The sequence below is a fragment of the Canis lupus genome, chromosome 37, assembly GCF_011100685.1.
Source record: "Canis lupus familiaris isolate Mischka breed German Shepherd chromosome 37, alternate assembly UU_Cfam_GSD_1.0, whole genome shotgun sequence".
NCBI classification, from domain to species: Eukaryota; Metazoa; Chordata; class Mammalia; order Carnivora; family Canidae; genus Canis; species Canis lupus.
The window spans coordinates 28880856-28952944 of record NC_049258.1 but is presented as its reverse complement, the minus strand read 5'-3'; the positions used below and the strand labels follow the sequence as shown (position 1 = coordinate 28952944).

Genomic DNA, 72089 nt, shown 5'->3' with positions numbered 1-72089 from the left:
ATCTGAGGGCTAAAAATGCAGAAGGGCTCTACTCAAATGGAAACTTTGGTGCAGATAAAAAGGAGACCAAGATGAAATGAGTAGGTAACAAAAAAGTGTTCTGCTGATCAAGAAAACATTTATCTCATAATTTCTTCTTCTTGGGCATCTGGGTGGCTCAACTGGTAGAGCGGCTAACTTGATTTGGGCTCCGGTCATGATCTCAGGATTGTGTTATCATGCCCAGCGGCAGACTCTGCACTCAGGGGGTAGTCTCCTTGAGGATTCTCTGTCTCTGGCTCCCTCTGCCGCTTCCCCCCCTCCCCCACACACATGCATACCCGTGCTCTCTTTCTAAAATGAATAAATAAATCTTTAAAAAGAAAGTTCTTCTTCAACGTGGCTCTCTTCTAAACAATGCTAAGGACACCTGTGCTTCTTAAAAGTACCTTTGTTTTCTTGAAACCACTGAGTTAAAAACTAAGGGTCATGGTCTGGCATTTCAGCTTGGAATTAAAATTCTATGTGAGTCCATAGTCCACACCTCAAGAATGATTTAATATCAGTCATCTCAGTGATTCTCTCAGTAATTTGTTCAGTAATTCATTCGCTAGGCCTACAACTATGAGCATTTCTATAAATAAAGTTAATAAGCCTTTATTAGTTTCTAAGCCTTTATTTGTTAATGGACTGTATTTCACTCATGTTTTGAGTAAATATCTCAGATTGGACACATACTCAAAACATGGCTCACAACAGAGGACACTTCTAGATTCCAGAAAGTTCTTGGGATCTCTGACTACTCAGGGAGTTTCATGGAAAGGGGACATTTTCTATAGCAACGATTCAGATTCGATTTTAAAAATGCCTGTGGTTAAGGGTTCTACAATCTGTTTCATCTGGAAAGATTTGCCAAAGAAATGTGTAGATTCTTCTTTCCTATGATTTTGAAATCTGGCTGGGGTGACTTAGGCAGATTTTTACCAATTCCATGCCCATTGAAGAGTGGAAGACAGAGGATCTGAAGAATGGGGCTCCTTATTATTGTTATTTCACTGAAAAGAATGCCTTGAGGCTTTCCACCATTCAGAGCCGCCCATCCACATTCCTAGCTTGACATAATAAAAAAACTGTGAATCTGAGGAATAAAGAGGTGGTGATGTCATGTATCTCATTCAATAAAACTATCTCTTTCTTTAGTCTCATCTACAAAATAAATTTGAAGGCATAGAGATTACTTCTGTCAGAAAACATAGTTTCCTCCAAGAAAATTTCCTAATGAATCTTTAAATACTAGCTTAGTTTACTCTTGTGCAGCTTGTGTAGTCAGTGATCATATTATAGACCCGTGGAAGATTAGACAAATGTGACATCGCAATGCTGTCATCAATTTCAAGCTAGCTGTTCCACTAAATAAACACACTCTAATGGGAAGAACTAACCTAACTCTGGTTAAATTATGGGCCAAAATCCCATTTCCATGGTGAAGATGCTTGTCTAGGTCAGTATCTAAATCCTCAGGAATAAAATCTAACCCTGTTTGGTAAGGTTTGAATATGAAAGGATCCGAATACCATTTTGCAGCAATATAAATATGCAGTGACAACTTTGAACATCAAAGCCAAGCATTCTGAGATGATGTAAAAGAAGAATAAAGGAGGAATTCAGGCCTTGCTAAACTGCCAATTTTCTATGCATAGCATTCTTCATAATTTGAATTTTCAAAACTTCCTCATCAGGCAAATAACTTTATAATATCTCAGAAAATTATATATAATATTTACTCCAATATATATCAAAAATTACATAAATATATATTTACATAAATAAGTCACCTTTCTCATACTTACAATAGAGAAGGAATTGCTTTATCAGTTTTTTCCAGGCTAAATTATTTCTTCATTTCCCTTCTACTTTTCAAAAACCAGTGTATGCACAGTGGAAATTAGAAAGAACAGAAGAAGAATTAGGATTTCAGGGTTCTGAGTTCTCTTCCAACTCTGCACTGATTGATCAGCCGTGGGACAGCTGTGGGACAACTATCAAAGCAACTAAATTATTGCCCATCAGTTTTTTTCACCAATAAACTGAGGGGTGGGAGTGGGGACTAGATTAGTAGCTCTAACTCTTCTCAATCCTTGACATGTTGTTGGGCTACAAAACCCATCTCCCCAGCACTGAAGTGAAGACAATGGGAATCTGCTGTGTGTAAGGTGTTTCTCCTCCGTGAGCACATAATGTGACCAGTCCCAGACCCTCCTGTGGGCATGTCTCTGGCTGCAGAGACAGCCATTGGTTCATTCCCATCTGTCATCCAAAGGTCTTAAAAAATCACACTGCACTTTGGTGTAGATTTTACAGGACAACAACACATGAAAACTTTATAAAAATCCACTCTCAACCTCTCTTCTTCTCCCAAAATTCCTCACCAGGTAGTGGTTGCTTCCCTCTTTTCATCTTCCATGTAGCTCAGCCATCAGCATGAGGCATCTGTACTCATTTTCTCTACTTGCTGCCATGTAGCTTCTGTCTCCTTCATGCTGTCAGCACACCCCCTCTTCATAGCATGAAGTTGTTCTGGACATTAGCTCCAACCCCACTTTTCTCTTAATGAGCACCCCTGAATCTAGTGAATAAAAATGCCCCATTTCCTTGTATCTATATAGACCTGGATGTCTTATATCTGTTCACATGGATGCTCTCGAGGTAATCTGTCCCCTTGGAAGCCCTTTTTACCTGCAGAGCTCCCGGGGCAGGCAATTACTGTTGGAGGAGGTCTTCAAGAGGATGTGACTACTGGTTGACCTGCAAGCTGGACTCAGGCCATGGATTCTTGGAGGCTCCTGACTCCTCCCATCTTGGAAAGTATGCTCTGTCCAGAGTTCCCGTAGCTGAAGCTATTCCAAAGACAGAGCCTTGAGAGAGCAAGGGATTGCTGAGGTCATCTGCATTGAATACATGACTGAACTCAATTAAGTCCTCTATATCAACTTTCAAGATTCTGGTTGGGCAGGTGCAGGAATCAACTTACCCTGTGCCACCTTAAGACCAGCCTTCTAAGTTTCCTTGCCACCTACAAATCTGGAGTGGTCTGTCTCTTTCTTTGGTCTCTCCTTGCCCTCCATGTACAGGGCCAGGTTGTGAAACAACACTTACTAGAAGTGTCTGTTCCTAGGATTAGTTCAATGAGACAAGATTTGCTAACCTTGTAGAAATCAATATCCTGAATACTAAAGAAAGGAGCAAACTTTTATCTATTGGAACATAGAAGAGTTAAGATTTTAACTTTGATTCTGTTTTTCTGTTGAATGGATATAGTGTCTATCCCCCATCATACATTAAAAAAAATAGTGAAACTGAAAACTGGCGATTCTGTATACCACAGCTGTCACTCTCTATAACTGCCTGCCTTTGTGATCTCTATGCACATATCAAATTCTATTGAAACTAATCTAAAATTCCAGATAACACATATTCATGTGGAAAAATTTTTAGCTCCTTTTAGGTTTTAGGAGATTGGATTTCATGGCAAATTGAATTTAAGATGTTTAGGCATTTCCTTCTCTATTTACCCAATTTTACCCCCTAGTCCAAAATCCTTCTGATGAGAACATTGAAACCAGTGAGAGATATTTTCAAGTAATTTATTTTATTTTATTTTATTATTTTAGAGAGAGAGAACACAGTGGGCAGAGGGACATAGGGAGAGGGAGAAGCAGACTCCCCACTGGACAAGGAGCCCAAAGCAGGGCTCCATCCCAGGACCCTGAGATCATGACCTGAGCTGAAGGCAGACACTTACAGACTGAACCACACAGGCGCCCCTCAGATAATTTCTAATTAGAAGAGTATTTGATACTATCAGTTTTTTCTACGATTTTCTGAAACAAATCACTGAATGAAAAACTTTATGTATAAGAGGAACAACAGACCTCCTTTCATTCAGTTTCCAGTATGGTACCTGGCACATAGTCCTTAATGAATATTTACTAGATGTATCAGTCCAATCTGTCTATCAATGAACACTTTCTCTTCTAATGACCCAAAATTCTGATTGTTAGTAAAAATCAAACATGGACATTCCTTCCCAAAATAAAAGGAAGAAGAAAGTAAATCCACCTAACTTAGAAAATGGCCTTGGACATCATTAACATTACAACCTCAAAGCAAGAAGACCAAGGTTGGACTTGAGGCAGAAGAGGTATCCTGCGCCCGAGAGCCCCCCTGCCTGTCCACCTGTTGACTTTGGAATTTAGGAGCAGCTTGCTGCCGTGAAAGTGCTTAAGCGTGGGCTCAGCCCTGCGTGCAGCCCTGGCTGTAGACGCATGCTGGGCAGGTCCTTTCCCTTCTTCCTGCCTCAGTGCTACATCTGTGAAACTGCCTGCCTGGCTCACATGACATTTCTGGAAAGAAAAATGAGAACATGAGCTTTCTATCCTCAAACGTGCTACTGAGACATAAACATTATTTCTTTGAAGCATTAGTGCAGACACATTCCTCCAAGATTATAGTATCCTCCTCCAAGCAAATTAAAAAACCAATAATTTTTAAAGGAAATTTTTATCCAGTGACTGGTTTCTCAGTGAATCAAATGAGAATACCAGGAAAGTATCCAGAGTAAGAGAGTGGGGGCTAAAGACAAGGTCTACTAGCTCACAAGTTTGACTCAGGCAGATCCTTTATGGAAAACGGTGGTAGGTGGTGGTCCTGCTTTGATTCTCTCTTCAGTGGCTGTTTCAGTGAGCTGCCCAGGGCCCCTTAGGGATCATCCCCCAGCTACTGGAAGTGACAGCTTCTGACCCAGGTGGAATTTTAAAATTACCCTCCATCAAAGGGAGGCACTCCCAAGGTTCCATTCCCTCCCCCAGGAGCCATCCACATCCAACAACCTGTAGATAATAAGAAGGAAAGAATAGAAGCCTCCTCTTCTTTGTAGAACAACAAAGAGCCATCTCAGCTCCTCAGCTCCAGTGGGCTTGGCTAGATCTCGATCACTGCTTCTCCAAGGCCAACTTCTCCCTCTGCCCAGCCCTACTTCCCTCTCTCTCTCACAGGTGTTGCTGCTGAACATACTCCTGACGTGTGCAAAGTGTTCTTGCCAAACAAGCTCCCCAATAAAATTTGCATAGATATGCAAAGTTCAGTTGCAGGATCCGTTTCCTTGAAAACTCAACCTGAGGCGCCATTCAAAGCAGATGGTGGTCATCTAGAGATGAACTGGATTCTCAAGGATCCTCAATATGATCCCAAAGGCAGCATTATAAAAATAAGGGGCAGTGTGCTTTATAGGTTCATGTGAAAGCCACAGAGGAATCAGAAAAGTCATTATAACCAGGATCTAAAAACATCTTGGTACATAATAAGTGCTCTGTGGATAATTGTAGAATGATTGCATTAATACTATTTTCACCAAATTAACGGGCTAAAGGATAAGCTGAGGTTAAAACCAGAGAGAGAGCATTGGCCAAAGGCTTTTAATTTTCCTCCAAGTGCTCCTCAATCCCTCCCTCCCCCAGGGGACTAGGTCAGAGCACATGCTCAGGCATCAGATTTGAATCCTGAGGCCAACACACCCGCTGCTCAGAGAACAATTACACCACCAGCTCAGCAGTCACTTCTGACTCCAGAAGCAGCTCTTTTTCAAAAAAGAAAATGATTTGAAGAAAGTATTTTGTTTTCCCAAGTAACAGTACACTATCTTTCTGAATGTGTTCGTTTAAATCCAGAAATGTAAGTGCAGAGCTTTGGAAGGGAAGGGGACCAAGGGAAGGGGAAAGGGAGATGAGGGTTCTGGCGGTGTGCGTCTCTTCTTTTTTATTCTTTGGGTTGGACAGGAAATGCATGCATCCAGTGATTGGAAGCAGCTGTGGACTGTGACATCTGGGGCAAGAATCGAGCAGAAGTTCCTGCAGATGCAGTCCTTGAAGAAGATCCCCAGCCATCCTCCAGGCTCGTCCAAACTCCCCCAGCGTGCTCTGCATCCCCTTCCCCTCCCATATTCCCGGCGCCCCCCCGCTGAGTAGCAGAGACTCTGTGTGAGTAATGCAAGTGTGCAGGAGACAAGCTTCACTTAGGAAAATTTCAAAATATAAAAGAACATGGCAAAAAAACAAATAAATAAATAAATAAATAAATAAATAAATAAATAAATAAAAAATAAATAAAAATAAAAGAACATGGCTGAGGGGATGATGCAGGCCCCGGTGGGTTCTGCATGGGGGGCGGGGGCAGGTGGAGTGGTTTAGTAGGAAGTGACTTTCAGACCCCGGCTGTAGGGGGGCAGCAGGTGCTGAAGTAAGACCCATTTCCTCGGCAGGACATACTGGCTTGGGCTGGGATAACAAATGACTCAAAAAAACCTCAAGAATGTTTTCTTCTCCTGCGATCCTGGCTATCCCGTGAAAGCTCCCACCTACTGCACCTTCCCTCCTGGACCCAGAAAGAAGGAGTGGCCCATGCTGGGGACAGGGTTGGGCCTCCGAGGGGCAAGACGGGGCGAGACGGCTGACCCAGGGCAAGCTCTCGAAGTTCCCACGTGGAGGTGACGCGCCTCACTTTTGCCCACCTCACGGGTCCAAGCCCATCACGTGATGACGTCACACTTCATCAGATGGGAACGTGGCGTCTTCCCATAGGCAGGGCCCCCAGGTCACAGGGTCAGGCCACCCACGCAGGCAGTGGCCCTGAAGGTTCTCTCGGGGCGTCTGTCAGGGGCTGGCCTGGCGCCAGCTTTTCGTTCGATGAATATTTGTCTGAACGAATGAAGTAAACAAATAAGCGAGCGAATTACTGACCCGCGATAGAGACCCACAGACCCGACTCCGCCCGGCTTCCTCTTAGCAACGTCAGTTTGCAAAAAAAAAAAAAAGGACCTGTTGGCATAATTAGGTTGAAAAAAGGTCGTTTACAAAGCGACCCTCTAAGTGTCGCCTTGCACAGAGTTCACGAGGACGAGTCGTCGCCGGCAGAAGTGTCGACACCGAGAGGCCCGAGCGCCGCGTCCACACCCGGAGCCCCCGCGTCCACACCGACGGGCTCCATTTTATATTTGAAAAGAGGCCCCAGGCGGCGGGCGGGCCTCCTGCGGAGCCGGAGCCGGGACTGCGCTTTCCCTCGGGAGCGGCTGGGCCACTGGGTCACCTCCCAGCTGCTCAAGCCACAGCTCAGCAATCGGCAGGCGCCCCAGGGCCCCGTCCCCGTCCCCTTCCCGGTCCCTTTCCCCGGTCCTGGTCCCCGTCCCCGTCCCGGTCCCCGTCCCCGTCCCCATCCCAGTCCCCGTCCCCATCCCAGTCCCCGTCCCCGTCCCCGTCCCCGTCCCGGTCCCCGTTCCCGTCCCCGTCCCCGTCCAGGTCCCTGTCCCCGGTCCTGGTCCCCGTCCCGTTCCCGTCCCCGTCCTCGTCCTCGTCCTCGTCCCGGTCCCCGTCCCGTTCCTGTCCCGGTCCCGGTCCCCGTCCCCGTCCCATTCCCGTCCCCGTCCTCGTCCTCGTCCCGGTCCCCGTCCCCGTCCCCGTCCCGTTCCCGTCCCCGTCCCCGTCCTCGTCCTCGTCCCGGTCCCGGTCCCCGTTCCCGTCCCCGTCCCCGTCCCCATCCCGGTCCCCGTCCCCATCCCCGTCCCCGTCCCGGTCCCCGTTCCCGTCCCCGTCCCCGTCCAGGTCCCTGTCCCCGGTCCTGGTCCCCGTCCCGTTCCCGTCCCCGTCCTCGTCCTCGTCCTCGTCCTCGTCCCGGTCCCCGTCCCGTTCCTGTCCCGGTCCCGGTCCCCGTTCCCGTCCCCGTCCCCGTCCCCGTCCCCATCCCAGTCCCCGTCCCCGTCCCGTTCCCGTCCCCGTCCTTGTCCCTTCCCCGTCCTTGTCCTCGTCCCAGTCCCCGTCCCCTTCCCGGTCCCCGTCCCGTTCCTGTCCCGGTCCCAGTCCCCCGTCCCCGTCCCCGTCCCCGTCCCCGTCCACCGGGGCCCCCGCTGCCCCAGGACGGCTCCAGCCCGCGGACGTACTGGGTCCTAAGATACAGGCCGCTGAGAGCTACTCTCCAGGCTGCCCTGAAACTGTTTCTTTGGGCCACGGCAATTCATGAAAGAAAAATGTAAAGTTTTAAAATAGTAAAAACTGGAAGGAAAGGGCATTTTTTAAAATTTATTTACAGGTGAATGTTTCTTCTTTCTCCGAAAAGGAAAGAGGCCGAGAAAGCGCACCGGGCTTCTGTAGACCGTTATGAGCCGCAAGTAGCAAAGTGGACGGAGACGGGTCTTGCTAACTGAGTCGACTTTCCACGACTCTCCAAGAAGTAGCCCAGTGATTTTTATTTAAGTGCATAAAGTGAATTCTACTCTCATTAAAATTTTATCCGTGTTAGAGATGAATATCAGAAGCTCCTTAGTGAGAAGGTTAGGTCTCGTGTTTTTATGTCATACACTGAGTGTCCAGAGTGACCCTACAATAGCGGGTGCTCAGCGCAAATGAATCAGCAATAATGTCCCCACAAGAGAGGAGCCAGTGGCAGATGTGCTTCCTCTCAGTGTATTCCTAAGGCTCGCTAGGTGTTTACCTTAAATTGTCTTCTGAGCTTTTGACCTGTTAACAAATAAAGAAACTTCTCAATTTCACAAACTTGCCTTTCTCATCTTAGAGACCGGAGCCCCTAAACCTTCTTTCTGCAGGCATACGGCAGAGGAAGCCACATCTTCCCCGTGCGGACGACCTAAGCAGAAAGAGAAATGCGGGTCACCGGAGTGGGTAACTGTTCCTAGCAGAGACCTACACTGGATCCTTGGCCAGGCTATGGTTGGCACGTGAGTATTGAGATATACTGTCCTTCCATTCAGTGTCTGTTCTGGTTCTGGTCAGTTGATAACAATAAAAACTGTAACATTTAATGTGTTTCTTCCATGTGCCAGGAAATCTTCCAAGGACCTTACACACAGGAATACATTTGATACAACCTCCGCACCCTGGCCCATGGTTGTCAGTTTTGCTGTACATTAGAATCACCCGGGGACTTTTGGGGAGGTCTTTGGTTGTCGTTTTCCTTTAACACCCAGGCCACACCCCAGGCCAACTAAATCAGAATCTTTGGAGAAGGACACGTGCACCAGTTATTTGTAAAGCTCCCCAGATGATTTCAGGATGCGGTCAAGGTAGGAAGGGCAAATAGTTTGACCTAATCGAAAAACAGGGTACGAAAAAAAATAATAAAAAATAAAAAAGATAAAAATAAAAAAATAAAAAATAAAAAATAAAAAATAAAAAATAAAAAAAGACAAACAGGGTACGAGTAACAGTCATGCAGTTAATCACCTAAGACCTCGCCTTTTCTTGGGAAATCTAACAGTTTCTTCTTGAAACATGCTCCCCCAAAACTATAAAACTAATTGAAGACTCATTTGGCCCAGATCTGGGAGTACTTGAGAGCCAGTATTACCTCCAAATGCCAGGCAGAGAGAGACCCGCAGAGTCAACGGCCCATTGTCACCATCATGTCTCATTGCCATGGGGCGCCTCTGCTTTGAGGGAGGTCGGCAGCACTGTGTAGGTGCAGTGGATCCGCTCCTGCGATGGACTTGCTGCCCCAAACTTGCCGAGAGACTGCACCTCAAGGTCATGTTATTTCTGAGGTCTCATTGCCATTCCCTGCCACTCAATTGTGGCTTGGACCACACAATGCATCCTGTGATTGTCCCAAACTCCAAATCTTCCCCAGAGGGGAGACAATAGGTGGGGGTAGGCTACAGTAGAAATTAGACTTTCCTCATATATCTTTTTTTTTTAATGTTGCAGTATTTATACCATGGTGTTATTTGTACAGTATAATCTTTTTCTTTGTTTTATTGTGTTAAAATGCGCATAACACAAAATCTGAGGGTACAGCCAGTGACATTAAATATATTCACATCGGTGTGCAACCGTCACCACCATTCCTCCTGATAACTCTTTTCATCTCGTAATGCTGAGACTCTATCTCCATTAGAGAGTAACTCTCCATTCCCCTCTCCCTCTAGTTCCCGGCAACCACCATTCTACTTTCTATCTCTGATCACAACACTTTTACTATGTGCGTTATTCAGTTATTATTTGTGATCCTGATGGAAACCCAAGCCTTTGCCCTTTAGAGCTCTTTGAGTGTGTTTTGTCCCTGCGATGTATGGAGAAAAGAGTGATACCTTGTGACCAGTGTTGAGTGTTATTTCTCCCTCCTGTGCTACGTGTGTCTGTCAGGGAATGCAGGGACATTGTCTACCTTTAGTTACTTTGAGTCACTTCGTAAGAGGATGATCCCCACAGTGTCCCGTAGAATTTCTATGATGGTAGAAATGTGTTATCCAGTTTGGTAGCAAGGTCCAATTGCAAAGCCGATTGGAGGCTACCTGTGGCTGTTGAACCTAGACAACTAAACATTTTATTGAAATTGAAATTTAGTTTCCCATGTGGCTAGGGGCTACCATATTGGACACTGTAGCTCTAGATAGGTTCTTACTCCAGCCTCAGTCCTGGCTTTTGTGGTAAATATGGTCTTTCCAAGGGTTTTTAACCCTGCGGTGGGAATGTTACTTAATTTCCCTGAGCCTCAGACTATCCATTTATACAGTTAAGGTAATTTCTATCCTTGAGGTTTCAGTGACCTTTAGATGCAATAATAATATGTCAGCCTATCTTGTTTTGCTCAGGTTTCTATAACGAAATATTATAGATTCAATGATTTAAACAACAGAAATTTATTTTCTCACAGTTCTGGAGGCTGAGAAGCCCAAGATCAAGGAGCCAGAAAATCATCCCCTGGTCTTCCTGGCTTGCAGATAATGACTTTCTTGCCATGTCTTCACATGGTAGAAAAAGAGAGCTCTGGGCTCTTTCTCTTTTTATAAGGACATTAATCCCATACTGGAGCCCCATCCGCAGCACTTCCTTTATATCTACTTATTTCCCAAGGCTCCCCCCTCCCCAAATACCAATACTTCAGGGTTTTAGGGCTTCAACATATAAGTTGTGGTGAGAACACAAACATTCAGTTCAGAACATCCAATGAAAATAAAGGCAAATGACTTTTCAGTAAGGAATAATGAAAAAGTGATTCCAAATTATCTTTGGGTGTGGAGCAAAAAGTCCAATCATATAGATCAAAATGGCAATGGCATTGACCTCAGTTTTGCAAGCTAGAAAGACATCTCAAAGATGTGGATGGAGGGCATCTGGGTGGCTCAGCAGGTTGAGCATCTGACTCTTGATTTCGGCTGAGGTCATGATCTCAAGGTCCTAGGATGGAGCCCTGCCTCGGGCTCCATGCTCAGTGCAGAGTCTACTTGAGATTCTCTCTCTCTCTCTCTCTCCCTCACCCTTTGCCTCTCTCCACTTAAATACTTTAAAAACAATAGAATAAAATAAAAAATGCGGATGGGATTTCCCCTCAGTATGCCCAAGCCATACCTACACACTGCTCACCATTATCATCCTACAGGGATAGAAAACAAGAGCTGGCTTCTGCATCCCCTGATGATTTGAAAGACAACAGTAGGATTATAAATTGCATTCATATGTTCAAAGCTCTGTTGTGTGCCAACTCTCTCAGAATGAGCAAAATTAAGAAAAGGAACCCAGAAGCACATTCATGACAGCTAAATAGGATGTAGAAGCCAAGGGAACCCTGGCAAAGCATGAAATTAAAGCATCCTACCAGGCTGAATGAAAACAGTTGTCTACTATTCAAGTCACTGCACCTGCTCTAAACTCCAGAGATACAGACCACAGCTGCATCCCCCAAATGTATCCTAGAATTCTCAAGAGTTGGCTGACACATTAAAGGTGGGTGCTCTGGTAGTACAGGGTTCTCCTTTTGAAGCTATGTGTGCATTGCAAGTTTTTATTTGTTTTTTTTTTTAAGGTTGTGCACTTATTACCTCATTTCCCTCAGTTTTTATTTAGAGTATATATTCATTTGAGATGGGACTGGTGGAAATTCCAACGAGGCTGAAACCCTCCCAAGCCATACCTTTACTCCAATACTGAGATATTTGAAATGAATAAGAATTTGAATGGCTGGGTGAAAGGCAACTCATTATACTCTATGGCAATGTGGGATGCTTCTTTTTATTTTCTTTTCCTTTTTCCTTTCTCCTGGTTGCCCTGCTGTTGCTTCTCCTCCTCCTCCTCCTCTTCCTCCTCCTCCTTCTTTTTTGCAGAAGAGGATAGAGAGGAGAAGTGTGAAATGAGAACCTTCTATTATAAAAGCATTATAAAGAAAATCCCCAAATTCTTAAGTTGTTTAAATGTTGTGAAAGAGATTTATTCAGAAATTCAATTTTTTTTTATTTTGGGTATTTCTCAGAACAGATGCACTTTCAGAGAATCAAGAAATGTTCACTTCCCATTCCCAAAACTCTTGTGTGCCACCAAAGTATTCTCCTGAAGGGGAAACCAGGAAAAGGTCATGAGTTTATGTTATTATTGACTTAGATGTGACTTATTTGATTTCCTAAAAGTGAAAAGCAATGAATTCATCTTACCAGCAACATAATTTGTGAATCAAACCAGTATGTTCCTCTTGATAAGATTTGAGTAACTAATAGCATCTGAGAAAGGGTTAATGCAATCACCATCTATTTTCATAGCTATCCTGAAATAACCCTGTGGGAATGTTGTGAACCTGACACAGGTCACCCAGTGAGGAAAGTCAAACTGCAGTTCCCCTCATAAGGATGATTTTGGCTACTTGGCAACAAGAAAGAGCTCTAGCGACAGGATTCTTCAGGGAGGAAAGTTTGTCAACTACCAGAAAGTCGTTGGAAGAGAACGGTTCAGAAAATGCAGTTGGCAAAGTCTACATGAACATGTTTGCAGGTGAATTACTAAGTGCATTGCTCAATGGTTTTGCCTCTGCTCTTCAGCAAAAGAGAGATATGACTACTGTCTTTAATATTCAACTGTGAAAGTTTCAACACCAAGTATATCATCTCACGGAAGTCTTCATTCATTTTTTTAAGGGTTCCATGATGAAAATAGGACGTCAGTCAAATAAAGCCACTCGCTACCCACCCTTTGGGGACTCAGCTGAGGCATTACCTGCTCCAGAAATCCTTCTGTGATGCCTCTTTCCTGCCCCCCAGGCTCCATATCCATGGCAACCCAGGCTTCCCTTATCACAGGTCTTATCACCATGTAGAGAAATTTCCTACTTAGATACCTGCTTTCACATAGACTGGAAGCCTCTGCAGGCTGGGGTCTGTCTCCCCCTTCCTGTGTCCATCCAGAGCACCATGCCTAGCACAAAGCAGGTTCTCTGCAACTGTTAGTTGAGCTCAAGTGAACTAAGACCTTTGGGGATGGGATTTCCCAGTGCTATAAATGAGCTATTTTAAGTCCCCTTCCTATGTGAAATAAAAGGGGGCTTTTCACAGCCATCAAGTCTCCTATGAGCCATTTCTCAAAACTAAAATATGTTTATATGTATTTTCGGCTATGCTAACCCCTGGTGTTTTCTGGTCTTCAGCCAGAGCTCTTCTGCATGCTGAGACCCATTCTTTTTTTTCTTTTTCAAGTGTCTTGATACTTGTTTTTTTTTCATCTCCATGGTGTTTTTCCTTCTACAAATTATGTTTCCCTTCGGACTCTTTCCTCTGGCAGTGTACAGGCCCATGAAAGTAACGTTTGCATAGCATTCCTGATTTTTACAGGAAGCTCTAAGGAAAAAATAGAGGAATATTCTCCATGTTTTAAATGAGATTCATTTGTCTGGGGATTATCTACCATTGCAGTATTGCAATAAAATTAAATATAAAAGTTTTGACAACATGCCTTGCCTTTTTATGAAAATCCACAATTTTATTTAAATGTCTGAAATGCATTAAAGAAAAATTTGGATGGAAATTTAAAAGAAGTAATCTACAGACTCAAAGGTAAATAAGGTACAAAGGGGAAAATACATAAAAAAGTCAAAATATAATCAACGTGGGAGGGTACCTTGCAACTGTAGATCTCCGAGTCTTCTTAAGATTCTCAAAAGATTCTCAAAGATTTAAGTCTCGTCAAGGTTAGGACCATGTCTATCTTACTCACCACCCTCCCTTGCTTTCAGCATAGCATCTGACTCATAGGGGATCTTGGTATTTGTTCAACAAATTAATGAATATTTCTGAATAATTAAGTAGGTGGCACTAACAGAAGTAAGTAGGTCCGACTAGTTGGAAATACTACCTCCCTCCTTCACATACTTCAGCATTGCACAGGTCCCACAGCTGGTCAGTGCTGTTGCTTCCAGAACTCCGCTGAGTTTCTTAATAACTTCGGAAGTATTATTTTTATCCTCAGCTTATCGATGAGAAAATGAGAGCTCAGGGAGGGTAAGCAACTTCCCAGAATTATAGAGCACATGCCAGCAATGCCAAACCCCAACTTCTTCTCACAACAGCACAGGGCCTCTCAAATGCCAAGTACATGTCGTCATTCTTTCACAGAATTCAGGGAAGGCCTAAGTTTCCAGATAATTGTGGACTTCAAGATGCTCACATGCACCAATGCAAAGAGAACTATAGTTGTAGCATACTGATAACCTTTTTTTCTTTTTAATTAATGAGAATCTATTTTCTTCACCTGCAGTTCTTACAATGCCTGCTCCTCTTTGGCATGTGGGCTGCTCAAATCTCTCCTATAGGTTTTGATACACTGATAATAAGTGAAGAGAATTATGCATTCTCAGGAGTCCAATGAACATCAGAGACCATATCTTGCATTCCAGTGGCTGTCTCAAATGCAAAGAATTTTTGGTAATCTCCCCTCAGAGGTTTTAAGTCTTGAAGTAAATTCTTCAAGACAGCACAAGATCTATGTGGTTTACTTTTTACATAAATCACATCATGGGGACCTGATAACATTCCAGTTACTCTTTGTAGCATCTCAAAGAAATGAAGTCCCTTCTGAAATGCACCAGCCAAGAAAAAATGTCATGTTTCGGTGAGGCTGGCTGAAGGTTGCCATGTGATTTAGATAAAGGATTTCCAATAAGGATCTGAGTCACAAATAATTCATTTAATCATTTAAAATTGTCAGGAAGCATCTGCTCCCCCAACCTAAAATGGAAGAGACTGATAAGCTAAAAAAAAATACCCAAGTCAAACACGATGCATTAGCTTCATGTCCTCTTATTAATTTTGCAGTTGTCATCATCAACAGAATTAAATAATGGCTTTCCAAGTATTGGGAAAAGAAGAAAAGTAAAGACAAAGTGACTGACCTCAAAGAACTTTTACTATGGCAGACACTGTTCTTTCTACCTCAGTTTCTCTACCTGAGAATATTTCCCTAAATAAGAAGGTTGGATTGGAAACTGTTCTCCAGGGTCCTTTCAGGGTTCTTTCAGGCTTCTCCAGAGAAACAGAACCAACTGAGAGAGGACAGAGGGATGGAGAAATTTATTATAGGAATTGGCTCATGGAGTTGATTATGGAGGCTAAGAAGTCCCACAGTCTGCCATCTCCAAGTCGGCTTGGAACCAAGAAAGCCAGTGGTATCATTCATCCCTAGGACAAAGACCTGAGAACCAAGAGCTCTAATGTCTGAAGGCAGGAAGGTAGGTGTCCAAGCTCAAGAAAAGAGAGAAAGAGCTTGCCCTTCTTCCATCTTTTTGTTCTATTCAAGCCCCAACAAGACTGGATGATGCCCATTCACATTGGTACAGATGAATCTTCCCTACTCAGTCTACAGTTTCAAATACTAATCTCTTCTAGAAACATCCTTACAGATACACTCAGAAAAATATGTTTAATCGGCTATCTGGGCATCTCTTCACCCAGTCTAGTTGACACATAAGATTAACCATTGTAAAGACTGTATTTAAAGGGTCTTAGTTCAAATTAAGTCTCCAGAGAGCCTTCCACTGGTCAACTCCTCTACTCCCTGCTCTCCAAATGTTGGAATCACAGTCTTTTATTTTTAGAAATATGTAACTAGAAAGGACCTCAAAAGATCTTCTGCTCCACAGAAGTTTGGAATTTATCTAGTGTTTGAAGATGCTGAGAACCTAGTCCATGATTTTCTTTTACTGATTAGGTTACTTGCGTGGGCTCCAACAGTCGAACAAAACACTCTTTCCATAAACTTAAATTTGGATTCTATACAGCTAGAGAATAACATTGATTTTTATATCTCAAAAAACAATCATGAAGTTTTCACAGCTTTTTCTTTCACAAGCCAACAACTGTCTTAGTTAAATTTCTTCTATGTGTAAGTAACAGACACTAACTTCAGCCACCTTCACAAGGAATTTATTATAAGCATATGGGGACATTACATACTATGTAGGCATAGTGATACAGCTGAACATCAGAAAAGGACTAAAATTAGGAAATGGAAAGACTCTGGAACCAATAAGACCCTCTTATCAGTAGCAACACAAGAATGAAACCAGACTCCCAGGTTCAAGTTCCTATTTTCCCACAGGCCAGCTGCTTTCAGAGAAGAGGGACCTTTGTCACAAATCAATGCTTCTCTCTCATCATCAAATCATTTATTCTGTCTAGACCCCCTGCAGGTCCATTGCACTTCTCTAAATGTTGTCAAAAAAGTATAGAACAATTTCCATTGATAGGATAAGACGAATGCACTATTCGTCATCTGTGAAGCTCAATACTGTATATGTAATGAGAAGTACCCATAGTTTATACATATACCTAATGTTACCACATCTACCAAATAACTGAGCTACATAAGAAAGGGAGGGGTTAATGGGTACTGAGCACCCATTATGCCAGACACTACACAAAACATTGTCTTTTTTAATCTTGTGAGATAGGTATTGTTAATTTTTCTGTTTAAATTTCTTATCTGAAAACCAGGGATGAATATTTTTACCATAGCTACCCGTTGCTATGGATTAAATGTTGGTATCTCCCAAAATTCATGTATTGAAGCCCTCACCTCCAATGTAAGGGTACTTAGAGGTGAGGTCTTTAGGAAATAATTAAATTTAGAGGAAGTCATGAGGGTAGAGTCCCAATAATGGAATTGGTGCCTTTAAAAGATCTAGAGACCAAAGCTCTCTCTCTCTCTCTTCTCCATATGAAGATACAGCAAGAAGGTGGCCATCTGTAAACAAAAGAGCCTTCACCAGGAATTCCACTATGCTGATACTCTGATCTCAGATATCTAGCCTCCAGACCTATGAGAAACAAATGTTTGTTGTTTAAGCCACATAGCTCACAATATTTTGTTTTAGCAGCCCAAACTGTCTAAGACATTCATTAAGACAGACAGAAACACAAACCATGTCATCATCTCCTGTGAGTTCCTAATTTCCAATCTTTGGGTTGATAGATACTAAATATGAGAAGGCATAGCACTGACTCTTGTTCTACATCCTCTTCCCCATGGTTGAAAAACATCTTAATTATCAAACTTGGTTGTATGCTTAAGGTAAGGAGAGGGAAGAATGTTTCAGTATAGTTCTGGGTAGCTCCAGCCACACCCTGATCCCAACAAGCTAGCCGAACAATGCCCTGACATTTTTCAGGCAAGTCCTAATCTTTCCTAAAGTTAATCTTTTACCATCATAATCTTGTTCTGTTCCTCATTTTCTTCATCAATAAAGTAATGAATGACTTCACAATGTTAATAGTGATGATAAGTTCATCTAAGCAAAAGGTTTAGAATCAGCATTGGTATATAATATGCACCTAATAAATGTTAGCTGCTCTTCTCATTGTTATGGAAAAGAACACTTAATTTCAAAGCAGCTCAATGGACTATATTATTGCCCTGAAGGGAGGAATACAACAAGTTTCCCTTTTCATTTTGTGATCACTATAAACTGTCTCTGAAGATCATATCCTCTGGTCACAGAGCCATCCACTTAAACACTACTCTATATCAGTATTGGTAGACAAATAGGTCTCACGCTTACATCCTATAAACTCCCTGCATGATTCCATAAGCCCATCCCTCCTCCCTTTCAGAAAGACAGTTTTCTCCGGACTCTTGGATTTCTGGATGTCCTGGGGTGTGGCACTAACTGCTCTTCTGTTCTGGACTCTCTTTTTAAGGATATTTGTTTAATAAAAAGTCCTGGAATATAGAGATAGTGACACCTTCCAGAGCAAAGGGAAGATTTGCCTGCTCTCCAGTGTGCTTCCCTCTAGGGAAGACAATGCTTCTCTCTGGGGCAAAGAGTAAGTTGCCTGAACCGATCATAAAAGATTCGGGTTCCCAAGCTCAGAGTTCCTTAGGTCTGATGCAAGCCTACTACCCACCCAGTACCCACCTGAACCTTCTCCATTATCCCCATGGATTTGGGAGACAGGTGACCAAAGTAAATATGACACCCACGATGCTTGCTCTGCTGAGAATGAATAATAAAGTCCTTTGTCTCTGACCTTGACGTCTCATGTCTCCTGCCATCATCCATGACACTGTAATGGACTAATTTCCTAATTTACAAGTAGGGTAAAGCCACTAGTCTTGAAAGCCTCTGAAGAATAAAGCAACAAGACAGACACAAACATAATCTTCCCATCTCCATGATAGCTTCCTATAACCCCTGAAGGCTATCAGTAGGGGTGTCTGGGTGCAACAGCCCAGGGAGTAAAGGAACTAATTCACTCAAGAATAGTAAAGAGCTATTGAGAATTACACAGTCTGCTATCTGTGGATACCTTGAAAATAACCTCTACTGGCTTTAGGGTAACAGACACCCAATTGCAGTGTTTTAGGATGTGTTTCACTCTGACACATGTGTTCGTTTAGATTCTTCAAGAGCTTTTCTGTACTAGTTTTCAAGAATCCTCACAATTAAGAAGTAACTAAACTAATGTTCACCAGAAACAAAAGTACCCTAGTTAGTAGTTCATCCTTGGTGATAGGAAACAAACTCTCATTCTTAAAGTTGTCTTAACAACTAGCCACTACGAACCATTCTAGCATGATTTTATATTCATTTAATGAATTAAGAGGTTTTCAGCTCAGATAACAAAATACCATGATTCAAACAGTCTTAACCAACAGGAAACTTTATTGTGTCATACACATAAAGTAAAGTTAAGGCGCGTTCTAGATGTGGTACATTAGGATTCTTACTCTATTTCTGTGTAATTCCCTTGGCTGAGCCCTTCTCCAGCTGGAGAACTTAAAGCATCACATGTAATTAACTTTATATCCAGAGAAGGTATTTTGTTTCAGGAGAGGAAAGACTTTCCAGTAACACCCAACAGATTTCTTTACCATCCAGAATCAAAGCACTAACTAGTGGCAAGCGGAATGGGATGCCTTTGTTTTAGACTCATCACTATGTTACATTTACTAGATTCTAGATTTAAGAAAAAAAAAAAGATTAGAGTAAAAATCAACATTAAAGGTTGACTTTAAGAATTTCATGACTTTCCTTTGGTAATTAATAATACTCTGTACCGTTCTTAATGTCCTTACCATGTTTTCATCCGTTCAGCCAGCCAGCCATTTATCCATCCATCCAAAAAGTATTTATTGAATGCCAAGTATGGGCCAGGCATTGTTCTAATTGCTGAGATACACAAGTGAATGAAATAGAGTCTCTGCTCTCACGAACTGTATGTTCTTCTGCCTAGTATTAGCGTTATTTTGATACTCCATGAGCCAGAGTTATCCAGAGAAACAGAACCAATAGGAGATAGATAAATATTTAGACAGATGGATACATAAATACATAGATAAATTTTAAAGACTTGGCTCACACAACAATGGGGGCTGGCAAGTCTGAAATCTGTCGGGCAGGCCAGGAGGCTGGAAACTCAGGAGTTGGTGCAGTTTTGAGACAAAATTTCTTCTTATTTGGGAAACCTCAGTTTTTGCTCTTAAGACCTTCAACTGATTGGATGAGTCTTACCCACACTATCAAGGTTGATCTCCTTTACTTAAAGTCAATGTATTGTATATATTAACCACTTCTACAAAATAACTTCACAGCAGTACCTAGATTAGTGTTTGTTTAGATAACGGGGTAATATACTGTAGCCAAATTAATACATCAGACTAACCATTACAGATACCTTGCTTATCGCCTCAACTCCACTACCAGCTTCTTCCAAAAATGACTGTATCATATATCTGGATATCTGTAGCCCCACACAGAGCTTCACATCATGCTTTGCAGCTAGTAGATGTTCAAGAAATACATGCTACTGGAGTATGTACGCTCAACTTTATGGCACATACTTGTCTCCATTCTTCAAGTGAGAAAGGAAGTTCAAATAAAAAATAATCAACCAGAACTGAGGCAAGATCACGAATCATAAAACAAAAGTGACAACTTCCTCATGCAGTCAACCTGATCTGAAGATTCTTTCAAGCCACATACCATCCTGATTCAAGAACACACTCCTGAACATCACACTAATGTCAAAAAGTTACATTCTTCGAAAAAATGCTACTAAGGACAGCACATGCCTTTTTGGGGAAATGAATTTAAGCCTAGGGCTTAAGAGATTTCATTTTTTCCCATCTGATTTTGATCTTTCCTTGAGCCATTTGATCTGCTTCTTTCCATAAAGCAGATGTTCCTGGAGAGATCACACAGGGAGCCAGGGGCCAGAGCCAGCCCTCTGATCTGCATGTGTCTCCATTGGCCACCCATGAGGCAGGCAAGCTGTGGCTGCTGTGAGTCAGAATCTGGCATTTCCAAGCATTCCATACACCTGATCTCTTACTGCATCTCTCCCTACCCTCACCCAGTCCTTAAGGAGAGATACATTCGCAAGTGTGGTTTTTGTTGTAATTGTTTGTTTTGTGGTTTTTTGGTTTTATTTGGGATACAGAGGCCTGATCCACATCTTGTATAAATTGTTTTCTCTGTAGAGTTAATCTAGACACATCCTCAAAGTTAGACCCTCTGCACCCAAAATCAAGAAAAGATAAAAGTTAATAAACATTAATTGAGCATCTACTCTAAGCCAGGCACTGAACAAGGCATGTACACATAGTTAATCTTCCTTAAATCTTTACAAGGTAAGTGCTGTTATATCCATGATACAAGTGATGAAATTGGGGCCATCTGTAATTTGGGGCACAGACTACAAGTCAAAAAAAAAAGGCAAAACTAAGTGTGGTCATACAGTTTGGTTCTCTCACTTATTGAACAAACTAATCATAACTACTCACACTTACCAGTTAAAATGAACATAATGCAGTTTAGTTCAGTGCTCTCAAGTACCTAGATTTTTCCAAAGGAAAAGGGGCAAGTGAGTTTTGGGCGTTTTTTTGTTTCGTTTTTAAGATAAAAAGAATAATTTGTGTGTGGAGTGCTAAGTGAATGTGAACATTTTAGATAAAGTGATTTTCCAAAAGTCTATTAATCTTTCATCAAAATATAAACAATTCTGAAGTCAGTATTTATTTTTTTTAAGATTTTATTTATTTATTCATGAGAGACACACACACAGAGAGAGAGAGAGGCAGAGACACAGGCAGAGGGAGAAGCAGGTTCCATGCAGGGAGCCTGATGCAGGACTCGATGCCGGGACTCCAGGATCACACCCTGGGCCAAAGGCAGGTGTTAAATCACTAAGCCACCCAGGGATCCCTGAAGTCAGTATTCAAAAGGATCTGAATTTCTTGACATGTCTTCCAAAGCTACATTCTCTTCTGAGGAGAAGTGTCAGGTATATCCCCATGCTTCAATGCACAAGGTCCCATTAAATAAGTATTAAATTAGTTAACCAGTGAAAAACATCTTCCTTAGTAAGTCTTCAATTAGATTGATCACACCACAGAAAATCCTCCTGCTTACAAGCTGAAAAAGTAAATCAGTCAAGATTTGGTTCATCACCTCAATAAATCATTGAATGGATGGGTGGATGGATGGATGGATGGATGGATGGATGGATGGAATTCTAAAATCATGGAACTTGAGTGCTGCAAAACATACCACCAAGAGAGCAAAAAGACAATCCCCAGAACCATAAAAAAGGGAAGCCTGTGTGGCTCAGTTGGTTAAGCATCTATCTTTGGTTTAGGTCATAATCCCAGGGTCCTAAGATTGAGCCCCATATCAGGTTCCTGCTTGGCAAGGGGTCTGCTTCTCTCTCTCTCTCTTTCTGCCTACCACTGACCCTTGCTTGTGCTCTCTCTCTCTCTCTTTCTCTGATAGTACAATTAATTAATTAATTAATTAAATCTTTTTTTTAAAAAAGAACAGGAAAAAATATTTGCAGATCATATATCTGATAAGGAATTTGTATCCAGAATATATGAAGAACTCCAAAAACTCAGTAATAAAAGATAACCCAACTAAAAATGAACAAGTGATCTGAGCAGGCATTTCTCCACAGAAGATATACACATGGCTAGTAAGCTAATAAGAAGATACCCAAAATCACTGATCAGCAAGGAAATGAAAATCAAAACCATAGTAAGATATCACTTCACATCCACAAGGATAGTTATGATCAAAAGGACAATACAAGTGTTGGAAAACATATGGAGAAATTGGAGCCCCCCATCACTGCTGGCGGGAATGGAAAATGTGGTAGCCGTTTTGAAAAACAGTTGGGCAGATCCTCAAAAGGTTAAACACAGAATTACCACATGACCCAGAAATTTCACTCCTAAGTGCTTACCAACAGAAATTAACACACAGGCCTGCACAAACATACAGAAATGTTCATAGCTTCAAGATACAAAATGTTCATATGTTCATATTATTCATAATAGCTAAAAAGCAGAAATATTTCAAATGTCCATCAACTGATAAATGGATAAACAAAATGTGCTATATTGATATAATGGAATATTGTTTGGCAATAAAAAGGAGTACTGATACATGCTACAAGATAGATGAAGGCTGGCTAACTTTAAGTCACAAAACACCACTTATTTTATGACTCAATGCATAATAGATTAGATGATAGATAGATAGATAGATAGATAGATAGATAGATAGATAGATAGAAATGAAACGTCCAGAAAAGGCTAATTTATATAAACAGAGTGATTGGTTGCCTAGGGCTTCAGGCGAGAGGTTTGGGAACAAATGAGGAGTGACTACTAATAAGTATAGGCTTCTTTTGGGGGGTAATGAAAATATTCTAAGATTGATTATGATAATGGTCGCATAGCTCTGCAAATACACTAAAAAATATTGAATGGTGTATGTTAAATGAGTGAGCATATGCCATATGAATTCCACCTCAATAAAGTTGTTTTTTTTTAATTTTTATTTATTTATGATAGTCACACAGAGAGAGAGAGGCAGAGACATAGGCAGAGGGAGAAGCAGGCTCCATGCACCGGGAGCCCGACGTGGGATTCGATCCCGGGTCTCCAAGATCGCGCCCTGGGCCAAAGGCAGGCGCTAAACCGCTGCGCCACCCAGGGTTCCCAATAAAGTTGTTTTTAATAAAAGTCATTGAACAAATTGAGGATAGGCTGAAAGAAAAAATGTATCCTGAGGATTTAAATAAAATTTACTTTATCAGAGTAGAATATATCATCCTTACAATTTGACTATCTTAGGGTGGTTATATTACTAATAAATTTTGTATGAAGAGTCCTCATTCTCAATACCATAATCTGTAGGAAAAAATATGGTAGTATTCTATAATAATGTATTTATCAATGAATCTCTACAGTAATTTATTCATCATAACTACAAACCTTACTATTACCCACTTAACATATTTTTGAACCAACTCACTCTCCTCCTTAACATACATGTATTTAAAAGGAAAATTATTTCCTTATTAAAATCAGAAAAGGAATTTACTGCATAAATAAAAGATGACTTAAAATAAGCACAATAAAAATAAATCTATATTTTGCTAATCAGAAGACTTGCAGCCTGGGACCTGTTATCCTTTTTGTTAAAATGAGAGAATAGCAATATTAGAGAAGTATTAAAATCTGGCGCAGTAGAAAAACACTACTGAGGAAAAAAACAGATGAAAAAGGAAATAGTCTATCCAAGCCAATGCTATTTAACTCTATAACCACTATCCACCTGAAACTATTTCTAAACCACATCCACCTAGCAATCTAGTGAAGGCGTTACTGGTTGGTTAGTTGGTCAGTGTCTCTTCTCCCACTAACCAATAACTCCAGGCCCAACTCCCAACAACCAGTGGCAACTCCAGGCCCAGGTGCTTTCCTTCTTGTGTTGCAGAGTTCTCTTTATCCAACCTGAAGGGTGAAGATGGAAAAGCCACACCCACTTCCTAAAAATCCTAGAAAAGATACACCCACTTCTGTTTATGCTCCATTGATGAAAATTAATGATATGGTTATTCTTAGATGCTAGAGGAGCTGGGACCTATCTTGGACTATCATTTTCTAGGACAAGACTCTCTGCCATGGAAGGGAAGCAGATACTGTGGTACACATCTCTAGGCCACAACCCAGGCTGACCCAGGCATTCTTGTAAAGATAGGCCATTATTTATGGCTGAAATGGCTGAAACTTTTAAAGAATGCCATGGTATCATATGCCTACTCAAAAGCAGGACTTAAAGAAATAGATTTATTCCATGGGATACCACTTAAAACTAAATGGCAATTAAAAAAAAGAAAAAAGAAACAAAGCTTGCAGTTATAGATCCTTTGAGTCAAGAGAGACCCCAGAGAGCATCTACTTACCACATAAAATATTTCACCTAGAATAAATGCTCAAAATGCCTCTCCTTTGAGACCAGCCTCTTCAGGCTTCACTATCCTGTAGGCAGGTCCCTCTCTCCTTTACCACCAACACCGAAAACCATCTTGTGGCTAAACTGAAGCAGAAAAAAATCAAAACACACAGGCTGCCTCATTTAGTGGTAAACTGAAAAAGTTCTCAGACACCACTACATCTAAATCAATATAAAAGCATTTCTGGGCTATCCATTATCTTCAGGAAAATGATCTTGGTGGAGAGCTTTTCCAGTTAGTGAAATTTATCATTTCTACAACCAAAACTTGTTTTTAAAAATTAAAATGGTAGGGGGGCCCCTGGGTGGCTCAATTGGTTAAGCACCTGCTTTAGGCCCAGGTCATGATCCCTGCATTGGGCTCCCTGCCCAGTGAGGAGTCTGCTTGTCCCTCTCCCTCTGCCCCTGCCCCTGCTTAGACTCACTCACTCTCTGTCTCTCACATAAATAAGTAAAATCTTTTGAAAAATTAAAATGGTAGGAACTCTCTAAAACATGTTATGCCCTTCATACCTTTTCAAACAGAAAACCACAGAGCGGCAAACAGTCTTTTCTGATGACTCGGGGATTATCAAGAACATACAGGTAGGGACATCTGAGTGGCTCAGTCAGTTACACATCTGCCTTCAGCTCAGGTCATGATCTAGGGGTCCTTGATCTGGGTTCAAGTTCTGCATCAGGATCCCCACTCAGCAAGGAGTCTGCTTCTCCCTCTGCCCCTCCCCCTCACTCATGCACATGTGCTCTCTTTCTCTCTCTCAAATAAATAAATAAAATCTGAAAAACAAAAAGAACATACATGTAATCTGAGACCTTTTGACCTTTGTGTTAAATGACTACAACTGTTGGGTCTGGGAGTCCTTCTCCGGCTCTTGTCTTGTTAGACTACCCAGTTGCTCCTTACCTGTCTCTTTCCTTCCCGGAGCTGCTCCTTCCTTGCCTTGAGATTTGTTCCTTACCTTCTGTAAGTCTGAAAATAAAATAGCAAAACTGCTGAGAGCATTTTGACTCTTATATTACGTGCCACCCTAAAGAAAAGATTTGCCTTTGAGTCCAACCCAGAACGCTTATTAGCACATATCATGTTCCATTGAGCTCAGTTCATGCCTTTCTTTGTTCCACATAATCCAGCAATTGGACAACTGAGTTCTAAATGAATGATATGGTTAACTATATTCTCATCTGTCAATTAGGAATGCTTCATTAGCAGGTAACCAAAGATCAAATCAAATTGCCTCAAGCAAAATAAAGAATGTATTGACTCTTACATATGAAAAGTCCACCTGCTTCAGGCATGTCCAGATCCACATATTTAAATAATATTGTCAAAGCTCCATCTTTCCACATCTTTAGCTCTACATTTTGCCATGTCGCCTTTGCACTCGGGCAGCTGGCCACCAGCACCTATGTGCTTATTGCTACCAGCGTAGCAATCCCACCAGAAACTAGGTTCCTTTGCTCCAGTAACTGAGCAAAAGCCTCAGTGCTGATTTCAATTGGCCTGGATTGGGTCATGTGATCTAAGCCAATCACAGTGACTTACTGGCCAGGCTTTGATCATGTGGCCGACCCTAGAATTCAATCCTTCTGAAACTACTTGATTTGAGAATAGGGGCAGCTAAGGTTAATTCCTGAAGATGAAATCAAGGTGTTGCTGCAGAAGAGCACAGATAAATGCTAGACAGGCAAAAAATAAGAGAGATCCACTCAAGTTAGTACAGGCAAATAAACCTAGGTGTCTAGAGGTTCAAATGCAAGGCAACTTGAATCATCATTTGACTGTACAGTCATATTCCTGTTTGTAACACTCCTGAAAGTTTTCTGAATGTAGGAAGATAGACGGCCCTAAAACCGTATAATATACCTCTAACATTAGGCCTTCCAAACTAGAACATATTTCTGTTTCCTGATTACAGCATGTTTCTATCATCACCCTTATAATAATTTTCACACTTTTTCTCTCACTTGAAGTAAAAATTTCAGTGTGAAATTTATCTCCTGTCTTCAATGTCATTATGTTAGCAGTTTTTCAGTCTTTGTAAGTCTTTCTGGAACACCATTTTCTCCTAAAACAGGAAGTATGAGAGCCAAAAATAATCTTTCCTGTTAGCCTAGTAGCTCTCCAGTGAGTGTTGCTGGAAGCTCTAATAAAAAGCAGTATTAGCAGCCAGGGCACTCCAAGCTGGCATTGCACAGAAGGTATCTTTTAAACTCCTTTGGGTGTCAGTCTCCCAAGCAGATGTCCTCTCCCTTTGGGGAGGTTGCATTTCTCCCAGAGAGTAGGTTTGGCTCTACCGTTGGCATCGGATGAGGGCTTCTCAGATGCGGAAGGGATGCACAGAGTGCAGCCCCACTCAGGGCTGCCACCAACACACTCATGTGGTGTGAACTGGTCACGCACTCCCCCACACGCCCTGCCCACCCGCCTCTATAAATCCTCTGTGGTGTAGAGGCCAGGAAATGGATCTGTTCTCTATTCAAAGGCCATGGAGCCAAGAACTCCCAAAGTTCTTGCGTCAGAATCACAATTCTCCAACTCTGCTGGGCGTTCTTCCTTGACCTCTCCTGGAAAGGGGCCACGGCATGTCTCAGACTCATCCACCTCCCTGTGCTTCTGGAGGAAGAACACTGCACTTTCAGTAAGGACACCAGGGTTTGAAACGTGATCTTACCATTTGTCAGCAGAGAGGTTTCTCCCATTCACCTCCAAGGGCTCTTCACTCCCCTTTCTGACCACAGGGTCTCTTGCCTTTTGGGGCACCGCCCCACCTGCCCACCACCATGCCAGTGGTCCGGACCAGGCTGTTTCCAAGCCTAAGTCAGTCAGTGCCCTGCAGCCATCTGGGTACAGAGACTGGTTCCGGGACAGGCCCTGGTTCTAAGACAGTAAATGTGCAAGTCAGAAGAGCTTGCGAGAGCTACTCAAAGAAGCATGCTCTTTTCCGATGGACTCGAAGCTGAGACCATGACAAGGACCGGCTTGTCACATCTTGCCTGGGAATTTCCTGGTTTTAAAAATGAAAGTCCCCTGCCCGGAGATTCCTCCCTCAATTCCAGGCAAATCAGGGCATTTGTTCACCCTAAACAGATGTCGGGGCCGCATGTGAGAAGTGGGGCTACTGCAGCCAATTGTTACCACATGAAACCTGACAATGAAACCAGCAGAAAGCAAAAGGAACTGAGAGATGGAGAGAAGTCAGTCCTTGGTCGCATCTTCAAACTCCCAGCTCAAGCCATGCCTGTAGCCAGAAGCTCTTGCAATCTCTCATTACAAGAACCAATATATTCTCTTTCTACTTAAACCAGCTCAACTTGGAATTCCTGACACTCATGACACGACGTCTGCTCCCTAATAAATCAGTTGCACGATATTGCCGAAGTCACTTCACCTTACTGAGCCTCATTCCATTCATCTGTAGAACTGGAGTGCTGCTTTCTGCAGACCAAAGGAGCCAAGTATCCATCTCAATGCTCAGCACACAGCTCTCTTGCCTTCCTCTCTATGAGCTAGAGCACTCACAAACCACAGACAGCGCAGGCTAGGAGAAGACAGAGACACGTTGTTCCAATGGCTCATCATACAGACAGGGAAACTGAGACACAGATGAAACCTGAGCTAGCTACCACCCTTCCACTAGTGGCAAAGTGAGAAGCAGAAGCAGGGCCCCCGAGTTCACCTCGTGCTATTTCTATCCCATCACAAGCCCGACATTTCATTTTCTTTTCTGAGAGGCCCAGTCTGCTGGTGCAAAGGGAGGCCTAAACTTTCACAGCCCACAGAGAATCCACGGGAACGTGATGACGTCAGGGGCAGTGCCAGGAGCTGGCCCAGAGCAAGGGCTCACCTGTCTAGTCCTCATAACTGGGTATCAGTCTGGTGTCCTCACAGGTTATTACTAACAGGTCTCTTCTGCTCCGAGGGCCCTTCTCCACTTGCCCCAACCACAAGAAGTCTCTCCCCTGAAGGGTAGACTTGAATGCAGGCATAGGGACTTACTCTTCTGTATTAATAATGACGTGTATTAATAGCCAACTGGTCCTCACAAGAACTCTGAAGTTCCTTCAGGTTGTTCTTTTCTTAGGAAAGTAAAATTTATTCTCAAAATGAAGCCCCCGGCTGTGTTTGTAAATGCCTTTCAAAAAGCAAATGATACTGGTAGAGGTGGGTGGGGAGGGATTAGACAGTGAAGAAAGAAAGACTGTAATAATTATTCACCCCCTGAATTTGGGGTAGGAGTGGGAAGAGGCCAAGGAAGTCCCCTGTTGTTACCTGAGGGGGCTGCTCAGTGTTCAGCTGGCCTGCTGTCTCCTGCAGTTTGGAGTCATGGCCAGGGGCCCACCAGGCGTAGGGAGGTGGATCTCAGCTGGCTGCTGTGCAGTGATTTATTTGCCCTGTCCACAGCCTCCTCTCCTACAGCCCGGGCTGGTTTTACTCGAAGCTGACTTGAGATCATAAAGGGAATATTCTCCTTGACTGCCACATGTTAGGGAGGGAGACTGGGACAGAGTGGCCAAGTAATTCCCCCCGGACTGCTGGGCTTGAGGCCAGCTGCTTCAGAAAATCTTGGAGGAATGTACAGTACTGAACTGAAGGAATTTTCCTCTCTGTAGACGAATGGTAGAGCCACAGTGTGTCCAGAGTCAAAAGAGGGTGCTTATCACCTGGGATGGACCGAAATGTGCCTGCCAGATTCCCGGGGGCCGTGACTGCATTGCTCACCAAGTATCACAAGGCTTGTGTCTGGTACATAACAAATATAAGTGTGAGTTGTCTGTGTACGTGCAGTACTTGAGGGTCCAGTTCATTATGTTTCTCAACACTACAGGTTCTGAACCACTGGTAAGTAGACAAAAGAGTTGGATCATGATCCCAGCACCAGCTTTATCCTTGGTCCAGTTGGATTAGGGTTCTTGGATTAAGCCTGGGCCAGCAAGGAGTCCCTTCTTCTTCCTGTCCCCCTCCCAGCTGAGCCTCCTGACTCAGGGAGAGACAGAATGCTGGATACCCCCCAGCATCGCTCTCACCAGCTACACCTCATTGAGCCTTCTACAAGAAGAGGAGGCCTATGGGCAGGCAACTCTAAAGGAAAGAGTCCGTAAAGGCCTGAGCATAATGTGCCCCATGATTCCCTTTTCCATCCCACCAGTTAGATAAACCACCACTAATCCCAAGGGGCAGGGGAGTCACACAAAAAAGTGCAGAATAAGTTTAAGCATTGCTTTGTCAAGGGGTTTGATGACATTGTCTTTGGAGTTCAGAAAGCAGACTCACCTTACAGGTGAAAGTGACTTCTCACTAGGACTCTAGGTTCTCCTGAAAATAAACTCCCTGAAAAGATCCCTCCAATGAACCCACATTTTCCCAAGGTCTAAATGACAGCCCAGTGTCCTAGAGCAAACACCACTTTGTACCCTGCCGTGCCTCCACTACATTCTTTTAATTTTCATGCATTCAGAATAAACAAACAAAAATTTCATTTTAAAAAATGTAAAGATTAGCATTTCTGTTTCAGAATATAATCAGCCCAACCCAGGCATGAACCTTCAAAGGAGAGGCCAGTGACCTCAGTTATGGAGACAACTGCTGGGCCACAGACAGAACCAGAGCTACAGGAAATCTAAGGGTGCTTGATGAGGCTCAAGACCCCTCACTCATATGGCCCTGAGGGGATCACTAGCAATATATTCATGTGGTGGTAGATTTTTGTAAAGCTTGCAAAGGTAAACTAATTTAACCCCAAGTGGTTAATACCACTGCTGATTTCTGCTTTGATGTGGCCTGTTACACTTCCTGCCATGTTGAATGGCTTTAATCTGCATTTCCTAACAGCTAATGATGTTTTCATGTGTTTATTTGCTACCTGTATGTTCTCTTTGATGAAATGTCTGGTGGTCTGGTGTGGTTTTTGTTCATTTTTCATTTTGATTTCTTGGGGTTGTTTTTTTTTTTTTTTTTTTTTTTACTGTTGCATTTTGGGAGTTCTTTATATATTCTTGATACTAATCCTTTGTCAGAAATGTGGTTTGCAAATATATTCTTTCAGTCTATAATTCATATTTTTTTACTCTTCACATGGGCTTTCATAGAGAAAGTTTTTAATTTTGATGAGTTTTCCATTTATCAGTTGTTCTTTTTATGGATTGTTTTAGTCCACTTGGGCTGCTACAACAAAGTATCACAGACTGGGTAGCTTATAAACAACAAAAATTCATTCCTCACAGTTCTAGGCTCTGGGAGTCCAAGGCAAAGTAACCAGAATCATCACGTTCTGGTGAAGTCTCATTTTGTGGTTTATAGCCAGCACCCTCTTCCTATGTCCTTACATGATGGAGGGAGCTAGGCCACTTTGCAGGGTTTCTTATAAAAGCACTTTTCCCACTCAAGAGGGCTTTAAGCTCATGACCTAATCACTCCCTAAGGCCTCACCTAATATCATCACCTTTGGAGGTTAGAATTTCAATATGTGAATTTGGGGAGGACACAAACATTAAAACTATAGCATGGATCCAGCTTTCAGTGTCAAGACCAGGAATATTCTGAATATATAGTCTGCCAGTTAAGTCACCAAAAAGCATGACATGAATGTACAACATCACAGGTCACAGGACAACATGAATGTGTCCCAAGCTGCCAGCACTGGTAAGGATGTGGGTATACAAGAAAACAATGTTTGAAATATTTATAGTGCCAGAAACTAATCTTTAGAAAATTCTTATGCTCATCAGAGGTGCAAAACTGTAAATAGAAGATTCAGTTTCTGACAGTGTCTAGAAAAATTAGTAAAACACTATTAAAAATAAAAATAAAAACTGGCTAACCATATAATTAGGAAGACTAACTTTTCTTTCTCTTTCTAGTGTTTCTACATACCATATTATAAAATTGTTGCAATATAAAGAGATCAAAGATATATAGAAAGAAAAGTTTTATGGCATTATGAAGTATAATTAATTAATAAAAGATACTGTTATATTTTGGAAGTTCCACTATGTTTGTGTTATTAATCAAGTGTTCAAAATTTGTGATTTGTTGTGATTTCTTTTTTTATTCTGCATGTCTATTTGTGTTTGTACCCAGAATTACACTCTTCTTATTAAAGAAGATCAAATAAGCTTCACGTTCCATGAAACCTAAATCAGACCCTAACCAAGTGTTAACCCTTTAGTTGCCAGATCATGATGTGTTTAGGTAGCTACTGGGGAGGGGGAGAGAGAGATTATCAAAGAGTACCCACTAAGCTCAGAGGAGTAGTTATTCACCAACTAGTATGCAAGTATTTCAATGTTTTCACTGGTATGAAGTCCAACTTAATATAAGTTCTGCCCCTTGTATATCTTTAAGTACTTTGTTGGGGCAGCAGGAACTTGGCAAGGAAACAGAGGCCTTCAACATTGGGCAGTTCTTGAGAAAAATAATAAACTTCCCTCTTGAAGTGTTAAACAGAAACTTATAGGGGAAAAATAATCCCCAATTTGAAGGTCAGTGGACCAGAATAGGTTATTAGAAGAACATTATAAATCACTAATAGACATCAAACTAGAAGGTTTCAGCTACTATTTTCCCCCCAAGACTCCTATATCAGGCATGCAGCAGAATAGAGACTGATCCCTGCTTCTGTGGACTCTGAGTGGTGTCTGTCCCACCACTCCAAGTCATTGGAGAGGTGGCCAAAGGTGATGAAGCAGCTTGATTCAACTCCAGGCATTGATTGTGGTCAGGCAGTGGGGTACAGGCTGTCTCTATTTAATCTCATTTCAGCTCCTGTGGATGCAAAACCCCTCAGGTCAGCCATGGCTCTCACTTCTTCTCAGACTTCCCTAGAGACAACCCACTGAATTTGAGACTCATAGAGAGCAGTCATAAATCTAAAGGAACCAGCATTGAACCAAAAGGCAAACGCCGCCAATTAATTACACTGAATATACATAGTAACATATTTTTTAAGTTTTTATTTAAATTCCAGTTAGTTAACATACAGTGCAATATTAGTTTCAGGTATAGAATTTAGTACTTAGGAACAAAATTTAATTTCTTGCCTCAGCTTTCCTATAACCTAACCTAATGATGCCTCTTTGAAGGACCCTGAGCCCATCCTCTTCACCATCTTCAAAGCTCTTCAGATGCAAAGTCGAGATGGAATCCCAGTTCTACCATCACCTGTGGAGGGATCATAGGCAACTGCTCTCCATGTTTGTAGCTTGGTGGTTAGGGACACCTCCCTCACAGCAGGATTCCACAGCTTAAAGAAGAATATGTGAATGAAGCCTGAGCAGACAGCCTAGAGCCTAGCAAATTCTCAAGAAAAGTAGCTGCTGCTATTAGAAACCAAATCTTGTACATTTTTAAACCACCAACAAAGTGAAATGATATTCAACATTGAGATGTCTAACATTTATTGTCTATAAAGTAACAGTGCCTTTTAGTTATTCCTATCAGATGTTTGTTATTATGGGGTAAAAGTAGTTTTGGAACTAGTGTGAATGCTCAAATTTTCATTTCCAGTTCTTTACTTATCTTCAAACTTTTCTCTGCACTAGAGAAAAAAGTTTTGCACTTTATTCCATCCATATATGAAGAATTTAGGAGACAGAGTAATTAAATTAAAAAAAAACAAATTAATTTTTTAAATTTATTTATTCATTCATGAAAGACAGAGAGAGAGAGAGAGAGAGGCAGGTAGAGACACAGGCAGAGGGAGAAGCAGGCTCCATGCCGGGAGCCAGACATGGGACTCAATCTCAGGTCTCCAGGATCACGCCCTGGACCAAAGGCAGGCGCCAAACCACCGAGCCACCCCAGGATCCCCAAGAACAAATTAATTTATAAAGCTCTCAAAACTACAAAGATATATTCATATATATATATATATATATATATATATATATATATATTTCGTTAAATGCAGAGTTAAGGAGTGCCTGGGTGGCTCAGTTGTTAACTGTCTCCCTTTGGCTGGGGCTGTGGTCCCGAGGTCCTGGGATCGAGTCCTGCATCGGGCTCCCCACAGGGAGCCTGCTTCTCCCTCTGCCTGTGTCTCTGCCCCTCTCTGTGTGTCTGTCATGAATAAATAAATAAAATCTTCAAAAAAAAAATGCAGAGTTAAAACATGAGATCAGCAAAGTTATATAGTTCCCTTTCCAGTATTTATGAAAAAGGGTTTAGTAGGCAAATTAGCAGTATTAGACAAGATTTCAAGGAAAAAGCTTTCATTTCAAAATATTTCTAAGAGTTTTTAAAGTGTTAGTATAACCTAAGCTCTAATCATACTTTGTCATTAATCCTTGTATTAGAGGAGACCCAGAAAATGTTACTTTTGATACTTTTCTCCCTTTTAGCATGAGAATCTGAGAATAATAAAGCTCACTGAGGAAGTGGATTATCCAGGGAAATAAAGCACAGGATTTGTAATCTAAGACACAGATTCAAATCTGTATCTGAGGATCTATTTTTTTTTAGCTTTTTAATTTCTCAAACTCTCAGTTTTCTCACCTATAAAATCAAAATAATACTTCATATCAGAATTATAAGAAATCAAAGTATGTCAAGAGCCACAACATTTCCTTATTCAAATAATAATTGTTTTTAAAATATTTCTAATCCAATTATACTATTTCAAGAATATTTTATTCATGTTATTTCATATTACATCAATTAAAAGGTTTTATTTTATATAGTTAGCATATAACACATCATGATGATCTGGACAATTTCTTCTATTAAAACCTTGGAAAAGAATAAAATTTATTTTAAAAAGATTCTATTGAAATATTTTGGGCCACAGTTAGCTACTTTAACTGCTCTCTTGAAAAGAATGTTCCAAATTTGATCTAAAAAATAGTTCCCCTGATAACTATAAACATAGGAGTCCAGCTTATATTTTTTTATGGAAGCAAAATTCCTGCCAATCTCTATGACACTCTTCCTTAAAGAAAGTCTGAAAAAGTCAGGCCAATTTTACTTCACAATATTTTTTCCATTTCTTTACACAATCCAGCAGAGTTTCAAGGAAGGAAATCAAATATAAAAATAATAATGATAAAAATAAAGATTTATATTTTAGGTTGGGGATATCACCAAGATGGCCACATAAGTTTTTCCTGACTTTGCTCCCCATAACAAGAAAAACCAATGACTATTCAAGAACAAGACACCACCAAGAAAATCCTGGAACATGGGTATGAGGCTAAAGAAACCACTGCATACAGAGGCCAAGACAGCCTGCATGTGAAAGGTAAGAGTTACAGCTACACATTGAGTGTACTGCTCCTCCTCCATGCCAGGGTGGCACCACAAAGGGAAGTGTCCCTGAAATTCTGATTCCTCTAGTGAAAAAAGAGAATCTTGGTGGGCAATAAGCCCTTCTGCTCTTGCTCAGCATTGTGGATCACTGTGCAGGAGCCATTGCTCTGATCTTGCATAGCAGGGAATCTACAGGGCTCAATCACTAAGGATCTAGGTATGATGGAGAAAGGGAGATGATGCAAGAACCAGCACAATAGATATTAGCAGAAAAATACCTGCACTGTCCAATCCCAAAGAGCAGATCTGCTCATCTGCAAAACCAAGTTGGGACTTACTTTGATTAGGAAACTTGGCAGAATGTAGACCTGCCTCATTTTATTCTGAAGATTTTGAAGATTTTATTTACTTATTTGAGAAAGAAAGTATAAGCAGGGAGCGGGGCAGAGAGAAAGACCCCCGAGCAGACTCCCTACTGAATGCAGAGCCTGATGTGGAGCTTGATTCGAGGACCCTAAGACCATGACCTGAGTGGACCTAAGATGCATAACTGACTGAACCACCCAGGCACTTCCTGCCTGATTTTAATTCTCAAATGAGTTTTTCTTTAAAGATTTTATTTGCTTATTCATGAGACATACACATAGAGAGGCAGAGGCACAGGCAGAGGAAGGAGAAGCAAGCTTCATGCAGGGAGCCTGATGTGGGACTAGATCCCAGGACTCCAGGATCATGCCCTGAGCAGAAGGCAGTCACTCAACCACTAAGCCACCCAGGGATCCCCTCAAATGAGTTTTGCTATCCCTAGAGTCTTATTTGCCCACACCCAAGTAAGGAGCTGAATTATAGCCCCACCCACTGTCCAGAGTGCCTTCTGGCTCTATCTGACCAGGAGGACTGGTGATAACTCCTCAGCACTATAATGCCCAGGGATACTCAACCCAAGACATAGGCAAGCAGAGCTAATCACCCCCAGACCAAAGTCAGTACCAGGCATACTTTTAAGGTATTGAAAGAAAATAATAGTCAACCAAGAATTCTATACCCAATGAAGCTGGCTTCAGAAATAAAGGAGAGATAAAGACTTTCCAGAAGAAACAAAAGCTGAGGGAGTTCATTACCACAACACATGACTTACAAGAAATGCTAAAGGGAATTCTTTGTGTGGAAGTAAAAGAATGCTAATTTACATCATAAAATCATATAAAAGTAGTATAAATCTTACTGGTAATGTAAGTATATAGTTATACTTAGATTCTGCAATATCTTAAAGAGGTGCATAATTCACTTACAACTCAAGTTTGAAAGTTTAAAAAATTATGTAATAAAAATAACCATAACTACATAATCTGTTACTAGTTACACAACATAAAATGTATGTAAATTGTCTGTATGCAAAAATCTACAGTATGAGGGGAAGGAGAAGCAAAAGTGTAAAGTTTATAAATTCTATTAAAGTTAGGTTGTTATCCGTTCAAAATAGGGTGTTTTAATTTTAAGACAGTTTACATAAGCCTCATGTTAACCACAAAAGAAAACAGTATAGTAATTACACAAAAGAACACAATAAAGAAGTCAAAGCATGCTGATCCCAAGATATGAAAACACACAAAAAAGACAACAGGATAAGAAACAAAGAACAATGGATATACAAAACAACCAGAAAACAATTAACAAAATCACAACTGTAAGTCCTTATCTGTCAATTATTACTTTAAATGTAAATGGATTAAATCCCCCAATTTAAAAGACACAGAATGACTGAATGGATTTAAAAAAAAAAAAAAGATCCAACAATATGGGACCTACAAGACTCTTTTAGCCTTAAAGCCACATATAGATTGAAAGTGAAGGGATGGAAAAGCACACTTCCAGCAAATGGTGACAAAAACAAAAGCAGAAGTATCTATATTTATATCAGACAAAATACACTTTAAATTAAAAATGGCAAAAAGAGACAAAGAAAGTCATTATATAATGATAAAGAAATCAGTATATCAAGAAGATATAACAATTGTAAATGTTCATCCACCCAACACTGGAGAACCTAAATATATAAAGCAAAAACTAACAAAGCTAAAAGAAGAAAAGGTAATACAACAAATTTGGGGACTTTAATACCCCAGTCTCAATGATGGATTGATCATCCAGGCAGAATCAATAAGAAAACATTTCTGAGCAACACTGTAGACCAAATGGGCCTAAAAGACATATAGGACATTCTTTCCAGCAACAGTAGAAAATACATCTCAAGCACACATGAAATTTTCTAGGACAATCCATGTTAGGCCACAAAACAAGTCAACAAATTCATGAGGACTGAAATCATATCAAGTATATTCTATGACCCGAATGACAGGAAATTAGAAATCAACAACAACAGAAAAATTGGAAAATTCACAATACTCTTCTGAACAACCAATGGATCAAATTAAAAGTGAAAGGGAATGTTAAATTTTCTTCAGACAAAAATAGGAACACTATACACCAGAACTTGTGGGATGCAGCAAAAACAATTCTAAGGGGAATAAACAATAAACAGCTACATTAAGAAGCAATGAGGATTCCAAATAAACAACCTATATTTACACCTCAAGGAACTAGAAAAAGAAGAACAAATTGAGCCCAAAGTTATCAGGAAAAAGAAAATAATTAAAATTAGAGCAGAAATAAATGAAATAGGGAACAGAAAACAATAAAAAAATAAACTAAGAGCTGGTTTTTTGAAAAGATAAACAAAATTAATTAAAACAACCAAGGAAAAAAGAGAAAGGAGACAAATCACAAAATTATAAGTGAAAAAGAAGAGATTACAACTGTTACAACAGAAATTCAAAGGATCATAATAGGATACTATGAATGACTAAACATGAACAAACTGGACAACCTAGAAGAAGTGGAAAAATTCTTGGAAACATACAACTTACCAAGACTGAATCAAGAAAAAATAGAAATCCGGGATCCCTGGGTGGCGCAGCGGTTTAGCGCCTGCCTTTAGCCCAGGGCGCGATCCTGGAGACCCGGGATCGAATCCCACGTCGGGCTCCCAGTGCATGGAGCCTGCTTCTCCCTCTGCCTGTCTCTGCCTCTCTCTCTCTGTGTGTGACTATCATAAATTAAAAAAAAAAAAAAGAAAAAGAAAAAATAGAAATCTAAACAGACCAATTCCTAGTGTAAAGGTTGAATTGGTAATCAAAAATTTCCCAACAAAGAAAATCCCAGGACCAGATGTCTTCACTGGTGAATTTTACCAAACATTTAAAGAAAAATCAAAGCCAAAGGTGCCTGGATGGCTCAGTGGATTGAGTGTCTGACTCTTGGTTTCAGCTGAGGTCATGGTCGCAGTATCATGGGATGAAGCCCCATGTTGGCCTCCATGTCCAATGGGTAATCTGCTTGAGATTCTTTCCCTTTCCCTCTCCTCCTACCCCTGCTCACACAGTCTCTCTGTCTAAAATAAATAAGTTAAGAAACTCTTTAAAAAACAAAATGTAACACCAATCCTTCTCAAAGTCTTCCAAAAAAATCAAAGAGGAAGGAGAACTCCTAAATTTATTTCATGAGGCCTCATCCTGATACCAAAACTGGAAAAGGACGTGACTAGAAAAGAAAACTGCAGACCAATACTCCTGATGAACAAAAATGCAAAAATTATTTGTTGTCAATAAAATAGCAACCAAACCAAACCAAAATAGCAGCCCATTAAAAGGATCATTCATCATAGTCAAGTGGTATTTATCCCTAGGATGCAAGGATTGTTCAACATACACAGAACAATCAATGTAATACATTACATTAACAAAATGAAAGGAAAACTCATATAATCATCTCAATAGAATGCAGAACATTTGACAAAATTCAACATCCATTCATGATAAAAACTCTTAACAAATCAGGTATAAAAAAGAATATATCTCAACTCATTAAATGCCATATACGGCAAGACCATAGCTAACATCATATTCAATGATGAGAGAGGGGAAGTTTTTCCCTTAATATCAGAAATAAGATAAAGGGGTCCACTGCCACCACTCCCCTTCAGCATAGGAGTACTAGCTAGAGTGATCAGATAAGAAAAAGAAATAAAAGTTACCAGAATTGGAAAGAAAGAAATAGAATTTTTTCTATCTGCAGATGACATGATTTTATACGTAAAAACACCTAAAGATTCAACCAAGACACTGTTAGATCTAATCAAAGTCTTCAGTAAAGTTGCAGGACACAAAAACAATTTACAAAAATCAATAGTATTCTTATACACTAACAATGAATTTTCTGGAAAAAAAGTTGACCCCATTTACAATAGCATCAAAAACAATAAAATGCTTAGGAAGAAATTTAACTGAGAAGGTGAAAGATCTATACTATGAAAACTACATGACACTGATGAAAGAAATTGAAGAAGACACAAATAAATGGAAAGGTATCTTGTGTTCATGTAGTAAAGTAATTAATATTGTCAAAATATCAATATCAAAAGCCATCTACAGATTCTATGCAATCCATATCAAGATGCCAATGACATTTTTTTTTTACCGAAGTAGAACAAGCACTCCTAAAATTTATATGGAACCACAGAGGATTCCAAGTAGCCAAAGAAATCTTGAGAAAGAAATAGAAAGCAAGAGGCATCACACTTCCTAATTTCAAGCTCTACTGTTACAGTCATCAAAAAGACATGGCACTAGCATAAAAACAAATAGGCCAATGGAACAAAATCAAGAGTCTAGAAACAAACCCAAGCATATATTATAAACTAACATTTAACAAGGGAGCCAAGAATATTCAATGGAGAAAAGTTTCTTCAACAATTTGTCCTGGGATAATTGGATATTCACATATAAAAAAATGAAAATGGACCCATATCTTATACCACTCACAACAATGAACTTAAAATGTATTAAAGACCTAATTGTAAGACCTGAAATTGTGAAACTCCCAGAAGGAAACATAATAATAAACTTCTTTGATATAAGTCTTGGTAATGAATTTTTGGATTTAACACCTAAAGTGCAAACAACAAAATAAAAAATGAACAAGTGAGACTATATCAAACTAATAAGCTTCTGCACAGCAAAAGAAACCAGCAACAAAGTGAAAAGACAAACTATGGAATAGGAAAAAATATTTGCAAACCATATATTAATGCCAAAAATATATAAAGAACTCATACAACTTAATAGCAAAGCAAATAATCCAATTTTAAAATGAGCAAAAGACCCAAGAGATATTTCTCCAAAAAGATATACAAAAGGCCAACAGGTACATGTTAAGATATTTAACATCACAAGTCATTAGGAAAATGCAAATTAAAACAACAATGAGATATTATCTCAATCCTGTTAGAATGGCCATCATAAAAGACAAAAAAATAACAAATGGTGGCAGAGATGTGAAGAAAAGGGAACTTTTTTTTTTTTTAAGGAAAGGGAACTTTTGTGCACTGTTGGTGGAATTATAAATGGGTACAGCCACTCTGGAAAAACAGTACAAAGGGTCCCCCAAAATTTTAAAATAAAGCTATCATATGATCCAACAGTTCAGTTCCACCCAGGAACATATACAAAGGAAGCAAACGCATTAACTCAAAATGATATCTGCACCCCCATGTTGATAGCAGCAATATTTTCAGTAGCCAAGACACCTAAATGTCTATCAATGGGTGAATGGGTAAAGAAGCTGTGGTACGTATATATGCAATGGAATATTATCCAGCCATTAAAAATGAAGAAACGTTACCATTTGCAACAACATGGATGGGTCTTGAAGGCATTATGCTAAGTGAAATAAGTGAGATCTCACTTACACGTAGACTCAACAAAAAATAAAACACTCGTAAAAAGAGAGCAGACGTGTAGTCATCAGATCCAGAGGTGGAAAGAGGAGGAATTAGAGGAAGGTGGTCAAAAAGCACAAATATCTGGTTACAAGATAAGTAGCTTCGAGGTATATAATGTACAAGATGCTGACTATAGTTAACACTACTAAGAGTTCTCATCATAAGGAGAAAATTTCTTTCCTTCTTTCTTTCTTTCTTTCTTTCTTCTCTTTTCATTGTATCTGTGTGAAAAGAGGGACGTTGGCTGAACCTATTGTGGTAATCATTTCACAATATATGTAAATCAAACTGTCATGCTGTGTGTCCTAAACTTATATAGTGATGTATATCAATTATTTCTCAATAAAATTGGAAAAAATGTTTGCCAATTTAAAAAATTAGTAATGAAAGAAATTAAAAACATTTACATTAAAAATTTGTTAGCCGATTTCAAGGACTTGGCTTATTTTGAACACTTTGAGCCTCTTTCAAAGACACACCAGAAACATCTAAGGCATCCATGTAGCTGCCAGTTTCAAATCCTCACACAATGATAAGACAATGGAATTTTTAAATAAACCAAATGGGATATTTTTTTTAAGCCAAACATTTTTTTCTGAGTCATGTGAAAATGTGTTTAATGCAATTGACCAAGGTGGTTTTGGTTTTATCTTCACATTCTCTATGGACTGAATGGGAACTGGGTTTTGACAATTTGCCCAGCAGGATTTTTAGAGTGTGGTGTCCCCAGCAGGCAAACTGGCACTCGGCAGTCTAGTTAACACAATTCTGATATGCATGTCCCATGAGACAGTCCTTCCAGTCAAGGGTGGAGTCAAAGAAGTCAGCAGACAAAAGTCAAAGCCAGATGGAAAATCACAGACTCAACAACACAAATATCCATTTTCTTAAGAATAAAGAAGGTGCTAAGGCACAAATAAGTTAATTTTAATACTTCTCCTGAGATGAGCAACAAGTTCTACTCTAGATGGTGGGAACAGGGAGTCATTTTGGGTCACACCATCTTTGTTTTGGGAAGTTAACCAGAAATGGCCTTTTATAAATAAATTTTGAAGCAAGTCCCTTTCAGCAATTCTAGAGTGTTATTAGATGTCGCAGTGATCTTGAACTCAAATCTTATTGCCAATCAAAATAGCTATGTCCCTCCCAATTAAGCCAGTTTGAAGCTATGAATTTATTCAGGGTCAAAAGACTCTTCTGTGAGATAGGGCAGTGGTTCCAGACACCTCTCTTTTAGGTTCAAAGCTTTGGGCTCAGTCTATTTAGATTGAGACCAACAGTAAGAAAATAAGACAAAGAAATAGGAAATTTCCCAGGAGTAAGAAAATGGAGTCTAGTTGGATTTAGCACTAGAGCCTCACTATTGGGAATATCTCAGGGCTGATGACATCATGGGACCCTTCCCAACTAGTCACTATGGTAACCTGAGCATGTCCTCAAGGCAGAATCAGCTTAAGACTTTCAGAGACCCTAAATAATGAGAAGAGTAAGTACATTTCCCAGCCAATTATCATTCAATATATATGTCCCTACCCTAAATGTCATTCAAAAATATAATTATACTAAACTGTAAAATAAGGGTAAGAAAGTCCAAGAATGAAATCTAGCCCATAACGCCTACTTAATACTTCTATTAAAATACCAAATCTTTCAAAAGAACTTTTTATTGCAATTTTGGTGCCCTGTGGTACTCTGGATTTAGAGTTGTCCAGCCCTGCCTTGAGGGAAATGGTTGACTGTTTAGGAACTCAAAAATATACAGATTTTGGACTCGAGATCTATTGTTACCTACAGAACACAGAGCTAAATGGACACTCAGTGATCAGGAATCCTGTCACTATTGGTGTGTTTCATAGCCAAACTACTTCCTAGGTTCCTCAGGCTTGCACTGGGTCACCACATTTCGTGTTCCCAGCAATACCATAAAGAGTGGCCAGAGCTGTGGCAATATTCCAGCAAAGATAAATATAAGTGGAAACCAGGGGAATGAGATGAAAGGAAGGCGCCGAGAAGAGAAATATTGTGGACAAGAAGTCAAAAGGAGTTTATGGTGAATTGGGGTTGTGTGTGATGAGGATTGTTAGAATAAGGGAGGGGCTTCTCACTTGGATTGCAAGGAAGATGGTAATGCAAGCAATTAAGGTAGGCATTCTAAGAGGAGAAGGAGGACATAATTAAGAGGATGAAGAGAGACATGGAGATTTGTGTTTGTGGTAGATTGACTGCTGGCCATCTCACCCTGTACAGTCGCCTAATCCTAGAGGAGGAAGCATGGATATGGATCTAAAGTTTATAAGAAGGAAGACTGGAGGAGGTCACCAAGGTGGTTGAAAATAAGAGGCCTAGGAGAACACCTTTGGTGTAAAAAAGAATCCAATGCAGTGGGAGCAATAACAGAAGGATGGCCATCAGGAATAAGGAAGAGGAAAGATTAGAGTACAGATAGAGGAGCTAACCTGAGAGGAAAAGGAGAAATTCTTTCTCTGGGAAGAAAGAGGAAGCATAAAATACCACCTGAAATGGCCATATCTGAAGTAAGGAGGAATGGAAGAAGTTGCCTTCAGGCAGCCTTACCCTTCTCAGAAATTAGGATGTCATTCCTAAGCATGATAGGGGGAGAGAGAAGTGAAAGGCTCAAAGAGAACAAAACTGGAAATTCATGAGAACCTAGTAGGGTTCAAGGTAGAAAAGGCATAAAAACCTAGGGATCATGAGAAGAGTAGCATCCCCTTGAGAAGGGTCTCCAGAAGAAAAAGAAGCAGAGATCAATGGGAAAAGTTAGGTAGAAAAATAACCAATTGCATATCTTTGGATTTATCTTCAAGTATTTGGGGGTAAAAATCAGAAAAAAATGGCTATGGGCAGCCTAAAAGTTGACATTTTTCCGAAAAAAAAAAAAAGGTTCTGTTCATATTTCAAATCCGACAGATAGCTTTTCTCAAATCGCAAATAAATTGTGACCCAGACGTTTCACCTAGGAAGAAAAACAAGTCCTTAAATCAAACATAGACAAGAAAACAATTAGGTATTTTTAAAAGTTCTTCTTACATAAAATCAATTTTCTTTTCTCCAGTTTTATTAAGACATAATTGACATATAAACCTTAGTAAATTTAATATGGTTGGCACTTAATATGGTTGGTGTGTAATGTATTGACTTGGTACACATATACTGCAAAATGATTAGCACCATAATAATAAACCATATTTTTAGCATCTCTAAAGAGTAAGTTGATCATCAGAATGTGATGTTGTCGTCACTATGTATTCTTTTATACCAAAAAGGCAATCTTAAAGAAGGGGATTGACAGAAATTAATCATGAACTTGAAATTTACGTTGTACTTCATGCTTCTTCAAAGTCCACCTTTGGCTCTGGTTGCTCATAAAGATCACCAGTCAGCCCTAACACCAAAAATAAATGGGTGCAGCTCTTAACAGCTTTCTCACCTGGAATGAGATGTTAAGAGTCCCAAGAGAATGCAATTCAGCAAAAAGAATTGGATCCACCCGAAGAGTGTTTAAGGTCAGGAAGTAAGTTTCTTCATGCCAACTTAGCAAGACAAATTATTCTATCAATCAATGACATCTCTCCTTTCTAAGTCAGATACACTTTAGGATCTGGCAATCCTCTCAAGGTAATATTTTGCAGTTTTCATGACTCAAGACTTTTTTCAAGCACACTCTTTTTTATTTCTAACTCAGGGTAACTAGCTAGGGATTTTATCCATCTGGGTCTGTTTCCCCACTGAGAAAATATGAAGACATCAGGGAAGGGGGCCTGAACAGTATTAAAAGGTAATGTCAAAAGGCATCTCTTTAGTAAAAGGATAACTACAGTTTCACGATCCATTTAGGACCTGCTTTCCTTGTTCTTTGTAACCAAGATGTCAGGTGATGCCTCCATGGTGCCTTGAGATCTGCCTGAGATTGCATCAAAATCCCAATTCCAAACCCATCTTCCATAACTTTTGCAAACTCCTTGGGGATCTGTTCTCAGATCTTCTAGGCCTAACCTGGCTTGCTCAACTGATGTACCATCTTGTCACTTTGTATCTGCCCCATGGACCTAAATGTAAAACTCAGTTCTTCCCTCCATTTCCCAATTTCTAACAGAAATAGGTGAGGGGAATGTTTATTTTACTATAGATTTGAAAGGGAGGTACATATAAACAGAAATATACACAATCCATTTAAAATCAAGCATCCCTTTTTAAACATCAGGCCACCCACCTATTGGGTGTTTCCACTGGCCACTACATCCCTATGGTACCCAGTCTCACTCTCCCTCTGACAGCCAAACAGTTTTTATTTTCTTGTTTTGAGCATTTTGTGTCTTTTATTGCTTTGGCTTAAAAAGCAATAAATTTTATTTTATTGACCTCAGGCTCTTTCTCACCTCCTTTCTCAAATGCCTTAGTAAAGTGTTATTATAAACAAAGACAGTTTACTCCCTCAGAAGAATTTAAGTGCCAACCACTAAGAGACTATATTTTTCACACAAATTCTCCCAACATACACAACAGTAATGGCAATCATGTTGCTGTATTAAGACCCATCATAGGGATCCCTGGGTGGCGCAGCGGTTTGGCGCCTGCCTTTGGCCCAGGGCGCGATCCTGGAGACCCGGGATCGAATCCCACATCGGGCTCCCGGTGCATGGAGCCTGCTTCTCCCTCTGCCTGTGTCTCTGCCTCTCTCTCTCTCTCTCTGTGACTATCATAAAATAAAAATAAATTAAAAAAAAAAAATTAAAAAAAAAAAAAAAAAAAAAAAAAAAAAAAAGACCCATCATATTCCCATAGTTCCCACACACATTCCAAGAAGCTCTCACGGTCCGGTTCACAAAATGACGTTGGCCAGAGGTGCAGCATCAAAGACATAAGGGACCTTGAAAGTTCTAATTGTCTAGAAGGGAGTTGATGTTCCTCTCCACAGAAAATACCAGTGGTCTTCAACGGCACAGACCTGCTCAACTGGGAAGCCACAGCTGGGTGACCGTATAGGAGAAAAGTTTAATCTGTAGGACATTTACAGATTAAAGATCATGTTTAAAACCATTCAAATAGGGATCCCTGGGTGGCGCAGCAGTTTAGCGCTTGCCTTTGGCCCAGGGCGTGATCCTGGAGACCCGGGATTGAGTCCCACCCACATCAGGCACCCTGCATGGAGCACTGCTTCTCCCTCTGCCTGTGTCTCTGCCTAAAGTGTATCTGTTTGTCTCTCTCTGTTTCTCATGAATAAATAATAAAAAAAATAAAATCTTTCAAAAAAAAAACAATTGAAGTAGTATTGGAAAACCATATGTATGTTGTTTTTGTTTTTGTTTTTGTTTTTGTTTTTTTTCTATATATTTCTGAAGTCAGTAACTACTTTTGGTGCACATACAGGCTGGACCAAGTAATATCTCCTCTGGCAAATCATCCCAGTTGAGTCACTCATTTAGCAACATTGATGAGTTTCATTTTGGGAATGCATGTAAAATTTTTTATCTACCTTTTTTCCCATTATCTTTTCTAAAAATAAAGAAGCCATGCTAATTGTTGTTCTTGCTATTGTTATCTGGTATTACATGTTCCTCAATGGAACAGAATTGTTTTTGTTTTCTTTAATTGTCTCTTCTTGACTTTTTTGTTAATAATTTATATTGGCTTTCAATGTCAGTAATTAGCTCGATTCTGGTTCTTGATAGAATTTCATTACAAATATTCTCTAGGTTTAAAAAATGTTTATTTCTATAAATGAATAATATTGAAACATAATTTTTTAAAGATTTTATTTATTTATTCATGAGAGACAGAAGAGAGAGGCAGAGACAGGAAAAGCAGGCTCCATGCAAGGAACCCAATATGGGACTCGATCCCAGGACCCCAGGATCACACCCTCAGCCGACGGCAGACACTCAATCACAGAGCCACCAGGCGACCCTAAACATAATTTAAATAAATATGTTCTGAAGGCTATTGTAGACTTATGGCTTCAGAATACCAATTTTAAAATATATTTGAACACACATAAATGTATGTAAAATTGATAGGTTGTGAAATTTTAGCCTATTGACTGTAGAATTAAATAAAAATTTATATTTCAAACTTACTATTTTGCTTACATAAATTTATTTTTTCAGTACTTTTGATGCAATTTAGTTTTTGTATTCTTAAAATACAGTTGACCTAAAAACTTTTTTTGAAAATCCAATTTTTCTGAAACCAAAGAAGGGTTATAATCCTCTGAAGTATCTTGCATTTAAGTAGATTTAAATTTTTCTGACATTTATTTTCTCATCACAACAGACAAGATTTTGATTAAAGCCAGAAGGCCATCAGACTCACAAAACAAACAGAGAAGTCCAAAAAGTGTCTGAGGCCCTTATTTAAGCAATCTACTGAGGATTATCACTAATTCAAATTTGTGAGACCTGATCCTTCTTCTCCTCTGCCTAAATGGCTTGTTTTCATGCTAAGCTTTCAAGAAAAGCAATGATGCCAAGATGAGCCTTCATCTTACAAAAACATTGATCTCACAGAGAAAAGGATTTGAACATTTCCATGTTTTTCCAAGTGCAAAGAAAGAAGCAAAGTCCTTTTATGAGATCAGTCACAATAGCACTAGACAGTGTGCAAGAAGCTACTAGTTACAACATCTCACAATTAATAGCTAATGCCCCAATCCCCCAGTGTACAGTACATCCCTCATTTGACCAGCCTGTCTGAAAACCCTCAATAATGTGTTTGGAAAGTAATTCTAAGAGTAAACTCATTGACATTGTGTTACATGTGACATGGCAAAAATTCTAATCTACAATCGTATTAAGTGTAAAGCATCTCATTATAGAATGATGGTTGTATGGATGTTGGTAGGCTGGGGACACAGGACATAAGAGTTTGAGATTGGACAGAAGTTTTAAGTGAATTAGGAAGCTACAGAAGTGCCCACAGTGTCATTCAGGAGCCTTCTACCCAGCAGAAAAGACACATTCAACATAGCACAGGGAATGACTAAAGAAAAATAGAACAATGTCAACCCTACACTCCACCATTTGAAAATGTTCAGCAGGCTGGTTCTATATATAAAATGGTAGTGAGAGCAATCATACCTTATATGGATCCTCTAAGGATTGAATGAGGAGATGTCTAACAAGCATCTGCCACAGAGTAAACATAAAGGAAGAAGGTAGTGGGAGGAAGAGCATGAGGGTTGGGAGCAGAAGAAGGAGAAGGGTTTGACATAGTTAAAATTATTATCCGGGTGTGTGGAATGTGCTGTCAATGGTGCTGTGGAGGTACACACTTCTCTGTAGCATGAGTAGTGATTTAGATCTTGTGCTCCTCTGCTACACCGAGCAGAAATAACTGCCTCCTTGCAGGGTGCCTGGTGCATGGTAGCTGCTCAGAAGATATGACTGAACAGGTGGCAAATGACAGCCCAGACACACTCGCTAGGCCCGGCGGCTCATAGCCACCCAACCAGCATTACTGGAAGATCTCCCTCCCTGGGTCCCTGGCTGCCCCGTTTGCTCCTTCTGTCAACGTAGGAGATGGGCTCCAATGAGACACTTCTGCAAATATCAACTCTGCCTCTTTAAACTTTCCTGGCCTTTTTAAGTCCCTGGATAACTGCCACTTTATCCATGAGAGAACTGGAGTAAAATTTATCTTCCAATAATTCTAGAAGACGTTTGGAGAGGTTTCTGGCTAATTGCAATGTTCAGTAATTCCTGTGAACAGCGACTTTCCTGTCAGACACGCCGTGAGTAATGGGACATTTCATTACCCAGTCTCAGCATGTCCACGAGCAATGCTGAGAGGTCACCCAGCCTTCAGCCATCTGCCCTTCTCTCCCAAGATCCACTTTGCAGACATGGAGGTGAGGCCCCCAGCTTTTCCAAGCTTAAATTTCAAGGATGATGGTTGAGGGCAAATCCTCACGACAGTGTAGAGTAGTGATTAGAGGCATGGGGATGGGGTCTAAATTCAAATAACCTCTCCATTGCTTATGAGATGAGTGGCTTTGGGCAGTGTTATAAACTAAATTGTATCCACTCAAAAAATTCTTAGTTTTGAAAGCTTAGCCCCCAATGTCACTGTATTTGGAGATAGGGTCTTTAAAGAGGTAATTATGGTTAAATGAGATGGTCAGAATGAGACCCTAATTCAATATGACTGATGTCCTTATAAGAAGGAGACACCAGGGACGCAGTTACCCAGAGAAATAGCCATGTGAGGACACAGAAGGTGGCCGTCTGGAAGCCAACGGGAAGAGGTCTCAGGAGAAACCAAACCTGTCACACCTTGGAAGTTCCAGCCTCCAAAACTATAAGAAAAAGGTTCATTTCTGTTGTTTAAGCCACCCAGTCTATGGTACTGTGCTGTGGCTGCCTGAGCAGCCCAATACAAGTGGGTTTTTCCAGCTCAACCCTAGGTCCCCTCTGCAAATGGAGATCATCGTAGACCCTACCTCAAAGGGCTAGCGTGGGGACTGAATGAGATAATGCCTATGAAATGCTGGACCAGTGTCTGAGACAAGAAAAGGCCTCCACATGTGTGAGGTATTTTAGTAATTCAGCTCATTAATTTAAAATATGGGTAATACAATGTCCAGAGAAGTTAAATCACAGTTCAAAAGCTGTCAGTCATTTGACAAGCCTGATTTGGGAGACAGGATCTCCAGGGTCAGGATTTAAGAGAATGGGCTTGATGACTAGGTTCTCATCATCTAATGCTACCTTGCTCATCCTCCTTCCAGCAGCTGCCTGCACTCCTCATTCTTAACAGCATGGTAGGGCAATGGTTAGGGATACAGGGTCAGTGCCTACACTGAGTTCTGGCCAAAGGCTAGACACTGTTCCAGGTGCTGGGGATTCAGAGGTGAATGAGGGAGACAAGGTCCCAGCTGTCATGAGGCAAAGGTTCCACCAGGAGGAGGCATATGTTGACTAAAAATACACAAGCATGATCATTTCAGAGAGAGATGCTCTGCAATTATGTGACCACCAGGATGGTGAGAGGGAAGCCCCCTCCAAGGGAAAGATACTCCAGCTGAGACCTAAATATCGAGAAAGAGGCAGGCAGGACAAGATCTAGGGGAAGAGCATTTAAGCTCAAAGAACAGGATGTACAAAGGCCCTGAGGTATACCAAACTGGGACACTTAAGGAATGGTGTTAAGAAGAAATTGTGATGGCTCATTTGTCTTTAGCACAATTTGCTGCTATTCTTCTACTCAAAAACCAGACTTACTTTTAGATTAGTCCAAGAGGTGTTCATTATCATGACAAAAAAGAAAAAGAATCTCTTCATCCTTTTCCAACTTAACTGAAACCCAAAATGTAGGCTGATTTCAAAGGAAAAATCAAAAGGGAGTTGAGAGGGGAAGTGGTGGCAGAGGTGAGCTGAGCAGAGACAAAGCTGTGAAAACACAGTGTGTCAGAGCTGGGGTGAACTTTGGGGGCAATCTGCCTCATTGTAAGGATGAGGAAGCTGAGACCATGAGCCTTCAAGGGCTTCACTGCAGACCTACAGCAAGACAGTAGCAGAACCAGGACCACAACACAGGCCTCCAACTCCAAAACTACACAAGGCGTTTCATTATATATGGCATATATAATATATATTAGCCATTCTTGTTCTAACTTACTAGGAATTCCAAATCCATTCTAAGTTAGAGATAAAGCAGAACACCTCTTGGGAAAACCAAGGCAATCGGAACTTCTGACAGGAAGCAGAAGCCATTGGAACCCAGCATCCTGACAGCTCTCCACAGCATGGCTGGACTATGACTATTGCCTTCCACAATGCCTCTTCACTTTTTAACGTTCATGGCCCATGAATATGCACCAGAAAGATGCACCAGAAGGTAAAATGCTGCCTAGAAAATATATATATATATATGATAATAAAGGGCATGAGTAGTCCTGAGGCCAAAGGCTCTCTCTACAGACTCTAATTCAAAAGTTGGACCATTGTAGCTTCCAGTGGAAAATGAGATAAAAATCCAGGTTATAAGTAGCTTTAGATTCATACTTTAAAATCTTCAAGAACCAGGCTCTGTTTCCACAGCTCTGTTTTACATGCTTATTTTAGGAGTTTCTTGATGGAAACCTAAACCTTGAATGTTTTTCCACAAACCATTAATCTTTAAATATAATTCAAGGAAAAGGCTATGTGGCAAACGCTAGCATCCAGAATTGATGAAAAACAAAAGAGGCCTCGGGTTTTTAGAAGTACCTGCAGGCTGGGGCCTTAGGAACCAGTTCCTCCTGTCACCATGGCAACACGCATGGAGGTGGCACAGCATCTCAAGCACTTCCCCTCGTTTCTCCTCTGAAACTGGAGATCATTTAAGGTTACCTAGGATGGCATAAGAATAAAGAAATTAGGGAAGGGAGGAAGGAAGGAAAACTTAAAGGTGTGTATCATTCCCTGGAAGTCAAGATAAATCATGGAAACTCATAGTTCTCTAAGTAAATTTCCATCTCTTTGTCCTCTTTTGTGGATTCTCTCCAAGTGAAAAAGTCAATTACTCTCCCCACACTTGCTCAAACTTGGACCTATTGCATTAATATCAGCTTAGCAATATCTGTTTGTTAAGTGCGTGCTGTTACCAGAGCAATTTGTGGAAGCATAAAAGATAGAGAAAATACATTATCTCGGGATTCTAGGTGATATAATCTAATTGAGAAACAAAATTAACATTCTGAAAATTATTTAAGAATATTCTTGTGCTAGATGGTCTCCAAAGATGGTTCCATAATTCCTCTCCCTTTCTACAAGCATGCTGCTCCACCCTTTAAGAGGTGGATTCCATTTCCCTTCCCCTTCTAACTGGGAGAGCTTTGTGACTTGCTTTTGACCAAGATAGTGGTAGGACCACTTTAAGAAGACCAGAAAATCTGTATAAAGAGGCATGAATAAGAGTCTCAACCTACTGGTAAGAGTTTGAAATTCACCCTAGGGATTTTTAGATGAGACTTTTCCCAGTTGTGATTTACCGTCTATTTTGAGGCATGGCACTGGTGTCCTACCTTTTACCTACTGATATTTTAGAGCAGTGGTCCTCAAAATTTGCTGTACATTAGCAACACCTTGGGAACTTTTAGAGCTCTCAATTTCCAGGTTACACACCAAACTGCTTATGGTAAAATCTCTTGGAGTAGAACCAGGCATGTTTTTAACCTCCCTAGATGATTCCAATAATGTAAACAAATTTATGAGCTAGTTTTAGGTTTTAGACAATTGCCCTTTTCAACTCTAGGCATAAATGACTCAAAAGACAATAATCCTTTGAACTGTTCAGCAATCTAAGAATATCTCCCCTAATATGTGCCATCTCAAAATGCCCAGAGTGGGCACCTTATATGTGACACTGGACCTGAGTCTTTAGAATTTTTTTTTAATATTTTATTTACTTACTTGAGAGAGAGAGAGAGAGAGAGCATGAGCACTGGGAAGGGGCAGAGGTAGAAGCATGCACCCAGCTAAGCAAAGAGCCCAACATGGGGCTCAATCCCAGGACCCTGAGATCATAACCTGAGCTTAAGGCAGACACTTAACCAACTGAGCCACTCAGGTACCCTGAGAATTTTTTTATCTCCCCTAAAAAGGTATCTGCTAATGGCACAGTGGATGATTGACTATCCATTTTGATTATGCCTCATTGTAATAGCAACACAATAATAATTAGCCACATTTTATTTAAAAAAAATAAAATTCATGAAAATGAATCAAGCTACAAGCAGGTTCCCAGGTGCCACCGACTGAACAGACTAGACAAGAAAGCACAATATCCATTATAATCTCTTCTTAACTAACCTAACTTGACTTTCAAATAGAAACCAGTGAAGATATGGAGAAAAGAAGAAAATACCAAAAAAGAGAGGAGAAAGGATGAGCAGAATCCAGGATTTTACAAAGGAGGAAGCATTAGACACACACACACACACACACACACACACACACATTCAAAATCTGACTCCACCATTGCCCTCTCAAAAGCAAAAGTTTTTAATAAGAAGAAAATCCCAGTAGCAATAGAAAACAAAAAAGAATATCACTAGAAAATCAAAAATTTTGAGGAATTTATTAAAGAAGAAAGATAGGTGGTATTAGACTAAGAGTAAAAAAGACCTGAGAAAATCAAATCCATGTGTAAGAGAACACTGCTCTGGATTGGTTCTATGAGTGCTCTAAATTCAATCAATAGCTATAAAGAGTTGGAGGAAGCCCAGAGATATCACTGGATTAACTAATTGAATAACTATATATAAAAATATGCACTTACCGTCCCTCACTTCATTTCCCTGAACATGCAATGAAACAGGAGTAAGATGTGTAAGCACATAATAAACAAAAATTTAAAGCATAGCAAATATTTGTCAATAATGATAATAGAGTGAACAGGTCAAATATTCCATATTAAAAGACAAAAAAGCCCAAGTTGAGTTTACAAATATTTATTTTCCATTTACAAAAAAACACATCTCAGCAAAATAAAACAAGACCAAATATTGAAGAATGTAGAAAACAAATTATATCAAAAAAGAAGCAAATGTAGCAATATTAATATTAAATCAAAGTCAAATCAAAGTCAAAAAACATTAAAAGGGAAAAGCGTGGGTTCCATTTTGTATTTATTCTTTAAAATATAATACACTAAGAAACCATAACACTAAGATCAAGGATCTTTATGCAGTTATCATGATAGCTTCAGATATCATGTCTTCACACTGAACATTTTTCTTAGTGAAACCTTGAAAGTGCACATATAATTTAATCTGTGTGCTTGGTTTCCACTGGGTCTCAGAGAGGTGGTTTTGAGGAACCCCTGAGAACACTGTCTGCCCTGCCTGAATATAAAAGAAAGAAAAAAATGACAACAGGAAGCAGAGTGTTTTTCTAAATAGGGATTTTATTTATATGTGTGCCTGATTCAGAGTCTGAGAGGACTTTAGTTAACTTCACATGATTTGGGGATTGTGTAAAAGCCTGACAGTCCCCAAACATGAAGGTTGCTCAGTTCTGTATTTGGAAGAACACCTCAGAGACAGTAAGCCCTCTCCTTCTGGAGAAATCTGAGCTGATGCTGGAGATCTTCTTGCAGGATGGTAGAGAAAGGACACGTGCATGAAATGGGTGGTCAGCTGGACTGTTTCATCCAGATATTTTATTGTAAACTCACAAACCCATGAATGGTACCAATATAAACTGAATAACCACATCCGAGTTGGCAAGTAAATTTTTTTAAAGATTTTATTTATTTATTTATTTATTTATTTATTTATTTATTTATTTATTTATTTTGACAGAGAAAGAGAGCACAAGCAGGAGGAGAGGCAGGCAGAGGGAGAAGGAGAAGCAGGCTCTCAGCTGAGCAGGGAGACCAATGCCAGGCTTGATTCCAGGACCCCGGGATCAATCCGGTACGTCTAATCGGAGTGACCTGAGTTATAATTTCCAAACCTTCACTCCCCTTGCATCCCACCCCCACAGGAAAGCACATACCTCCCAGCCTTGATCGTGTGACTTGCACTGATCAATACAATGTGAGTGGGCATGCCCCGCCAACTAGGAGAAGATGCCTTACACATGACTGTGGTCTGGCTAAGCATCTTGTGCCTGCATCTCTCTTACAAGATGGTCGTCTTAGTTTGCTAAGACTTCTGTAACAAAGTACCACAAACTGAATATCTTAAACAGAAATTCACTCTCTCACAGTTCTGGAGGCTGAAGTCCAAGATCAAGGTGTCAGTATGGTTGGTTCCTTCTAAGGTTGATAAGGATCTGTTCCAGTCTTTCTGTTTGACTTGTAGGTGGCCATCTTCTCACTGTGTCTCTTCACATGGCGTTCTTCCTCGGTGTATGCCTCCAAGTTTTCTTTTTATAAGGACACAAGTCATATTGGATTAAGGCCACTGTAATGATTTCATTTTAACTTGATTACCTCTGTAAGGAACATATCTCCAAATAAGGTCACATACTGAGTCAGGACTTAAACATATAAATTTTGTGAGGATACAACTCAACCCATAACAAAGAGCATATCTCAGAGAGAAGCTGCTCATTCAGTATGGAAGAAAGAGGCCATGTGTAGTAGACCTGCTAGAGACCTGTGACCCTTATATTACATGAGCAAGAAATAAATGTGTATCGTTAGCCACTGAGACTTAGGGTTTGTTTATTACGCAGCACAATTCACTAAAATCTGACAATGATGCTAATTTACTAGGTGATCTAATAGCAATTAACTAGGAAATCCCTTTAAAACCAGAGTATCTTACCCTGTAGGAAAAGGAACTCCACCAACCATTTTCGATGAGCAGTTAGTTATATGGCATCAGTAAGCTCAGAGGTGCCTAAAATACAGAGATAAGGAGAGCACATAAGTGATGGGAACCACAAAAAGAACTCCTGGGTGAAATAAGGAGAGCACTTGGGGACTCAGCCCTGCCCCTTCCATTTCTTATGTTCAAAGTTAGTGGGATTTCCAAAGAGCAATCCGTTGAGATAATCATGGTGTCCTAAGGTGTTCTTATAAGCAATATGGAGGAATTTGTAAGTAAATGGTGTCCAACATTCAAAGTACCAAGAGTAAAGAATTTCCTACTCTGTTTATTCAATGTAACATGGCAGATGATGTCAAAAGAAAAATGAGCTCAGACCTCAAGTGTTAAGTTCAATGTCTACATGCTTATAACAGAAAGAAGTTTAAGAAAAACTTTCTTACTCAACTCTTTATTATCTTTTGGACTATTTTTTCCCCTTACAAAGACAGAGAGAAAGTCTGCCTAAAATATTTTACTCTCCAGACAGATAGGTAACATGTTATAGAAAATTCTGCTCTGAACTCCTAACCACTGGACTTCAAAGAAAACATCTCAAAGCCATTACAAGCGACCCATGATTTTATATTTTTACTTCTCTCTACCTTGGATTTGCTTTCTGACATTTCATTGTAATCCACTGCTATAGCCTTCCAATTACTTCTATTCCCAAGAAATTTTTTTCCCTAAGTCATAGGTTTAGATAGTTTGAGTTAGCCCAGAGAGGATGAAATCCAGCCCTAGTTTTGATGGGCCTCAAGACTTCCTCTTCATCTGAAGGATGTGTGTAGCTTTAGTTGGCTCACAAGGCCATAAAAAGATCACACAGTCAGATCATTAAGAGCATGGTGTATGGAGTCAGACAACCTCAGCTCAAATACTCCGCCATGTGCCTTGAGCAACTCTTTAACCTTATAGGCCTTACTGTGCTCATCTGTCAAGTGAGGCCAATGATAGTACCTCGCTCCAGGGAAGTTCTAAAGATTAAGTAAGCTAATGCCCCTATGTACCCGGCAAATTGTAAGGGGTCAGTGAATATTCATTATTATCAAGATGGCTTTGAAATCCTCTTCTGGAGAGAGAGCTAGCAAATTGGTCACCACTGGTCCAGATATGCCTAAGTTTTGGTTTGGGTGGCCTGGGAATCTTGGCAGCTTTTGCCAAAGGCATATCCAAGTCTGGAACTACTGTAGGGTTCACCCGTGGCCATAAGAAGGAGGAGGTAAAGTTTGCTCTCTCTCCAGTACCACTCATTCACAGAAGAAAAGAGGGAAATGTTTCTGTTTCAGTGTTGAGTATACCATCACATTTCTCTCATTCAACAAATATTGACAGTTCTCACCATGTACCAGGCATAGTACAGGAGGTGGGGATGCAGCAGTGAAGAGAAATACAAAATTTTTTTGCAATTTGGAGCTTCCATTATAGTTGGGGGTGGGGACTTAAAACAAATAAAATAAATTAATTATTCTTAAAAACAAGAGTCACAAAGAATTACAGGGCCTGGGACCCTCCCATAACATTGCACCAGACTCTGTTGCCAACTAGATTCACTCTTCTCCTCTACTAAACATATTTCCAGGCCCACAATGTCTTGTTGCCATTGGTTGACATACATTTTAAGGTCCAAAGATGAAACAAATGCTTATGGAGTTGGAGTCCACAGGTTTTAGGTCCAGTCCTGGCTTGACCAGACTTAAGCATGTAACTCTGGCCATGTCACAAAAATATGAAATTTAGCTTGAGTTTTGACTGTGTAAAATAATGGAATTGATCAATCACTGGTTTTCAAAGTGGTCTTAGGACACAGAAATTTCAACATTACCTTGGGACTTAGAAATGCAAATTCTCAGACCTCGCTCCAGAACTACTGAATCATACCCTCTCGGAGTGGGAGCCAGCAATGTGAGTTTCAACAAGACATTTAGACTTTTTCTTAAAAAAAAAAAATCAATCTCAATGCAAATCCCAAAAGAAAATCCTTCTCCTTTTAGCCAGGCCTCCTCCAGAACTTTTATAAGCAATACTCAATCTAAAATCTCACTTTATGATCTAAAAAATAATTTTTTTTACAACTTACAGTCTTTCCAAGTATGGGAGTTTAAAAAATATTTTGTGCTTTTCTCTCTTAACATTCTTTTTGTGCTAAATTACAAGTATGTTTGATTCCACTTCATAAGCTAATTAGTGATGGTGACTTCCAGCCTCTTTCCTGTAAATTCCTTCAAATCCTGAGTGCCTACTTTCCATGTTCACTGCATATTAACAATGCCTGCTAGCACAGAACCTCCTTCCCTTGCGATTCTCCAGCATTTCACACAATGTGAAACAAATAGCCTGTACCCCCTTCCCCATAAGGAAGTGCAGCTGTTTTTAAAACAAGACATGAGCATAACTCAACAGGACAATACAACCACCACCATGTGAAATGGATGAGGAGGTGAAATGGATGTTTCACCATGTGAAACAGGAAAAAGAGGAACTCCTGGCAGGTATCATTAGGCAGAGTGTTCAGGGCAATCCAAATAAAATGTAAGTGTGGTGCAGTTGCAACTCTTCTTTTACTATTTCTGAGTATTTTAAAAATTAATTTTAAATTTTAAACTAAAAATTCTATTCCCTTTCCACACTCTCAGCACTTGGATGTGAATTCTTTGTCTTTCCCAACAGTGTTCCCACTACCTCATTCCAAGCCATCATAACCCCATGCCTGGCCTACTGCTATGCTCTTCTAAGCTGTCTTCTATTTTTCCAATGAAGACTTGATATTGACCAATTTTGCTCAATGGGTGGAGGCATACACTGTTTCAGGAAGGACATTTAAGTATTTCAAAGACTGTTGAGGGTGGTCCACCAAGAGTGGCTCGGTGTGACAGATAAGAGCAAAGAGTGCCAGAGTCTCCATGCACTTTCTCTTATAACTTTTCATTCTCAGAACAGAACTGAGTTTTCCAGGAATATTCAGATGGGATAACTTGGATGTATGTCAGCCCAAGCTACCCTGTTTGAAGGCAATCTTTTTTCAGTCATCTGGGGGAACATATTTTTGTTTGTAAAGAGATAAAGTTTCAAAGTAAGGACCCATTCATGGACAGCTATCTCATGGAAGCTATAAACATTTTTTGAGTTGTTTGTTTACTTGTCCTTAAAGATAATTTGGCAAAGAAGAAGCTAGCTCACTTCAGGACCCAAAGTTTACTGTGCGTAGTTTGGCTTTATTTGCATAATGTTAATATTACACAGAACTCTCTGGTTCCCAAAGCAATAGAAAAATAAGATGTGTTAACAAAACTGCACAGACGAGCAGTAACCAGAATCAGGGATTGTGAACTTAATTATGAAAAGTGACGTCCAAGAAATTAATGAATCAGCTGTCTCAGAATATGGTCAGCAGTGATGATCTCGAGGTTAACATCGTGACCAATGAAACAGACTAACATTTATCAAGAAATCACTTTCAATCACAATAATATATATTCTTATCTGAAAATTGGATGTGAGGCTATACTAACCGTTCCCTGAGACCCTTCCAGCCATAATATTCTAGTATTTGATGATTACACAACATCTTTGAGGTAGAGCTGATTATCATCCAAACTGCCCTTGAAGATCTATTAGCCTAGATGTTATATGAGTTCCCAAAGTAGAATCCAGAGAACCAATTCCAGGCCTATCTACTCAATCAGGGTTTTGCCGCAACTACGAATAATTACAGTTTTATCAGAAGTCTTAAAACCTTTATTCAAAGTGCCACTAATTCAGAAGCAATCAACAAGTAGTGGAGAAACAGAAGATATTTATTAAAGAAAAATTACCTGGCTTGTAAAATCATCCATATGGCTCTGGCCTGCTAGACAATGGTGGGAAAGACCTCATAAAAAAGGGGGAGAGAAGTAAGCTTGAAAAGGAACAACTAATTGAAAATGTCCAAATGCAGACCAACTCCCTGGCAAAAACAACCTATGTACTGTGATTTATGGGATTCTGGGAAAAGCCAACCATACCAAAAACACTACCTACCCTAATCAGCCTTTGTTAGGCTTTAAATTTTTCTGTTATTCATTCTTACTTTCATCCTACTCCTTGGATTGGAAACTTATGAAAACTTCGAAATATTATCAACCATTACCACCTTAACAGAAAATTCTGTTTTATCAGATTAGCTACTCGCACCTTCATCAGGACTCCATCAGAGAATACTAACAGGTAAAGGTTAGAATGGAGGAAGAATTTATCTAAGTCTAGAGCCTCTAAAGGTTAGGAAAAATGGAGTGACATGGTGAGGAATCCTGAGGTCCAAAAATAAAGAGAGAGAAGTAAAGCAAGTTTAGGAGTAGGGAGAAAGAAAAGGAAACTAACATTTGATGCATAGCTACTGTGTGCTAGGCATACCTCTAGATGCTTCACATATATGTTTTCATTTTATCTACAGAATAACCTACTGGTTAGATAATATTAACCACATTACAATATTTTTATAATAGCTATATTATTTTACAGCTGATAAAACTATAGGCTCAAAGGAGATAATAGATTGTCCAAGTTTATAGAGCTAACAAATTTACATTCAGATCTCTGCGACTCCGGAGCCTGGGCATGTTTCTCTCTACTACAAGGCTTCCTAAAATTCAGAAATCTTATCTCTAAGACTTGTGTTCCCCAAGCACTTCATTACTTACTGAGTAGGCCCTGAGGAAGAAAGGAATGGAAACCCCATTTACCCCCTTCCCAATTTTTCTTTAAACCAATGTTTTTCAAATTTTGCTTTTAGCCATGAAAACTTGTCTTCAGAATAATCTTAAGTAAAACCCAATCCATCTACCATGGTAGCCCCAAGGCCTCTTCATGGAATGACATGGGTGCCATAGAGAAGCTTTAAAACCACTGCAAAAAAAAAAATGGAAACAAATACTCCACAACTTAATGTATATCAATGGCTACTAAGCAAATGTAAAGGAACTCCAAATCATTAGTCATTAAGAAAATGCATATTAAAACAGCAATGTATAACCATTACACACCTACTTGAAAATCTAAAATTCTAAAAACCAGGTTAACCAAGATGTAGAGCAACCGAAACTCTTAAATATTGCTAATGAGAATGCAAACAAGTAGGGCCACTTAGAGAACAGTTTGGCATTTTCTTATAAAGTTAAAACATACCATTACCACACACAATCCAGTAATTTTGCTCCTAAGTACTTATCCAAGAGAAATGAAAATATATGTCCACACCAAGAATCATACATGATTAGTCATAGAGTCCATAATCAGAAAGAGCCCAAATGTTCACCAACAAGTTAACAGGTAAAAAAAAAAAAAATTGTGGTATTCCATACAATGAAATAAGAATCAGCAATGAAAAGGGAAAACTACTGATACACTCAACAACATGGATGAATCTCAAAAATATGCTGGGTAATAGAAAGCAGACACACACACACACGAGTATACTATGATTCCACTTACATGAGATTCTAGAAGAGACAAATCTAATCTACAGTGATTGAAAGCAGGTTAGCAGTTATGTAAGGTTGGGGTGTGGGATGGAGAAAAATTGTGGAGGAAGGACTGTGTTTTGGGCTGACAATGGTATTTTATATCTCAGCCACATGATGATTTTGTGGGTGCAGAAATTCACTGAAACTCAAGGAACTGTATACTTATACAATGTGTGCATTTTACCTAAATAAGGTTGGTTTATTTAAAAATACCACTATAATTACCAATGAATTGTTGAGAAAGATCTGGGCACAATTACATAATCACTCAGGTGACATTTGGTCCTTTCTTCTCATTGAATTTTTTAATTTCTTCCAGTCTCTAACTCAGCTCTGCTCTCTTCTACAGCCCCATGAAAGATGGCAACTCCATCTGTCCTGCAAACTTTCAGCCGACTTCATTACAAAAATACCCCAGGACCAAAGCCAGAGCTAATGAGCATCTTAGACCACTTGGAAGAAGAAAGGCTATTTTTTGGCTGAGGATAATTGAGCTTCACTTCAAATCAGAATCTAAGCTATTATTTTCTCTGTACCAAATCCAAATCACTCAAATTCCTGAAGTTTGTCCATGGTTATTGTCCACCTGATGCCAAAATTTTCTGATGAAAAGTGAAACATTCAGCCAGTTGTGTGAATTCTTTGTCCTGAAATCTAAAAGCTCAGCCATCTGGCAGGTTAGCAGAACAGCTGAACAGTCAACTGATGCTCCTACTATAGATGGAGAAGCCACAGAATTGTGCGGATAAGATCTGCAAAAATCAAAATGCAAAGGCCCCATGCCAATGCTCCTCATTATTGATAAAGTGGGATCCACAGCATAAAAATCATGGAAATTTGGAGTAAAAAAAATCCTGTCCTACTGCCTCTGTTTACAGAGAAAGAAATTGAGGAAACTCCTTCCCATCCTTTAAAACCTTGATCAAATGCCATCTCCTCTGGGTAACCTTTTTCCACCTCCCCCAGGCAGTTATCTACTCTGGCTCCCACAGCTGACTACTAACACTTACCCCATCACATACAATCTATCTGTTTATGCATCTGTCTCCTCCACTTGTACTGTAAACTACCTAAGAACAGGGCCATAAGCTCTGCACACTCAAATTCAAGAACATAGAGTATTCTCAAAGAATGATTATTAGATGAACTTCAGTTGAGAATCTGGATAAATTTGCACTCCAAATAGATTCTTTCTCCATACCCGTGTTGAAATGGTGGTAGTGAAATTCAATAGAAATTCTAGACTTACAATTAGTCCTGGGCACTAAAATCTGAGGTTGCATGTTCTTTGGACAAAGAGAACAACTAATAAAACAAACTGTAATAAGTCAGCACAGTTCCTGGTATATTATACGAATATTGTAACTTAGAGAAATTAAAATACAATAATAAACATTTGATGTGTTAATATCAGCTTAAACATAATAGTGATAGTAACTAACATTTGAGTATACAAGAGGCTATTCTGAGACATTATATTGTATTCTATGTTTAACATAATTGTATTTCATCTTTATTACTAAAGCTATATAGAACTTGACGTTACATTTTGAGACTGATCCTTACATCTCCCCTACCTGTGACTAAATGAAAACAAAGATGACGGATACTAATTAAATTCACTGTGTTGATCATGTTGCAATATAAACACATATCAAATCATTATACACTTTGAACGTATATAATATACATATATCAAATCATAATACATCTTAAATTTATACAATTCTAAGTGTGAACTACATTTCAATAAGACTGAGAAAATAAATAAAATGGACTAGTAAGCCAAATGAAAAAACTTTTTGAAATTAAAAAGGAGAGAAAAGAAAAAGAAAATAAATAAAATTTTCAAATGACCGTTGTCAAACTTGCATTAGCAATCTTTGCTTTCAGATACCATGCCCATGGACTATCATGACTTTACACTTTTAAAAATTAGACTTACTTAAAAAACTTTAGACGTCAGATTATTCTTCTACAATATTTTGATTAAGAATGTAAGGGATAGGGACACCTGGGTGGCTCAGTGGTTGAGTGTCTGCCTTTGGCTCAGGGCGTGATCCCAGGATCCGGGATTGAGTCCTCCTTGCATGGAGCCCACTTCTCCCTCTGCCTGTGTCTCTGTCTCTCTCTCATTGTCTCTCATGAATAAATAAATAAAATCTTTAAAAAAAAAAAAAAGAATGTAAGGGATAAAAGCATGCAGGTCACATTTCATTAAATGAAAACAATGCCCTTTAAAATCCTGAAGAACTGAACTTAGAATGAATTTATATGAGGCACATGTTCCCAAACTTTGGCCCAAAATATTTTCCCTGTCTGTTGTCTGTCATCATGGAGCTGGAGAAGATTCAGTAGATAAGGCAAAGTATAAACCTGACAAAATGGAATCTAGTCGGGACTATCGGATTGGAGATTTCCATAAAAGTGAAAAAAAAAATGACTCTTTCCATGGAAGGCTTAAATTCAGTTGAATTTGTTCAATAGTAAGCCCTTTGGCAAACAAAATTAATGAAGTTTTTTTTAAGATTTTATTTACTTATTAGAGAGAGAGAAAAAACACAAGCTCGGCAGGGGAGGGGCAGAGGGAGAGGGAGAAGCAGACTCTCCACTGAGCCCAATGTGAGCCTCGATCCCAAGACTCCAGTGTTCATAACCTGAGCCGAAGTCACACACTTAACCAACTGAGCCACCCAAGTGCCCCTGGAGACTCTTTTTTTAATTAAAAAAATATATTGGTGTGAAATATATATCTATATTGTTTTATATATATATATATATATATATATATATATATATATAGGTACAGAAGCATTTTCAAGGTAGCATCTAGTTATTAGGCTCTTGATATTTCCAACCCTAGAAGAAAAAATGTCTTCTGCTTCTCTTAACCATTCAGAGCACTAGAATAAAATCTTGGACACAAGGTCTTATACACAAGATTCAAAAATGAAGGTTTATTGAATCAATGAGTGAGTTCAAATGATCTTTTCTCTTTTTTTCCAGCCACTTTTCTACATCTACACTAAGTCCTTAGAGACTATTGCCCACACAAAGAGTCTTTGCAATTCTGTTCAAGCCACTTCTAGCCTCAGGCAAATGCAGAGCCTGCCCTTTCTTCCCTCCATTACCCACCTGTCTTTGACTTCTCAGGGCCCCAGTTGCTCCTCTTGACCACAGTCCTTATCTCACCACAAGAAGACCCTCCCAGGGACCTACAATCTCAATTCAGGGCTTCATTTCATTTCTAATTTGTAATGACTTGGAGAAGACACTCAAGATAATCAGGGTGCAGAGGTGGGTATTTTTTTTAATTTTAACAGATTTCATAGCTTTCCCAACTGATTATAAGTGTCCAAACTCATGAAGAAGTGTGAGCTTTAGGTGAAACCTCCTATGAATGCTCTTGAAGTGGACAAAAATAATTGTATGATTTTAATATTGCGGGAAGTGAGGCAAAACTATATAATGTAGAGTGGAACAAAATACCTGTGTTTGCATCTGACAAATGTGAGTTCAAATCCTAACTATGCTGCTTACTGGTAATTTGAGTTTGGACACTTTCCAGAGCTTTGATCTCTCACATGTAAGAAGAATGTCATAGAGCCACCGAAGGCCTGAATGAGATTGCTAATTGAAGGAACTAGAGGCACATAATGAGCATTCAGGAAACGCTAACTGACCTGCCATGCTTCTAATTTAAGAAACAAGAGAAGTGACCATTAAAATTATAAACCCTAAACTCTATGACACCTCTGGTTGAGTTTTGGGGATATGCCTCAAAAAAGCAATTTTGTTTTCCTCCTTGGTAATATGTTCTTGTCACAATCAGGACACTGGCTGGTATGTAATGTCTTTTACTTGGAGAGCACCTAAGAGCACATAGAAGGGCAATACGGATTGCTTTTAGGGCAGAAAACAGTCACAACACAAAGAAATAACTCACCTATTTTATAGCAAAGTCCAAAATAGGCACACAGCACTTATAGGAATTCAAGTGTATGTGCATGCGCACACATGAGCGCTTGTGTGTGTGTGTGTGTGTGTGTGTGTGTGTGCAGAGAGAGAGACAGAGACAGAGGTGGGGCAACTATTCAAACTTGCCCTTAGACTATACTACCTAGGGACAAGGAGGACATGACCAAAGCACTCTGAGAAACCACAGGAGTTGAAATATTAAGAGCAATTAGAGACTTTCAAGGATAATCTTGTCTTACACTGATTTTAGAACCTAATCCCTGAAGTAAAATCAGATGCCACTTCCTATTAAAAATGTGGATTCCAATGGCAAAATACAAACATTTGACATTCACACACCACTTTTAAATTTTTTCCCTGATTTCTGTCTTTGTTTTAGTAGTATCATTTGATTTATCTGAAGGCTAAAAACGTATTTTATTTTTTTATTTGAAACATAATGATATGCCTTTAGGCTTCTGATTTTCAGCAAATTTTAAGCTGTCAAAGTCCAAATACTGAATCATTATTGCCACAAACTAAGGCCATTCATTAAATTACAAGGAGAGGGTCAAAAGAGCTTGACTTTGGAATTCTTGGAGCAGCATGGTTTCTCTGGTCTATACCATCTGCCTCTGGGAAGCCTTGGGTCATCCCCATATCCAAGTTGAAGCTGACCATATTGTTGGCGTGTGATTTTGCAGAATGATGTGTGTTTCTTCATGGACCAAGAAATACAAAGAGCATTTTAGTTATTTTTAATGTTGCTCTTTATCATGGTGGAGGCCTATGATGTAACCATGAATCTTGTAGTACTACCCACTCTCCACCAGAAAGGCTTTTTATCACTGTCCACTCTCTTACTCAGAAACCTGATTTTTTAATTTTTTTTATTTTTTTTAATTTTTATTTATTTATGATAGTCAGAGAGAGAGAGAGAGAGAGAGAGAGAGGCAGAGGCACAGGCAGAGGGAGAAGCAGGCTCCATGCACCGGGAGCCTGATGTGGGATTCGATCCCGGGTCTCCAGGATCGCGCCCTGGGCCAAAGGCAGGCGCCAAACCGCTGCGCCACCCAGGGATCCCGAAACCTGATTTTTTTAAAAGAGAATTTGATCACAAGCAATATATACATATACTATACAACCAATCCGTTTTTAAGCATGTAGAGAAATTGAGTTCCTGAATAAAAATCATTTTGAAGAAATACAAAATTCAGGGCAATTCTAGTTAAAAGGTTGTCCTGTAATCTTTGGTGCTTCTTCATACAACCTGCAGAGAAAATCCTGGAAAGGCAGAGATTTGACAGCAAAATATTTGTGTCCTACCGTCTGTGGTGGAAAAGAGAAAGTCGTGTTACTTGTACTTCTCTGAATCAGCCCTGTAGCTCATCTCCCAGCAACTCCTTTGGGCTGACTTCACACCATCCCCACATGTCTTTAATGGAGATTTGTTATAAACCTGGGAAAGCCTTGGTCCCTACAGAGACACACCTAGAAAGAAACTCGGTCAGCCCATACTACCAAAGGGAGTGAAAGTAGATTTGCAAGTAAAAGAGTAGTTCCAACTCCTTGAATTGGCCACACCATACTTTGCTTTTCACAGCCAAACTTTCTGAGTTACTCTGAGAGTGACCTCGACACACATCAACCTTTTACACCTGTGATACCACCAACCCCACTATGATACAGATTCCTCATATTATAGACACTAATCATCTATGAGTGATCAAAAGGAAGCTTCTTCCCCTCCATCTCTCTATGGATGACCTTCTCTTTCCGGAGAACCTCTGCTGACTTGGCTCCTGGGCTTTTTGCCATCCTGATTTTACTTCTTGGACTGCTCCTGCTCGTTCTGCCTCTCCTTTTCCAACCCCAAGAAGTAGCTGGTCCCTGAAGGAATGCTCTTTGCCCTCTCCTCTATTTCCACTCATCATTGGCTATTTCAGCCACGCTCAAGGTTTCAAGTCCATGTACTCGTGTGTATGGCTCCCAAGTCCCTCTCTCTCTAGCCATGACTTCTCTCAAAAGTTCCCATACTGATTTCCCAGATGCTTTCGGGATATCATGTCAACACCTCCAACTCAAAATGCACAACGCAATAAATCATTTCCAGGATTTACTACCCATTTTTATTATTTGCCCTTCTACTCTCTCAGTTATGCAGATTGAAAACCTTAGAGTCATTCTCCAAACGACTCTCTCCTTCATTTGCTAACCTTCAACAAGGTGCAAGAGCTTGGTAATCTCAACTCCTCAGCGTTTCCACCTGCAGTGTCTCCACTATACCTGCCATTGGCCCAGTTCAGTCACTTCTCTCCTGCCATCAGGAATCCTGTTTTCTTTACCTCTTTTATTTTCTTCAATTCATCTTCTAGAATGGGAAAAATTGTCAGTAGCATGATGACAATGACTGAGTTTTTATCATTGTTCAGCCAATGCCTACCAGGTTCCATCCTAAATATCATGCTTTTAATTTATGTGAGTACAGCCCTGATCATGTTATCTTTCCTTTTCTCTGATCTTCATTATTTTCCTAATTAAAGAAATGCTGTTTTGGATAGATAATGACCATGTCAATGGAAAGAGATCTCAGAGAATGCCTAGTGACCTAGAGTAAGAGAGAAAAGCTTGGGTTCTACCTGCATTTCTGACACCTATTCAATATGTTAGGAGACAGATTTTGGAGAAAACATAATGTGTTTGGGTTTTGACCTCAGGAATTTGAAATGCCAGGAATTTGTGGGATGTTGGGTAGAAATAGCCATAGGCATTGGTGATCATGAGAAAAGTCTCAGCTAGAGCTGAAGGATTTAGAGATAAAAAGGCAGTCCACTGAGCTGTTAGGTGTTTCACCTCTGGAGCCAGGTTACCAAATTCGAACCCATTTCTCCTGCTCACCAGCTATGAGAATCTCTCAATGTTCTTAACTTCATGCCTAATTGGCCCTCATTCTTAAAATGGCTTTTTGGGACACCTGAGTGGCTCTGGTGGTTAAAGCATCTGACTCTTGGTTTTGGCTCAGGTCATGATCTCAGGATCTGGGATCAAGCCCCGAGTCTGGCTCCACACTCAGTTTTGAGCCTGTTTGTCCCCCTCCTTCTACTCTTCCCCGCACCCGGCTCATGTGTGCTTCCTCTCTCCAATAACTAAATAAAATATTTAAAAATAAATCAATAAAAATAAAAATAAATAAAATGGCTTTAAAATCCCAATCTCTTAGTTTGTCATGAGAATTAAGTATCATGAGAACAGTGCCTGGCACACAGTAAGCACTAGATAGGTATTTGTTATAGTTCTATACATAATAAAGATTTAAGAGTGAATGAGATCCCTCAAAGAGAAATTAAAAAAAAAAAAAAAAGGAAGAGAAAGAACATGACCAGAGATTGCTCTGAGGAATTCTGGCCCGAAATAGGTACTAACTACAGAAATAATAATACATGGCTCTGACCTTCATGAGATTTATGATCCTATGAGAAAGGGCATAGCTTCTGTAGCTGAGACACAAGGACAATGTAACAGGAGAGCAAAAAGTAGAAAACTTTGAAAAAGAAACAGAATCTCTGTAACCAAGTACTATATCCACTTCTTAGGCATAAGTTCTAAGTGAAAAAGGAAGAACAAGATGAGAGAGAAAGCGTTCCTTTCATGTCAGGGCTCAGAATATGAAAATAATGATCAGTGTTGGTTTCTTCATCATCTGAAACCCCAATCTAGAGCTGAATCTCCAGCATTTACCTGCAAGAGTCCTTACCCTGAACCTAGGAGCATGGATCCTGGGAGCATTCTGTACTGGGGGTGTGGGGGGCGGTTGGAGATGGCTGACATGAGGGACACTGCCTGTGACCACTCTGGTGCTGGAGCTAGGTTTGAACATGCAAAACGACCAACCAACCAACCAAACAAACAAACAGAAGGCCGAACCCAGGAAACTGCATACAGGACAATTACATTCAACCCTGTTTGAATATTTCCCTCCTCCTATTTATAGCTTCTTCCCCTTTATTAAAGTTTCCAGTGATGTCACATTGCACTCTTTAGGGGAATGTGTTTACTTCTGCCAGCTGCCAGCTCTGATCCATCCCCCCAAAGAGCAGTAAGTACCAGGGTTTGGCCAGGGAAAAAGAAGCTACTTCCTGGCACAGTTCATTGGCCCAGCAAGGAGAGGCACAGCAGTGACCGAGAGCTGCTCAGGGAAGCTCAAGGTGAGGAGGCCCCCTCGGTCCCTTGTTTTCACTAATCCCCGGCAGAGACTTCCATGGCTGTGCCCCCCATGGGGATCCCGAACCCAACGTCAGGAAATCTGAGTTGTGATCCCAGCTCTACTCCTATCTCTCTCTATGACATTGAACAAGTCACTTAACCACTGCGCGTGCCTTGATTTCCTCATTAAACAGAGAGGTTGGGTGAGATGGTGTAGAAGGCACCTTCTGTGTCTCTCTAAATTGTCATGCCCTATAAAATCTGATGGGTAAGATTCCATCACAGGAGCAAAAACCCCAATTTCTCAATATTTACCATAGCTTATGCTATTATTGCTTCACATAAAGCCAGCTGCAGGTTTAGGCAACTCTCCAGAGCAACTGGCTCCCATGCAGTCCCATTTCAGGCCAATTCAGTCTCCGACGACCATCTGTACCACCACCCGGAACATGTCTCACTAGTTACATGTAGGACAGGCTGGCCCTGGAGAAATCATACCTGGGCTTTCCACGGCCTTAGCTGATAAGGGATATACCTCTTGTCCACTAAGTCGACATTGACCAGAATGAGTCACATCCCTGCCCTGGTGTTAGGGGAGGAGGGGCCCGAGAAGGAGGCGAGAAGTGGAAATTTCCATGTTCTCAGAAGGGGAGAAGAGCTGGATATTGCTGCATGCTAGTAATGTCCACGCTCAGTCCCCTATCCAGGACAGAGGCTTTTTACTTTTCCAGTTGTTTCATATGAAGTTCTGACAGTGTTTTGAGGTCAATAGAAAAGATATTATATTTTCATTTTACCAGGGAGGAAACCCAGAAAGGTTGAGCAACCAGTGCAATGGCACAGGGCTGCCTAATGTCTAGGATGAGACTAGATTCCAAGTCTCCTGCTCTCTGCTTCCCAGTGGTTTAAAGAATGCCAGATTTATATCTAGTGACCTACATTGGAATCCTGATCGCTCACTACATTGGCGGCCATTGCCTTCCCCGAGCCTCAACTTTCATATCTCCCTTAACAGTATCAGAGACCTAGTGCAGGGTCTGCTTGAGAGGATTAAGTAAGATAATCAAAGGGAAAGCATCTATCACAGAACAAGGCAAATATTAAGTAAGCAGTACATTTTGCCCATTTAATTGCACCACGGCATCCTCAACTGCTCAAAGACATACTATGTATTCTCACATCCAGAAAGCCCTGCATCGATGTTATAAATAAATCTGAAATAGAATTGTTTTTATTGGAAATCAACTATGGGGAGACTTTGACCCCTTTGGAGGCCAGGGAGATGTTACATTTTCCCCAGCACCTAGTGAAGTACCTAGAAGTACCTAGTAAAGTGTTCAAAGCACAGGCTTGTAACAACTGGGTGACGTATATGCCTGACAAGTAGACTGCATTGTGGCTCCTTTTTGTTGTTCCCATTCCTGTTTTGCTTCTGTTGTTTTCATTCCTTTTGTGAAATGGAAGGAAGGGAGGGAGGAAAAGAAGAGAGGTTGGGAAAAGAGATGCTATGGGCGGAGTATCTGTATGCCTTCCCCCAAATTCCCATGCTGAAATCTACTCCCCAGTATTTGGAGGTGGGGCTTTGGGAGGTGATTAGGTCTTGGGGGTGGGGCACTCATGAATGAGGTTAGTGCCCTTATAAGAAGGAAGCAGAGAGTTAGCTTACTCTCTCTCTACCATGTGAAGATATAAGAAGTCAGCCATCCACACTCCAGAAGAGGGTCCCCACCAGAACCTGATCATGCTGGAACCCTGATGACAGACAGTCTCCAGAACTATTAGAAATGCATTTCTGTTGTTTATAAGCCACCCGGCCTATGACACTTTGTTATAGCAGCCGGAACAGACTAAGGCAAGAAAGAATATGCCATTCACTGTCTCTGAACAGGGGATGAAAAACCATTAAGGACAGAAGAGGGTGTGGCTATTGATGTGAAGAATTCCTGAACCGTGTTCTTAGCAAGAAAATGCAAGGTAAGAGAAGAAATTCCTGGAGCTGGACACACAAAATTGCAGCCCTATATTGAATGGGCAGGAGAGGCACAAAGAGAAGGAAGACAGAGTTGTATGGGACAGAAGGACAACGTTCTTGCATCCCCTCCTCCACGCCACGAATGGAGGCTGCCGTGGCTCAGAGCTTGTCGTTGCCTGAGTCAAGGACCAAATCCCAACTTCATAAAACTGCTCTAATGATCCAGTGCCATGGGGGCCGTGGGCTCCTCCTTCAAACAAGTGACCTCGGCTGGTTATCTCCATGGTAACAGCTCACATCCCAAACTGTTCCTTCCTGTGTGGGAGGAAACATTTCAGAAATGGGGAAAGGCGAAAATTGAATAGTGGTTTTTCCCTCTTATGACCCTTCTTCTTTGGCAAATCACATCCTCTTCCTGAACATTGCAGTCTCCTGAGGAAACCGAGCACAGAAGGAAAGGTTCAGTGACTTCCATTTGCAGATGTCTGTCCAGGATGCATTTTCAAAAGTAGAAGCCTGGAGCTGCTTTGCCTTTGGTTTCATGCAGCACTCAGTATGTCACAGGTGGTTGCACTATTCTTGTCATTAGCAGCCGCACCCTATGCCCCACACACACACACCCAAAGAGAAAGGCCAGTGGGTCTTCCTCGTGGTAAAGGAGAGGGACTGCGTGTCAGAGAGGCCGAGTACTTTCTGTACAGCTGCAGAGCCACAGAGGTAGCCTAGAAAGCCAGACAAAATAAGGCTGAGTGTCTACTGAACCCCCATTTACACCCTGCCTGCCTGCGACCAGCCCCGGCCTGGGCAAGGAGCTGGTGCGTCTCCCTCAGGCCCTAGGCGCCACCTTCTCTCCCTGAACCATGACTCTCCCCCTGATGGTCTCCAGCACGAGGCCCAGCTGGGGAGTAAGGCGGGTAACCGTAAGCTCCGTCTGACCGAGGCTGTGTCTGGAGCATCCATTGCATTGTAAGCTCCACGTGCGGGGTGTTCCACGACGTGCATGGTCAGGGCGACACTGTACAGGCCGGTAAGTGACCCTCCTTCAGCTGAGCCCTGGAAGTGCGGGCCTGACCACGGAACCTCCAACTCTCAAATGTGCCATGGGGTCTACTTTCCAACCAGAATCATGAGCCAAGAGCACTCTTGCCCGGGCCCCATTTCAGCCTTTCCCAGTAACCCGGCTCCCATGGTGGTGTCCATGAAAGAAATCTTTTCCTGCGCAGCATCCCTGCCTGCCTCTGACGTACAAAGGTGTAATTAGAACAGCATGGAGCAAGCAGGAGGATCCATTTACCTCATCCCTAACATTTAAGTGCTTTAAAATATGTTTCTAATATCCTAGGTGCATGGGGCCAAATTCCCTTCTCAGTTTTTCACATGCATGAGTAAATCCACACAGACTAAACCCCTTGGGCCTTAGGTTCTGCTTAGAAGTTCTTTTTTTTTTAAAGAAAACAAATATTCCATTA

General features: G+C 40.4%; 1 long non-coding RNA gene across 2 annotated transcripts; it reads right to left on the bottom strand.

Moving 5' to 3' along the window:
- Window positions 1–50902: 50902 nt before the first annotated feature.
- Window positions 50903–69203, bottom strand: LOC106558317. Of its 2 annotated transcripts, none has more exons than XR_005385003.1 (3): window positions 69147–69203; window positions 54946–55020; window positions 50903–51019 (listed from the first exon to the last, which is right to left on the bottom strand). It is a non-coding gene; the product is annotated as an uncharacterized LOC106558317 (long non-coding RNA). The 2 variants fall into 2 exon arrangements; XR_005385002.1 differs by lacking the exons at window positions 50903–51019; window positions 69147–69203 and adding exons at window positions 53964–54610; window positions 60457–60505.
- Between the last annotated feature and the right edge of the window lie 2886 nt (window positions 69204–72089).